Raw genomic sequence first — 60,948 nt, forward strand, 5'->3', positions numbered from 1 at the left:
GGAGCGTGGCATGTTGGGCCGAGGGGAAGAAACCGGCTTGACTCTGTTGGAAGGAGAGGGATAAGTTTGGATCACAAGGGTGGGGTTAGGTTCTCCAGTTTATTGTGCAAACCATTTGGCTAAAGAAGACCTCTTCACTCCCTCCAGACAGACGCTTCCTCACTTCCTTGTAACCACACACAATTGAAACGGATCCCTCAACATCAGCTATTTAAGCAAGAGCTTGCTCTCATCCTGCCCAGAAAGAATCCAGATGGCGCCTCCTCATACAGTTGGCCTGGTTAGGCCAGAGTGGCCCATAGGCAGAACAACCTACTTTGGCAGAGCAGGGGCACAAGCCTCTGTAACCACAGCTTTAAAGGAAGTGGGGCCATGTCTGGTATGGAGATGATTCGGCCATTCGCTGGGGTCAGAAGTGCTGGGTGACAGCCAGATTATCACTTGGAAGAGGAATCTGGGCTCACCATTGTGTTTGTTGTGGATAAGTTCTCCCCCTGTCTGGAAAGTGAACTCACTCATCAGTGAACCTGTGGCCAAATCTAGTTATGCCCAGGTTCTAGGGGTGAGTTCATGGGACAGAAATACCATAGAGAGCTAGTCAGGAATATTTAAGGGGTTGGGAACCTAGAAAGTTTTGTCTTCGTTTCGAAGTGTCCAAGTATTTTACAAGAAATCTCATTCTTGGTTTCAATTTATTTACATTTGAGACCAAGTGTCTTTTACATAGTTTGCCTTCTTGTTTATCAAAGAAAATATGTTGTCCACTTGAAAAGGGGGTTTTATACTTTTTAAATGAAATACTACCTCATTAAATAAATACTAAGTTAGAAAAGAATGACTTTAAAGATTGGCTGAGCTTAAGAGATTGTTCTAACTTTGCACATACTTTAATTCATTCTATTATTTACCAAGTGTCTAATATATACAAGGAACTTTGCTAGGTACTGGGGCAGCGATTCACAAGTGAGTGAAACCACGGGTTCCTGGGCTGCGGTTCAGAGATTTTCTTGCTGCAGTTCTGGAGAGGGGCCCAGAACGTGAGTTTTTCGCGAAGCTTTAGTTGATGCTGAATGATCAGACTACGCGTTTAGAAACATTTGTATAGAAGATGCAAAGATGTATAAGGCAATAGTTCTTCAAGGAATTTACAGTGATCCACCCAGCACTCTTCAAGGAGCCATGTTCTGCCTCCAACTTTCATCCCTCGTCTCTCCCCACACTCACCTCGCTGTCTGTGTGCTCTGTACAAGACACAGAGCTGGCACTGTGATAGACAGGAAGATGGAAAAGAAAGATCTCTGCCTTCTAGAAGTGTGTATTTCTGAAGCTCAGATAATTAAAATTTGCCATGGCAAGTGAGCATAAGCTACCCGCTGACATATGTGCACCTTATACAGCAGACTCATATAGGGAAAGTTCCTTGTCCCAGTTCAGTGGTCTCTTACGTAAGTGTATGAGATTCATTTCAAGAAGTTCATTTGGTGAGTAGGGGAGAGAGTGGAGAGGGGACAAAGAAAAACATGTAGATTGCACATATTTATTTAGCCACTACTCTGCTTCGAGCACTAGGCCATGTTCTCAGGAGGAATATAAAAATTAAAAGTGAGATGATGTTTTCGGGGGATTTTAATACTCAGTCTGTGTTGGTTAGGATCCATTTGGTTCCCAGGACAGTAGAACAAATGAATTGTGGTGTAAACAATAAAGGTATTAAATTAAATGGCATAACAGGAAGCTGGAGGAAGATCATCCCAGAGCTGACTCATCAGCCTACGTTGTCAAGAGAACTGGGTTGGTATCTCTAAGAGTTCTTTGGATTTCCCATTTTGTTCACAACACAGTTGTGCGGACCCAGGCTGTACATCCTTCGTAACCTCATCCAAGGGACAAGCCAAGGCCATGAGAGGGGCTCCACTTATACATTTTCCCTTTGTCATGGAGAATGTATCTTTGTCATTAGATACCAGTATATTTCCCCTTACGTCTCACTGGCTAAAACTGGCTCACAGGTCAATCAACAGTTTTTTTTCCAACAGAGATGAAATGATTATAAAATCCTAAGAATACATTTTTTAACCAACTACTCAGTTGCATGAGTACTTCTGGAATAAAGAAAAAGAAAGAATATACATGGCTTGCAAGGGAATTTAAAGAGGGACAGAGAGACCCATTAAAAGATAAAAGATGAGGCAGAAAAATTGATGGACAATAAAGGATGAAGGTCTTTCAGGGGGAAAAAGAAATCAAGCAAATTGGTAATGGCATTAAATGATTTGTAATATCAATAGCACCAAGGTTATATAGCCTTACCAATATTTATATCAACATTAGAATAATTTTCTTATTTTTCATGCTAGACCATTTTAACTTTAAATAAATAATATCCTTTTTTGAAATGCGTGTGTGTGATCATGCTTAAGAAGTGCATCAACTATTTAGACAAAATGGATTCAAGTTAGCCAACTGCCTTACAGTTTCCATTTCGTAATGCGGATGGGAAGACGCAGGCATATTCTTTCCACTCAAAGCCTTTCTTCATGAAGTTTTGCAAGTGTCTGCGAGAGGTGTACGGAGGAGGGATGTTAGTGTTAGATATCAACCGTCGGTGACATTCCAAGCTTTGAAGGCACCAAAATTCTGAGTTATGAGAACTGCAAGTGTAGAACAACCAAAGTAGGGGATCATGCGTCTCTGAAATCTGCTGGTTGGATGGATACCAGCAAAGACTTTGGTAAAGCAACACTTGATCTAATGTAGTCTCTCTTCTCTAACTCCAGTTATTCTGTATCTCACCCTCATGTTTCTTTCCTTTATCAGTCCTGTTAAAGCTCACAATTATTTTATTGATGTGTTTGTTTACCTCGTTTTTGTTATCTCCTCCCCACCCCCCAACCCCCCTCAGTAAAAACCTCCCTGAGGACAGATATATTTATTCTTGTTAACCAATGTACCCCCAGTGCCGGTCACAGGGCCTGTAGACTCTCAGTGTTTATTAAGTAAATGCAGGATGAACAAATGAATAAAGTTTCTAACTGTAATTTTCTAGACATATACTTGAAATCTACAAAACTGTCCAGCACTAGCTGTCCTTCTGTCAGGCCCATGTTGTGTATGACAACAGGAATAATGCTACTGGGTGTGGAGCATGTTCAGCAAACAACCCACCACACCAAATGTCACCAGGCAATCAATAAAAGAAGAATCATTACTCCAGTACTTACCAAACTAAGCCAGGGATTTGGCTCACATTAAGGGAAGCTGATTCATTATCAGCTGTCACCCCCTAGTGGTAAAGATTATACTTGTCAGGGCTCCACATTTCAGCTTCATTTCAAAAGAAAGAAGTCAGAGGCTTTGGCAGAAAAGTACCTTTGCTACCAATTTCACAACCATTGAATCTCACACACACACACACACACACACACTCACACACGTACTATGAATTGTACCTTCCCATAATAATGTGTTTGTTAACTTACTGGAAAACATAGCTAGAGATGAAAATAACTTGCTTAAAATTCCCTTTGAACCTTGTTTGCTTCTGTCATTTTGCTTTGGAATCCTTTTCTAAGGAAGATTTTAAAATAGCTGTTTATTTTCAAAGTGTACTAGCGAAGAATATTAATTTTCTATTTAAACTTTGGCATGGTGTGAATAGATCTTCCAGAAAAAAAACACAAAAAAACCATGACAACGTTACCCTAAAGCTTGATATAGATAGACTATTTTTTAGATGAATTTTGGCAAACTACATGTTTTAAAAAAAACACACAAAAACCGTTCAGCCAAACCGCTACTTACAAAGAATTAGTTGCAAAACAGCCGGTTGCTTAACCAAATTCAACATCTCCCTGCCTCCACCCAATCCTAGCCCCCAAAACACCCACAGAAACCTATATTTGTATCTATGGGTATAGACTGAGGAAGGCTTTTAAAAATAAACCATCCAAAATGATATCTAATTCTAAAAGCATTATGAGAGTGGAGAACACATTTCTGTTTGGTATTTGACTCTCTTTTTTAGCTAAACAGAGTTTATAAGAGAATTTAAAGCAAAAATATCATCTGCTTATAAAACTTGTTTGAAATGCTTGGGTGTGTGTGTGTGTGTGTGTTAGCAACATTTTTAGCATCAGTTATGTACCATGCATTGCACTTGGCACATAACCTTCCCAACAGACCTATGAAACAGATGCTATTATTATCACCAATTTACCGATCAGATATGTTACATTCCTGGCACAAGGTTACCAACTGTGGATACTAGATTCTACTGGATTCCAATTAGCTATCCTTTTAGCAATGACGTTTTCAGTTAATTGGTACTACTCAACAAGTAGGAACCTAGTAATTGCGGCAATGTTGGTCATCAAGGGTGCTAGGCAGGATTCAAAGGCTTCAGGAAATATTTATCTCCTACTGACTAAAAACGAATAAAAATTGTTCTGCCTTCAGAAGCAGAGAACCTAATTAACACCTAAAGGCTTGTAGGGCATGAAAATTATTCCTGTTAATGTTGCATATTTTATATACTACTATTGATAACCTGAAAACATTCTAGAACTTTATTTAACCAAATATCAATTGTGACTTATTTTGTTGTTACTTGTTTTTGTTTCCTCTAAATAAAAAAGCTGTCTTTTCAATCACAAAAAAAGATAATTTAATTAAGGATTTTAGTTACTTTAGTGCCAGTTAGTCAAGATTTTATCCTATTAAATCTGTGTGGCCATTGGAACGTCCCCATCTGCCTAGAAAAAAATTCCCATGGTTTGGAAAATTGGCTGCTTGCCTGGTGGGGCTGCAAGTTAACATGCTACTTGTAGTATCTTCCCGAATACACCAGATGGCGGTGGCTCATTTATATGCATATAAGTGAACCTCACAAAGATGTTCAGACTAGTGTATCAGTTCGGCTGGTAAAGAAAGAAAAGTTAGACTTAAAGTGTTACGGTACAGAAAACCGAACACTAAAGAGGTAGTAATTTCCAAGAGCCTCAGGTGTAAAATATTACCTTCGAAGCATCCAGGACTGTTTGAATGGGTAGCTTGTCTTGTACCGATGCTGAAAATCATTTTGATACAACTCATCGTTGGTTGAACACTTCAGAAATGGCATCCTATCTGAGCATGCCATTAACACACTTGGCTTATGGGAAACAAAACCCAGGAGAATGAGTCAATATGTTCTGAAAGAAATAAATTTGTTTTTCCAGCAATGGAAGGATTTAAACATTGCCCAGAGTCTAGATGCAAATGTAGCTGTAAAGGTCCATGGTAGAAAAATAACTTCCATGTTAGTTAACGGAATGGATGGGAATTGGGAATGGCTTTGTTTCTGGCATTCAAACCATTCCCAAATCCCTTGACTGGGCGCAAACCATTTTCCCACAGCCTTTGTCAGGTGAGGTTAAAAGTCTACAGCGCCTCAATCTTTCTAGCTCCTGTTGTTCCTTAATCTTTTGAAAATGGGCTCCTAAAATTCCTCAGTTCTTAGGTTGGCGAGCCTTAATGCTATTCCAGATCTCGAGGCCTATTCCAGCGCTTAAATCCTAGCCAGTGACAAACACAAAGGGACTAAGGCGTCTGTGAGGCAAAAGTAAGACCTCTTCATTGGGAGTAACATTCAGAAGGTTCAAGTTCACCAGAAAAAAGTTACCTGCAAACAGTAGGAAACCTGGGCTCTAGTTGCACCATTACCTGGGTAAATCCTTTGTCGTCTCTGGACCTCAGTTATTTCACCCACCAGACACATAGACACACCCTTCTCATGTCTAACAGTCCCTCCGAAATCTCCTTAGCAGGGCCCATGGAGTAGGCTCCAGACCTCACCTCCCATTCCCCCAATTGCTTTTTAAGACCTTTTATTTATTGTTTTTCTATTATGCCAATGAGCACCCTCTAAAATGGTCTTATTTATTTGTTCACTGATTTATTGTCTATCTCCCTCTGCAGGAGAGGGGAAAATTCTTCTGCTGCTTTCTTAGGCTCTACCCCTGGGGTCCTGGAAATTAAACTGACAAAAGACGGATTAACAGGAGTAAATGGGTTATTTTATATGCACATGACAGGGCCTCAAGGAATGAAGTGGGAATCTCAAAGAAGCATTTGGACTCAGGGGCTCATATACTATTTTAACAAAGATCAATAAATTTGTGGAATAATGACAGAAAGGAAAAGGGGTTTAGGCATTAAGGGGCAGTAAATTGTGGGAAGGTAGATGTATGGGGGAAACTAACAGAAGGTAAGGGTTATTTTAGTAAAGTTTGTTTGTTCAGGTTCATCTTGGCTCAGTTGTCATCTCAGGTGATAAAGGTAGTTTTGCTTCTCCTGGTAGGGGTGAGGGGAGAGGGGATACCTTCACAAAGGAAATTTTATACCCTGTCTTTCGATCGTTGAGGGAGGGTAGAGAGCTTTTACCTGCATCTGCTGTTTCTTAATTCAGCTCAAAATAATCTTTATGCAGAAGTGGCACATTTTGGGGTAGCATATTCTGATCTTCACCTTCTAGAATACAAACTCTGGAACATCTACAATGCACTCAGGAGCCCGTCTTGTCCACAGCTCTATCCAGAAGGACCTATGACAGTGCCTGGTGCGTGGGAAGATTCAGTGAGTAATGTTGAATACATGAAAGAATGAATTTATGACTTACGAATTTCTGCTCTTCTAAAAAAAGTTTGCTCCAATGTCTGTTTTTAGCAGATGAGTTGTGAAAAGGGGAGGCTATCCAGAGTTTGTGCTCTTCAAGGGTGACACTAATTTTGTTCTGATTTCTGGTATACTTCCTTCCTTCCTTGGGTGATTAACGTCTCATTCCACCATCCTTGAAACGATGCAGACTTTCCTGCTTCATATGGGGCCAGTTCAGGGCAGTTTTCTGAATAGATAAAGTCATTGCCTGCATTTGGTGCTTGCCCTGATTGCTGACATTCTTGATGTCTCCATACCATTTGCTTTGAATCTTGTTAATACACCAGAGAAAATTCAAGGAGACTCTTGAGCTGTTTAAACCCCAGGGTGAGTGAATTCTTCAGGCTCTTCCTAAGAGGAGGTATGAATTTAGAAAAGGAACAGCACACAGTCCTTCGGTATGTAAGGTTGAGTGTATCCAAGACAATCTTCATATGCATATTTTAGTGGCAGACCAGCCCCACCAATACCTCTCCACCCACAACATGATTTGTTTTCCATTTGATTCTTGGCTTCCCAATTTGGAGAGAGGAAAAGAAAAAGGGTTGGAGTTTTGAAGGATCATTTGAACAATCTTAGAGCTAAAAAAAATATCTTACTGATCATCTAATACAGTGTTTCCCAAACTTGTCGGAACATAAGAATCACCCAAGGTGCTGGTTATAAGACGACTCTCAGGCCTCACCCTGCTGATTTGGATTCAATAGGCTGGGGCGAGGCAAGGGATGTCTGTATTTAACAAGTGCCACAGGTGATCTTCATGTTCAAGCAAGTTTGAAACAGAAGTCTGATACAACCCTTAAAATTATCAGATGAAGAAACTGGGGCTTAGAAAGGCCTGGATGATCATCTGGGTCACATGGCTCAAGAATTTTCATGTTTCTTGACCTGGATTCTTACTCTGATGCCAACCTGCCTCCATTAAATCTTCATCCCTCTAAAAAATATTAAAATCTACCCAACAGGAGAACCAAGCACCCAAAAAATGCTTTGAGTATTTCCAATGAAAATGCTGACTGACTTTTTTTCAATATTCTCTCATGGTGAAACATCTTTTTTTTTCTTCTTTCCAAAAACTCTACTTATAATGTGTGTGTGGTCTAGATTAGCACCCAGTCTTTAAAAGCAAGCTCTGCAAATGGCATCTCAGGATGTTCTCTGGACTTGCTTTATGGCTTTGTGGAGTTAGCCATCAGTGTCTTAAATCCTAACCTAGATCCCCATCAAGTATCACTTGGCTTCTATAGTGAGTAAAGAATCCAGTGAGGTAGGTGTTTAGAGCAGTTTTTTCATCATCAGGAACTAAAAACAATTATGAACCTGCTTTCACTAATGTAGTCCATCTGTGCATGAGCAATTTGCGTGGTTTTCCTAAGGACATCATATTCTCCATAGACCTAAATGCTTAATACTCACAATCAAGAAGACAGAAATATCCAGCCAGCCCCAATTCCTATAAAACAGAGCAGAAAGCAGGTGACTCAGTTGACTTCAGATGACTCAATCTGCCTTGATGGCCAAAGCCGGTGAGTCATCTGTCTACTGTCTGAGGAAATTCATTTCAGGAGCCCCGTTTCCAGGGACCTCCAAAAGCTCATTAAACTCATTCACTGGTAACTCATTGATTATATTTGAGTTGTCTAATACTTTTCCTTCAACCTCAGTGTTTATTCCTCCTCAAAGAAATACAGGATGACCTTAGAGATATCAAGCAGTACTTCCTATAAGGAACATCCCATATCTAGGGTGAATCTGTACTCCCTTTTGGTTTTATTTCCCTGGTAATCTGGGCTTTCAGGGGAACCCAGAGATTGGAGTGGCTTTGCTTAGAGACAGTTCCTTAGATTTGCTAAACCTCATGATGAATGTAAGGTGAGTGGAAGTAAATGCTTAGTTTGGGTTTACTGGGAGAGTACTTAACATAAGTCTTAGAACCTAAAATACTTTGGGACTGAAAAATTTTTATACTATTTGGGATAAAGAAGTTATGTTTTCTATCTAGAGTCTGTCTCTTCTATCTTACTCATATAAGTCTTTGAAAGTCTCTCAGTCCCTGAATCTTACCTTAATGGGCTATTACAAAATTGCTCATCTCTTGTCAATATAATAGTAAGAGTTGCTATTGTTTATTGAGCATTTACTTTCTACCCAACATTGGGCTAAGTTGAAAATATTGAGGTGCTAATTTGCTCACAGTGTTCTAAAGTGACAGTGGTCTTTTAAGGAATTTTAAAATATTAACTATTTGTATAAGTGAGGGATTTAGAAAGAGAACCCAGAAAATGTTAATGGCCAATCTCTCTGTGCTGAACGTGTGGGTACCAAAGCACCCATTTCAGTGAAATACTTTCTTGAAGTCAGGCTCCAAGATGGAAAAGACTGAAGTCACTCAAACCGTAGGAGCAACACTGACAAATCATCATCCCTAAGATTGCTCCTCACTATGGAAGATTCTGAGGGTTGAGTCTAAGTGAGTATTGGCTCAGATTCCTCCTGGAGCTGATGAGCATGTGTCTAGGGCCAAATAACATGAAAAATGTTTTCCTAAAATATCTTCTATTCCTCCTCAGCACCCATCAGTGCAATCTGGGCAAAGGCTGAACTCCTTGCCAACACAGCCCATTTTCAGAGAACCATGGCTTCCAGCTTTGCCTAACACCCACTCAGGAACAATAGCACTGGAAGACTCGAGTGACAAACAAACCATTCTAAAAGATAATTTAAAGATTTTATAACACTTTCTTTTTACAGATGAGAAAGCTGAGATCAGAAGAAATGATTGGACGAAGATCACAGTGTATGCTTTTGACCAACCATAACATGACCTCAGGTCTCCCATTCTTTCCTCTGTGTAAAATCTTTTTTTTTTTTTTTTAAGTGCTATCTTTGGATCTCAATATCATTATTGGAGTCTTTGTTTGCACCGGGTATTTTTTAAAACAACAACGAAAAAGAACAAACGCTACTTAAGCCTCTAGTTAAAATGCAGAATGGAAAATTTATCAGATGGTTATTTTTAGAAAATCCTCCTTAAAATATTACCCACGTTTAACTCATTCTTATATCCAGAAGCTCTTTTTCTGTTTTGCTTTGTTCTTATCATTGAAAGATTATTCTGTTGCACATACCCACTGCCCTAGAACTTCATCATAGACACACTCCCAAAAGTATACTGGGACCTACATTGAGGCAATGCTCAGAAACATTGAAAACAGAATATATTCATCAGGTCAAGACTGGTTAAAAAATTACCTTAGAGACACACAGACTATGTTGCTGTTAGAAAAAAAAAAAGGATCCCTTTCAGGATATGTTGTAAAGTTTCGAAGTGTTCATATAATATATATTTATCTTTGTTTCTACATAGAATGTCCTGGAAGGATACCCAAGAGTAGTACTGTTTTCACTACTCATACCATTACTTGACAATCATTTCACAAGTAATAGCGAAGACCAAGTGGGGGGAAGGCCATTGTGTGTTTCTAAATCGGAGGCTCTTGGCCAAAATCAATAGGCCTGACCTATTTGTGAAAGAAGTTAGTCTTCCCAGCAGGGCTGCTAGAGCTGCCACCAGGGAGACGGGATGGAGACAGATGCCAAGACACTTGACTTTTACCAACTGTTTTGGTTTCCCCCCTTTGGCCAAACAGATTACAAACCATTTAAAAGGGAAACACTATAATTACACCTACCTGATAAATTAAAACAACAGCAAAATGATAGGATTAGATTCTCAATCCTTATTATCACCTCCTTAGAAGACAGGTGTGACAGCCACTCGCTCAGGAATACACCTGAGGCCACACCTTGTTTGTCATATTACAGCTTGTTTGTCAGATACCTTGTGCTTGGTGTTACAGCAGAAAGAAAAATAACCAAAGACATTCCACCCAACAAGCTCTCCAGGTTCGCTGAGCCTTTGCATAAGGCCTGGAAACTTTGCCAACGTCTCTTTCTCCTTCCTATTTCGGCAGTTTGTATTTTGGTGATGACTGATGAATGTTTCTTTGTAAAGTGTCCCCAAACTAGCATTTCCGGTTTCTCTATAGCGTTCTAGGTTTATGACGAATAAAGCTTCTTAAGGTAAAAACCTCACAAGGGTTCATTCATTTTATTTATATTTATTAATCTTAAAATAAAGAGGGCTTTCATTTCACCCACCTCTTTTTAGGAAGATGGGAGTTCATGAAAATACAATCTTTTAAAGCCTTTCTCAAAAGCAATTTCAGGCCTATAAGACAAGAATCTTAAAAATGTCTTTACAGTATTTTTTGAGCTAATAATTTTACATCTATAATTCCATTCTAACCACATAACCCAAGAGATAAACAAGATTTAGGTGCAAGGGTGTTTCTTCAAATTATTATTATCGTAATGGAATCATGTTTACTTTAAGTAGTAAGAGTTAAATCAGCTGCCGTCAATTCAGATGATAGATAGCATGGTGTCATTGAGAACATTAGTAACAAGATTCATATAAACTATGCACTATAATGTCATCTAATTTTATTATTTATAATGTTAACTGTTACTGTTTCTGAGATTTAGGATGATTTTATGCTTTTCTGTACTTTCTGAGTTTCCTGCAATGACTATTTTTTTCATTACCAGAAAAAAATAAATGCAAAATGTCACTGACCTTCATGAGAGTTTGCTTAGTAACTACCAGCTGCCCATCGAGAATTGGTGATTGGCTCCAACCAGCCCTCACCTAGGAGTCAGCCCACATGCTCCATAATGTCAGCATCACCACCGTCATTCTAAGCATGCCGCCAGAACTGGGGTTGAAACTGAGTAAGCTTCTATGGTAAGCAATGTTAGAAACCCAGAGCTTTAACTTATCTCCAGTTCCAGTCATGACTCCTGGTGTCAGGAAATATCTAGCTTCAGTCCGACTTAGTTTCTGCTAGGCAAAAGAGAGACGCCAAGCCCGTCAGTGAGAAAAAATCTCATCTCTTTCCCTGCAATAAGCCAATTATTGAAACTTCTTGAGAAGTTAGAAGAATGGCACATTTCATGTTACTCTATCCCCAATAAGTTGAACTGTGGAAAATGGACATCCAGAGTCTACCCTGCAACACACACACACACACACACACACACACACACACGAGTTTAAGAGCAATAGATTGACTTGAACTTGTTACCAACAATTAGATACATTTGTTCATCTAGTTTATTTGAAAGATTAAAATCTAGTTTTACTTGGAGCTGAGACTAGTTCACCAATTAAGCATGGTGTAAGGGGAGCACCGAAAAAGACTCAGCAAACTTAAGGAAGTTTATGATAAGCAATCTCTTTAAATGGTGAATATGCTTATGCCAATCCAGTTTTCAACATAACAAAACCGCTTTGAGTTCCTCAAGGCTAGGTGCTAAACAGCAACCAGTATTTTGTCACCACCAATGATATGTGTAACAGGATTTCTCAAATGGGCCAAGGTGGAGATTGGGACATACTCCACTGAACATGCACAATAGGTGACAATGACCACTCCCACTTCTCACTCTGTGCATCCACTGGTTTGCATGGAGCTGGGAAGCTTCCTGGGAGATCTCAGGGTCCATAACTCAAGTTGACACATTTGTGCATTTCAGGTTGGAGGCAGAATCAATAGCACAGGTTGGTGAAGAGCACAGAGGAATGCTGGAGCCGGTTCCTGGCGGCTACAGAGAGCCCACTATGCCTCTCTTCCCAACAACCTGCTCAGTGATTGCACATTGGTGGCTTGAAACTGACCGTGGTGTGAGCATTTGCCCTGGAAAACAATGGATGTTATAAATCAGAGCCTTCCCCAAACCCACTCCCCAAGCCAGATATTACACATTTACTAGCACACCACTGTGAGAGCCCTTAAAAGAGAGCACATCTAGGGAGTGAGATGACTGGAGTGACAAGCCACATTCAGCAACAGGATGTGGGGCTATTACTAGAATGAGTTTCGCCCTAACAGTCCTGGAGGCCACTATGGGACCTGAAGGACCCTCTATGGGCCCCTCTCCTGTTGGGCTGGAAAGACAGGGCATGACATCCAGCAGGTGTCTTTGAATACATGTCTGCGTTGTTGACATCCCATGAGGCCTTAAAAATCTAGTATTTCCAACCTCACAATAGCACTATCAGTACTCTTGCTGAAGAGCTGTTGTATCAGAGGCCCCACAAGGTGAATATCATGGTATCTATGTCCTGACATAGGCCCTGCTAGGCCCTGCCTTCCAGAAAGACCAAGCAGGAAATTAACCACATAGGATCAATCACAGAGCAAGCCAGGTGAGGGATGTTCTAAAAATTGGTTTTCTGACTTAACCTGTGATTGAAGCTGCAAAGTTCCTATATCATTTATGCTTTTCCATCACATTGGCCACTGTTATGTTCAAATAAAGAGAATACGGAATTTTCCTGTATGTTCAACTCTCTCTTGACTATTTCTCAGCAACAGTGAAGACTATTCTGCAAGAGGCAGGCAGCTCTGATCTACTGGCATCTTCTGCAGCAACAGAACCAAAGAAGGCCCCCAACATAGGCGCTGCCTTCTGGCATCTAGAAGAGCGTTAGCGGGAGGGACAGGAGCCGTCCTTCAGCATTTCATAGACTGGACATTAGCAAGTGCAGGGTGATTGGCAGGGACCAGCATTCCTGTGGGTTAACCCTGTGAACTAATGAAAGTACGCAAATTACCAAGGCGGGATATAAAAGGAAAATTGCAAAGTGTAATGGGAGGACACATGGAAATAGCATTCCATGCTGGGAGAAAATGGAAAACTTCCCAGGGGGAAACTGATATATGAAATACGACTTAAATGCTAAGTAGGCTTCCAATTCTAGTTATGGAGGAAGGGGAATGTTTGGCAAAAGGTATTCTAGTCATGAAAACAATGTAGGCAGAAGTACTGTTTTGTTTCTAGTTTTTTTTGTGTGTGTGTATTATGTATGATGTTTTCACATCTTAAAAACCTTTCTGGCTGAAGAGAAAAACCTGGTCCTGGAACTAACCAATTCTTAGAGATAACAAAGGGCCCAGCAATGAGCATTCCTTTGATATGCAAACTAACCAATCCAGACCCTACCTCCTCTACCTGGCCCTTGCACCCCAGGAAGCAATATTCCTCTGCCTTAATCATCTTGGGAGGGGGGGCGGGCAGGTACCAGGCAACCAGGGATCACCCCAAAGGCTTAGAGCCCTCTGAAATTATTCACCCTGGCCTATCCTAAACTGTTTACCCTGCCCTGCCTTGCCTTTCCCCAGAAACCCCAATAAAGGTTTTAGTCTTGGCTTTCTCCTAGCTCCTGTCGTCCGCCACCTGAACCAAACCTGGTAATCCTCGCAGGGCCCCGCCTGGCTTGCCAGGTCTCTGTCTCTAGGATCTGTGATTATAATACACTCTGTTTTCCTGAGCTTCTCTGTGTCCCTGTTATTGGCTGCAGCAGACTGACCACCTCATAAGAGAACACAGAACAACTACAAAGGAGGAAAATTCTGGCTACGTTCGGGAGACTGGAACTTGGAATGTGCAAGTTTAGGAGGCGAGACTGAGGGGCAGTTGACCAGCTCAGGGAGGACCTGGACTGCAGTGATGAAAAAGAAACCACAGAGCCTTCTGAACAGGTTAGGAGCAGGTGCAGAGCTGAGGCTCCAGTTAGTGTGGCACTGGATGGGGCTGGAGGTGGGGAACCAAAAGAAGTTAATGTCATCGAGATGAGCTTGCATCAAGACACCGAGAGGGGGAAGGAGGAGCCAAGGACTAGAAGATGGTGACATTAATAGAGAATGTGAACCACATAATCAGGTTCAAGGACAGAGATAAGGAGTTTGGTTCTGGAGCTATAAGAATAACCCCTCGGGTATAGGCTTTAGTATCAAGGGAGCGATTCATACATTTTGACAGATTGTTGACAAGTTACCATTACAGAGTCAAAATGAAAACCTGTTATAACATGGTTGCTTTGACTTGCATATCTTTAATTACTTAATGAATTCCTACCATATGCCATGAAGTGTGAGGAATATAGCTGTAAGCACAAGAGACAAAATACCCCAACCTCATGAATCTTGCCTTCTGACCGGGAAAAATCAACAATAACCAAATAAATGAGAAAATATATAGTATATTTGTGGTAAGAAATGGTATGAAGAAAAGTAAGGCAGGGAAAGGGAACAAGAAATTCTGGCAGTTGGGGATGCAATTTTAAATAGGGGAAGCATCATAAGAAAGGTATGTGCCCTTGACCTGGAATTGAACCCAAGACCCTTTGGTGCTCAGGACAATGCTCTAACCACTGAGCAACGATGGCCATCGCTGGCTCCCTTTTTAGAAATATTTATTGAGAATTTGTAGTTGGTACTCCGTGAACTGCCTGCTTATATGCACATCTTTCTCTTAGGTTGCCTATTTTTTTTTCTTATAGAATTATAAGAGTTCTTCACGTGTTAAAGAAAACAGCCCTTGCCTAGCATTACAAATATTTTCCTCACTTATACTGTGAGTATATATTCATAAACGTGTCATATTTAGACACGATTGCTATATAAAAGTATTAACTATTATGTAACCTAGATTTTACATTTTATTTAGGAAGATTATTTGCAACCCAAGAATAAAGATCAATGGATTCCTTTTTCCTTTCCATTTTACAGATTAAAAAAATAACATTTAGAAGTTTGATCTATCTGGAACTTATTTTGTAATAAATAAGCTAGGGTTTACTGTTTAAAAAACAAGAGACTCTTGAAATTGAAAAATGTCTAGGACCCAAAAGAATGGGTTTCTAGGTGTGGTATAGCAGGCAGATTGGGTTGAAATTAGTTGGGAAAGATCTTTCGAAAGTTGACATTCACAGATGCCAACAGCCGTTCTCTAGAGTCTCAAAGTGCTTCTGCGACACTTCAGTTCCACAGGATGACTACAGGTATTCAGCCAAAAAGTTTTCCACATTAAAATAAGTTTGAAAGATTTGGCATAATTATTTTTTAACTACAGGACCACTGAGATCCTTTTTAATACGCTATTATCATTTGGAGTCTCTAATAAGAGCACGTTTGGCCAATGAAATCCTTGTTCCATAAGGTATTTCAGGAACCAATGTTTGTATCTGGAGCAGTGGTTCCTGACTTGATGATGTCAGATAGGCCTAGAGAGATTTTTATAACACAGACTGTTGAATCTCAGTCCTGATTAATTGAGTCAAAATCAGTGATGATGATACGCAGGAATTTTTTAAGCTCTCGTTGGCTGGTGTTTGGAAATCAGTACTCCAGAGCAGCCTCTATCAAACAAATTTCCACTAGAGAATTAGCCCTACAAATAATTATTTGAATGATTATTTTCTCAATTCTCCCAAGGATGGAATATAGCTAGCACTATTCTTGATGCATAAGAGGAAAGTTAATTCATTGCCTGTAATGAATTCCTAAGGGCATTAGAGTTTCTCTTCCAAAATCCAAGTTTGCAAAAATACAAAATCCCCTTATACCTTACCACCTATTCATCTCATATCCCTTACAAACAGAACAATAAATGTTGAATTTGGTAGTAAGAATGGGTAATGGGATCAAAATTAAATTAAACCACCGAACAGGCAAGCTCAGCTGTGGGCTTCTTAAATTAATAGAGTTCTCAGAAATTTGGCCTGCTCAATTATTATTTTTTTGGTTTTTTTGTATATAATAATGTTTGAATGGTCTGTTATAAAAACTCATTAATAACACAAAGTCATTTGTAATGAGACCTGATTGTTTTCTTATCCTAACCTCATGCCCTTATTGTGTGTGCAATTCTTTCCTCCTACCAGTGTCTCAAAAGAAACTACAGTATTCTTCAGAGTCCGTAAACTTCAATGCATTGTGCAAAAAGAGGTGCATTCAATTTTAAAATTAAAAATTATTTTAATAATTTGAATAACCTAATGGATAATCATAGTACCAAATATTGTGCTTATGATTATAATTATTTCTCTTCCCAAAGCAATTGGTTTGTAAGCTCAGAGAGCGCATTTCATTATATCCTAATTGGATTCACAGAGCTGTGATCTCCTTGTAACCCTAATCCCTACTCCAAACTGGAAAAATCATCATTAAATTTGATTTACACATTCCTTTTGGGTAGCATCACCTACAGTTCCCTAACAGCAAAAACTTTCCATTAAAATCTCTTTCTAAGCTAAGAATTTTAGTCATTTAGAATAGCCAAGATGAGCACATCTTACATCCTAGTTCGTATAAAAGTTAACGCTTTCACTCCCAGGTATAAAAACTAACTTTCTGTCAAAGCCTAAGTCATTTAAAAACACCACGGCAGATTCTAAAAAGCACTACTCCTGTGAAATGCTCTGTGAAGAAGAGGGTCTTAGGGTCAAAAACGTTTAGGAAATGCTAAAATTAAAAATATATCTTAGTATCTTAGCTCCTTTAGAACTCCTGCAGTTTTTTTGAGGTTTCTAGGCAAAACTTTTCTAACTCATTAGATGAGAAATTCTTTTTGAGTATCTTATTTAGTGACATCCTGCAGAACATAATTTAAAAACTGTTGAGCTAGAGTAATAATTATGGAACATCTACTATATATGTTAGCCTCACAATAAGCTCATTTAACATCATGGTAAGTCTCTTCCTAGCTGATGCCAATGTACTGTGTGAAGAAACCATTTATGAAGCAGGGCTAGATATTTCCTCACCAGACAACTAGTCAAAGGGACTCCTTAAGAAGCCAGAGGTGTGAGTTGAGAGAGAGCTGGCAACAGCAGGTATAGGTGCCATGGGAGCCTGAGTCAGCTGTTCATGAAACTTGGTGTAGTCTTCAACATTTGCTGGACAGCTCTTGCTCTATGAACACTCAGTTTTATGGTTTGATAGATGAAGTAGCACCCAACTCATAATGGACTATGTAGGTTGCATGTTCGTGTGGTGATCTCTCTCAGTATTTAATATGTCCTCTGTCCCAGTAGAAAGCTAAGAATTATTTCATAAATGGAGAATGATTATTTTTAGGAGAGCATGGCTTTACTTTAAAATCCTATAAAATCATGAGTCCGATAAGACAACTTTGGCCTCTGTACACTAGATTATTGCTAAAACCCAGAATGTTGACATACTCTGAATGAAGATAATAAAGGTATATGGCTGTCCAGGTAGATATAAGCAAACAGGGGTCTGAATTGTGATTTTTCCTATTAGGGTATCTCAGAGCTCCGTACAGCATCACTAGCTGCCAGGTCTGCTGGGTCATAAGGTTCAAATAGCAGTAGTCGTCTCAAATTGTACTGTAGTCTGGACCTGCTGCAGAGCCTCTTTGTTCTAAGCCCTTTCAAAACTGGCAAACTTACATTTCATTACCTGGTAATGTGTAGAGCAGCACACTGCATGTTGTCTTTAAAATCCAAAAAAACCTGAATGGACCTTCCTAGTGATAAGGGTGTAAGGTATAGCAATTTGTCATCCATTTCTTAGGAGATATCACATTTCCCAGGCCGCTCAACCCTGAGAAATTTCACCATGACATGCTTTGAATTTTATGCAATGTTTCTTCCACCTCCAGCATGCAAATAGTTTACCAAGGCATCTAAAGTACCTGTTACTTCCTACTCATCTCGTTCAATCAGCATGAGCCCTGTAGAGTGGTAAGACAACCTTGATCTCTGTAGACTAGATTATTGCTAAAAACTAGAATGTTGACATACTCTAAGTAAAGATAATGAAGGTATACGGCCGTCCAGGTAGATAAAAGCAAACTGCTTCTGATGTTTTTGGCTATTCAGACCAGAGGGGGAAATGGAGTTCACACCGGTGACATCTGCCTGTAATTGCCATAATCCACTGTCATTCTTCTAGATTCATCTGTATTCCGCAAGGACCAAATAGATGAATTAATGTAGATGGGAAATGAATCAATAGCCCTGCAGCTTTCAAGAGTGGATGGAGGCACTGATCTTTGCAATCAACTCAGGGATATAGTATTAATATTGTTTACTATTTGGGGGAAGCAGTTCTAAGGACTTCTGCTTGGCCTTTCCTATCATAAAAGTCTTTACTCCAAAGGTGTGGATGCCGATGTGAGGATGTTGCCAGTAGCTGATTAAATCTATTTCAATCATGCTTTCACAGATTAGCACAGTATGATTTTGCAGATCTACCGGACCAGCTATAATATGGATTTAGGTTCAAATTCTATTCGCCACCTAAATTCCAAAGCCCCTTCTCTAACTGATAGGCCTCAGGGACTTTTTGGGTCCTCAAGAATTTGCATCAGCTTAGACCAAGTGAGAAGAAATTCCTGAAAAATTTTAGGATTTTACTTTACCTACTATGGATTAACTCTGGTAAATGGCCACATATTCCTCTTTGGAAAATTAGGTAACAGACTTACAGTATATAATTATGCTAGTATTGTAGGATCCTTCATGAAGTTGACTAGATATCACTCCATTCACAAGGCCCTGTGAGCTGGCCTAGGTTGGAAATTAGGGATGAGAACATGACTGCTGATGACTTAGGTCTTTGTTACCAAATAAAACAGCTACTTATCTATTTCACTGCAAGGGACATCATAGTCAATTAGGTGCTTCCAATGATGTCAGTAGGTATAAGCATTCTGATTACTGCTTTGGCCCTACCACTCATTACAGGAGCCACATTTACTTTGTCTCAGAAGTTAAGTGCTGCCACTTGACTACCACTTTAAGATCCTACTGTCCTCACTACAATTAAAGAGGCTTTTCTGTGATAACAGTTCCCACCATCATCTCTGAACTGTATAGGACAGCTACTGCAGAGCTTTCCAAAGATACTGAATCTTTTTCTCATTGCTTTGCCCAGTGTCATGTCCAATAGCTCTCTGAGAGAATACAGTGCAAGAATGGGAAACAGGGCACATGATAAATCCACTCCAATCAATATTCCTATCCTCCTAAGCCTTTAGATTCCTTTCTATATGCCATATCAAAAAATCCTAACAACTCAACTTTATTTAATGTAGGCCACCATTGATCCCAGTTTCTATCAACTAATAAATTGTAAAGCTACCTCCAGTTGCTTGAGTTAACATAGTGAACCCAGAATTTCTGTTGAATATCTCATGAGAAAACGTTGGCCTATTCCTAACTGGTCTAGTACACTTACAACATTGCACACATATCCTCCAAGTTCCTGCCAATAAAGATCAGCCATATCGTGCAAGACAGTGCAGGTGGAGGTGGGTCTTAAGAAAAAACAGTAATTGCTTAAGGCAGTATCATAATAGAGTTTTTAAGCAAGGGGAAATCAGCATCTTCCAACAGGAAAAAAGCAAGGCTCAGTGGGATTTGAGACATTTAGATTTATCCATGCTTACCTAAATTTGCTTATTCCAGTTCTCAGGGCCTCAATCAATGCTCCAATATCACAAAAGATATCTACACTTACACTGTAATTCAGCAGCCTGCAGAATCAAGCTTTGTAGTTTTAAAATATATTAACATATATTAACATTAGCATAATTATGAGATAATATATTCTTCTAGCACAGTCATAGTTATGATTTTCAGCCATGTCTTAACCCAAGAATTTAAAACTCTAAGTTTGTAAATTCAGCTAGAATTTGCCATAGTCTTTATATTATTATTCCTACCAGAAAAATAAATTGTAACAGCCACTTGATTTCCCAAAGACTTCCCCTCAACAAATATTCCATGCCAAGCAAAAAAATAAATAATAATAGATAAATACATATATTGCTACTATCTGTCATGAAATACCACTGTCAGTTATCAATCCGTTTAAACATAAGTAGGCCAGATTCCCATCTTTGAGAATTTGTTTCCCAGAACTGCTTCTGTTACAAAATGCTCTATCAGTCAGTGTTGAGCGAGAAAAACAGAAGCCACTCTAGAAGGGATTAGGTGCCTACAAAGCCTAATTAGGGAACCAGATTCTCATAAAACCACTGGAAGGCCTGGAAGAGAGAAAGTCCAGGAAGGCCATCATGTGTTCTCAAGTTCACGGCCAACTTGTGGAACTTGATATTACTTCTCCAGGCCAGCCTAAGAACTCAAAAAACTTTCAGTGACATAAAAGACGGACAAGTATTCTGTTTGCTTTCCTTAATTTCTCATCTTCCTTGCATTTATCTGAGGCCGCAGAAATGTGAGAAACTATGTGCATCATTTCTGGGTTAAGAAAGAGAAATCTCAGATGCAGTTCTCTCATCTCTTGATTTCTGTGCCATGGTTTTCTAGAGGATACACGTTTCAGTTTGTGCAGTTACAAAGTCCATCAGCCTGGATCCTTAAATAACTGTGGGAAGCAGGATATTCTATGAACCCATGTTAAATATCAAGTATTTAAAAGAAAAAAGTCTTTTGCGTGTTAAGCCGCTAAGATTTCAGGGTTAATTTTTTGCTGAAGAATAACCTAGGTATACTGACTAATATTGACACTATGGTCACAAGCTGCTTGTAGCACCAAAACAACAAATTGCAAGGGATCTGAAGGTTGCTGCAAAATTCCACATCTGCCAGAACTAATGTATCTGCCCCTTGTTGCAAAGAGAAGAATAGCCTGTTTCCCTCTGCCTTCCAAATCACATGAGTGCCTCTTTTTGGCACATCCAAACTGGGACTCAATTTGCAGGGGATTCTGAGAAATATAGTTTCAAGGCCTCTAGGCCTTGCTACATGGATAACAAAGAAAGTTATGCCACATTGTAGAGAAAAAGAAACTCTCGTGCACTGCTGGTGGGACTGTAAACTGGTGCAGCAACTATGGACATAAAACTATGGAGATTCCTCAAAGAATTGAAAATAGAACTACAGTATGACCCAGCAATCCCATTTCTGGGTATTTATCCAAAGAAATAAAAACACTAGTTCAAAAAGATATGTGCACCCCTATGTTCATTGCAGCATTATTTGCAATAGCCAAGATAAGGAAGCAACCTTTTCCCCCGCATTTTTATATGTTAAAGCTACCCTTCCTGTACCAGGAAGGTAGAAGACATCTTTCTCACCAGAGGAAGGGACTTTAGGGCCAGCAAGGCTGTATAAACAAGCCTTCTTACATCTTCACCATTTTACTACTCCTAGCCCAAATCTCTTTGTCTTGTCAAATCTTCGTAATTTTTGTTTCTTTGTCTAAAAGGTGTAAAAGCTTCATGCTTTGGTCAGTTATTTGAGTCTCACATCTTTATGTGGCTCCCATATATACATATGTGCATACTTAATTAAAATTGTTTTTTATCTTGTGAGCCTATCTCTTATTATGGAAGTGTGCCTAAGCCAAGGACTTAGAAGGGAAGGAAAATTACTTTTCCTTCCTGTAATAGGTCTGAGACATATGAGCAAATGTCCCAAGGTTTTTGTTAAGATGAGCTGATTTTTACTTTTTCTCACTTTCCATGCCAACCCTTTAGAGGTAAAGTCTGCAGGAAAGAAATTCTGTTGAATCAAACATAGCATTAGCAAAGAAATGAGAATGGACATTTTTGTTCATGTTCAGAGCAAGTTCTATTTATGAAAGACTATTGAATGTTTGATCCACTGGTATGATTACTGGTATTTTTTAAAATGATGACTGGGGCACAAAGTACTAAAATAATCTACTCCAAGCACTTCAGGCCGGATGCACAGTAACAATCAGCATTAGACTGATGGATGAATAAACATTGTAATGACGCAAAATAAGGAATAAGAATAGTATGTTTTGTTAAAGTAGATTCAAGGAGTGATGACTAATGTTGGAAATTTTAAGGGAAAATATAAGTAGCCATTTGGTAAACAAAGTACATTTATTGAGGTTGATTCTCTTGAAGAAAAATACATATTTTAATGTTATTTTCAAAAACTCTTTTGCTTGCAAAAATAGGTCTATTAGATTTCAAATCTTCTGAAATTCTTTGGGTTACTGAGCTATAGAGGGACACTGCCTTCAAGGGTTCTTATCATTGATTTGGAGAATCAAATACAGTAATTACTTCGTGCTGTATGATCATGTCTACTCAACTCCCTGTCTCGTAATATTTCAGTATGAATAGAAAAAGTTTATTTTGAGCTGTAAGTTGCTACCTAATGTTTCAGTATCCATGATCTCTCAAAACTCTTTAATCAATTAGTTTTCCTGTTTTCTGTAAGCAAGAGATAGGAAGTAATAAGCTCTCTCATCAAGATACCAGACATGTGTTCTTTTGGATTCAGTGTTAGAAAAACATGGAAATATTTCATGTGAAAAGAATTCTTTAGAGAATGAATACCTAGAGAAAATGCTTCCCCTTCTCTGGTTAGAAGAACATTACTTGAATAGAAATAATCATTCTTCCACCAAAAGTCATTTTTTGCATTTGGCTTGCTATGTTGAGCCTATATTATTTTCGCTTATAGTAATTTTTTTTCTTAGTCTTCCATCTGATTGGGTGGAAGCCTAAGACACTTGACCTGTGTTGGGAAATTGTACTGGGGGAGGCATTGAGAGATTTACGTGGCTCAGAGCTGAAGGTAAGCCAAGAAATAGCATCCAGAGTGAAACCGAAATGAAAAACCAGAGAAACTGTGTGATCAAAGTAGCAGTCCATAAGGCAAGATAAGAGAATACAGTTCTGGGTAGACTCAAGTAATTTGGGGCTGATCAATGCTTCCTTAAAGAAATACAAACACTGGCTAAGATATAGAATCATTTGTATAAAGACATCAGGCAGCTGCTGAATCAGAGGACAAGAATGGCTAAATTTCTCAAGAAGAGAGAACTTCAGCTCTCAGGCAATCACATCACTTTTTCCCTTGGGGCATATAAAGATTCGAAGATAGGAAATCTGAGATTTTCCCAGACTCCTGCGGGAAAGAAAAGCCAGCAGAGATTTTAATGGTCTTGTGGGGCTTTAAAGATATAATTAAAGGCTTAAGGGACCTTAACTATACAACCTCTCAAGACATGTGCCAATTTCTGAAGCTCTGAGTAAAGATGATAAAAAGCTAAGCAGAAAACCTCTGAAACACAACGTCCAATTTTTTTCCATAGACGAATATTACGGGGAAACTAAGAGTAGACTTTAGGACTTGCAAGCTATGCCAAAAATCTCTGATAATCAGAGAGAATTTTTCCACTCTTTCATGATGCTGAAGAGACAAAGATTAGATCCTGCTAGGAATAGGGAGACCAATGAACATACCAGGCACTCAGCTGAAAACCCTGAAGGACAACACTGTAGTCACAGAAAGAAACCAGAAGTAGGCTTAACCTTACCAAAAGTAAAAGTCAGCCTCGAATCAGTTCATTCCATGATTAGCTTAAGATGACTAGTCCCAATTTCATTTGCCTAGCAAAGGAAAGGATAAACTCACTGTGAAGGGGGGAAGAAAGTCATATGGAATTACATAATTTTTATATGCAATGACCAGCACTCAATAAAAAACTTATAGACATGTTGTGAGTCACCTAGTGAAAACCTCAAGAAAAAAACATTCAATAGAAATAGAACCACAGGTGACATGGATATTGAAGTTAGCAGACAAGGACTTTAAAATAACTGATTAATACATTCAAGAACAGAGAAAACAAACTTTTAAATGGAGAATTTTTCAGAGAATTATGAGCTGTAAGAAGGAATCAAATAGAAATTTTAGAATTTAAAAATATAATATCTGCTTTTATGGGTTTAAAAGAGATTAGACACAGGAGATAGGATTAAATGGCTAGAAGAATGGTCAATAGAAAATATCCAAAGTGAAGCACAGAGAAAATATAGAGATAAAGCACAAGAGATATATGGGACACAGTGAAAGGTATAACACCTATAATATGAGCCCCGGAAGGACAGTAGAGAGTGAGACAAAAGTGGTATTTGAAGATATAATGGCCAAGAATTTTCCAAATTTGAAGAGTGGAATCAACACACAAATTCCTGAAACTCTGCCACAGATTTAAGAAATAACTATAAGCAACATAAATAAAAAGAAAACCACACTTAGGCGCATCATGATAAAACTGCTGCAAACCAAATGGCAAGAAGGGAGAGAATCCAGGTACATACCAAAAGACCAGAAACCAGGGAAAGGCCCCATGAATAGAAAAAACCCAGGACTGATTACCTGGATGATCCACTGGGTGGTACACTTGGCGGCATATTTCAGAGATGGAGGTGAAAGCTCTTAAGAATAAAGAAACAGTATAACCTTGAGCTTCACTCTTAGTTCACTTGTGTTAAGAAGCTTTAAAAAAAAATCACAAAATCCTAAGCAATTTTTCCACTAATTAATTTGAAGCCCAACCAGCTTTTTCTCTATATATGATATCCAATAAGTTAATTTATATTTGTTATTTGAGAAACACTGTAAGTTTCAGGAAGGGTTTGCTTTTTGCTAAGTATCCTGAATCTGTAAGGATTGCCATCCCTGAATTTCTCAGCCAGGAGCCCAGCCTTGGAAAAACTCAGCCAAAGAAGGGAAGGTCCAGAGAGTATATCAGTATTACCTAGGGGTACTTTCTCTTCTTCTTGCCTTTTACGAGAGTTGATCAGAAATTCTCACAAGGGGTGGTAAAGAGAGGGCCAGTAACTTTACCTTAAGTGGCTCCCCATGTATTTCTGTACCCATGATTAAGAATCACTTCTCTATATTGGTGCAAATGAATCATGCAGAAATCCTAGTCAAATGTAGATTCCAATTCAGTAGCTCTGGGGTGGGACCTTGTGCTCTGCATTTCTAACAAACTCTCAAGTGATTCTGAAAACTACTGGTCCAGAGACTCTTTTGATAAGCAAAGGTTTAGGTGAACCTCAAATCACCTAAAAAATTGGCCACTCTGACTGTTAACTGTAAGCTGCTCTACACTAGAGGGTCTTAAAATTGTCCTATGAGAGAGGTGTGCCCAGTGATAGCACTTTTGAAATGTTCATCAAAGCATATTTTGAGCACTAAGTACTGTAGTTGCAGAAGATGTTAATGAACGTTCCCTAAAAGAACCACTTTCATGACCAAATAAGTTTAGGGAGCATTTGTACACCTTTCCTTCCTGTGGGAAATGCACAGTTTGCATTTGCATTTTAATGATTCTGAACCACCTGCAGTAGGAAAAAATGTCTAACCTGATAATTCATTTATTTAACTATTAACATTCTGAGGAACTAGTTAGTTAGTGTTCCGTGGAACAAACTTTGGGAAATGCAGCCATACAGAGCAGTAGCTTTCAAACTTTGGTGTGTACTGAGTTAGCTGGAGAGCTAATAGAGAACACAGGTGGCACAGCTTGCTGAAGTAGGGCAGGCCCTAGGCCTTTGTATTTCCACTCGGTTTCCCAAGTGATTGTGAGTCCCATCAAGGTTTGAGAATCACTGCTATCGAGTAATCTCAGAGGAGCTTCTGTTACCAGCTGAGGAGACAAGGTTGTCTGTTAGCTCAGCTTCCTTCCCTCTTGCAGAACCCTGTGCTGTCCTTGTAGGACCAGCATCAGCTACGAACTGCCTTCATTTAAGGAAGAATATTTACACCAAATAGGGCATTCCCCAAATTCCTCTTTACAGTCTCCATACTGCAGGGATTCCTCCAGGTCTTTTCACTGTAACTTCCCAGTCAACAGTGTCTATCCCTTAGCCCTGCTCCAAATCAGAGCTCACAAGAAGGATTTTCTCCCTAGAATCAATTCATCGATTCATTGAACAAGTCTTCATCAATCAGGATTTGGGTAATATTAAAGGAATAAAGTGAACAAGACACTCCCATGAGGCAAGGGTAGGGGACAGAAAATAAACGAGAAAATGAATAAATAAGGTAATTTCAGATAGTGGCCAATGCTGTGAAGAAAATGGTGTCATGGGAAAGAGAATAACTGAGTCGGGGATTCCATTTCGATGCTTTGGTCCTGGAAGACTGCAAAAGCCCTAAGGCCATTCAGGGTAATGTGGACACCATTCCAGAGAGGCCAACAGTGACTGGGATTGGCCTGGATGGTTCAGAAAATTTCACCAGCTACCCCAAATATGTCTGGTTTGGAGGCAGCCAATATCCCTTGCACCTGCTACAAGGACTTGCTCAAACATGCCGTTGTGAATATTGGTGAATGGTGTTGGATGACTGGATGGATAGATGGATGGATGGGTGGTTGGATGTGTAGCCTTAAACTATAAGGATAATGGTGAGATACCCTATACGTGATCCTGAAGCACAGAGGAATGGGCTAAGTAAGAACACACAAAACCTCTTTTATGCTACAGAGTCAATAGCCACTTCATTGCCAACCACCTGAAATTCACTCCAGACCACCTACAAGGAAGTGGTTCCTCTTCCCAAGCTACTTGAAACAGACCTGCAATATTCATCTGGGTTCTTAGTGGCAAGCAACAGAAATTGATTCTAGCTGATTTGTCAGAAAGGAGTTTATTAAAATGGCACTGTAAGCTCACATTATCTCTGAGAAGGACTGAGAACCAAGTGAGGAGGTGCTACCCAGCTAGGAACAATGCCAAAATTATGTGACTAAAATGGTCCAGTGAAAACACCAGGGTAACTGCCAATGGGCACAATCATCACAACTTGCCGCAACCAAACTGGATATTGGATCTTGTTGCCAGATAACTGTCATTGCCGATGCCTCAGGAATTGGATGGAGCTGCTGCTCCCACTGTCTTCCATCACCAGACTGGATTCTGTACTCGCCTGCCTCCTTGAGTTATTTCTTCCTGATCAAAGTCTGAGGAGGATGTGTCTGATTAGCTGGGTCACAGAGCTTCGAAGGAGGGCAAAGAGAGTATGTGGCATCTTCTGGTTCTCTAGTAGGAAATGACTTTACCCCTTGAGGTGGGGAGTCTCCCTGCAGAATAAGAAAGGGTTCAAAAGCTGAGCAGCCAAAAAGAACAGACTTTTGACTACAGCTAGAATAATGACTCCCAAGAAAAGAAAGCCAAGGACACTGCATTGACCCTGCTGGAGGGTGAAAGCATAGGGCTCCAAGAAACCAAAGCAAAGCAAGTGAATTCAGATCCAAAAGCAGTGCATTGAAATATGGGTCCAAATAGTGTTCTAGAATCCAGATTTACCAGTAGCACTGATATTTTGGTCTCGGCATGTTGGGCTCATGTGTCATAATTATTGGTTGGTTCCAAACTCGGGAAGGGAATTTTATTTACTGGCCCACATATCCCCTACAGATGCTGTTGCTTTTTGTTTCTGCCATTTCCTTTTCTGAATTTCCACATTCAACCAACTCTCTCTTAAAGAAAGAAATGTATTAGGTACTGACTCTCCCAGTTATCACACTAAAAATTTTACATAGATTATCTCATAATCCCAGTTACAGAGAGAGACAATGAGACCAATTGGGAAAATAAATTGCCCAAGATAACAAAACTAGCAAGTGGCAGAACCCACGTCTTTCTTCAAGTATGTTAATATCTAGCTGTTTTAACATAACATTAGCTGTCCTATAATCCAATCCCTGCCTTGTTTTCATCTACCTTCATGTAATCTTCCTTACTTTCCCTCCTTAATTTCATACGCATAAAAGAAAAATGCAAGACGGTCATTCTCTGGAGCATTGGAGATCTTGTTTCCAGGCACATGTCCTCAGTTTTGGCTCAATAAACTCATAAAAATTCTCAAAAAGAATTCTATTAAGTGAATATCATCAAACAGATTATAGTTAGTTCTTTGCCATTTGGATTGTTTAATGTAACTTCAAAATTTTCTGCTCTCGTTTATTATAATTTGCTTTTTATTTTAATATACAGGGGAGAATCTTTTTTATTTTCAAGTCTTGGGTTGGGAGTTGGTAGCAGTGAAGGAAGATTTCATGGTTGTTCCCAAGTACTTTCTACATGGCCAAGGCACCACATTATTGTCTATTTTCCCGCTGAGGAAACTGGACCCACAGTTACCGCAGATATAAATTGTAAAGCAGGCAGCCAACACCACTCCTCCTTCCACTGCACCATCGTTGAGGACTCTGTGTGCCAAAAATGATGGGCTGGTATATTAGTCTTCTATGGACTCTGTGACAAACACAGTACATATTCATTATCTTACAATTCTGTAGTTTCAAAATTACAAATAGGTTTTCCTTGGCTAACATCAAAGAGGGCTGCATTTCTTTCTGGAGGCTCTGGAACAATCATTGTCCTGCCTTTTCCAGCTTCTGGAGGCTGCCCACATTCCTTGGCTCGTGCTCCCCTCCTCCAAAGCCAACAGTGACAGGTCGAGCTTGTCTCACACCGTGTCACTCTGACACGGCCACTCCTGCCTCTCTCTTACGCATTTACGGACTCAGGGTTACACTGGGCCCACCCAGATAATCCAGGATAACTTCTGTAGTTTTAGGTTGTGTGATTAGAAACCTTAATTCCATTTGCCACCTTAATTACCTTTTGTTTGTAACCTAAGATACTCACAGGTTTGGGAAATTAGAACATAGGCATTCGGGGAGTGGGGTGGGGAGGGGTAGCGGAGAGGGGCATTATTCTGTCTACCAAGCTGGTCACGACTGCACTGAAAAAGATTCTGAGGCCATATTTACATTCCTCAGGAAAGATAATCATGGCCAATTAGCAATATTTCCCATGGATTTAAAGAAGGAAATGCCATGTCTTTTCCATCCCACCACAGATGTAGGCTAAAAGGAGAATTTCAAAATATCTAATGACAAGAGGGGTTACCAGCCAGTCCATATGCTCCAGCACTAGCTGGAAGGGCCCTTATGAGGGAGGTGCTCCAATGACCTGCCTTCTATTGCTATAGCTCAAGGTACTTGTACTTTATTTGCAAATTGAGGTCCCTCTCAGGCTCCAGATATAGCCCTATCTTTCATAACCTGTCCTGAATGGCAGTATAGCAACTGGGCTGGTGCTAGGTGCTGGACATCAAGATAGGAGAGGTGAAATACTGTTACTTCCCAGGTGTCACTGGTCCTGTGCTTCCTACCTCCGTGGCTGTACTCAGACTGCATAAAATGCTCCCCTCTCTTCTGTAACCCTCAGTCCCTCTTTGACACTCCTCAGCTGGAAGGAAATCCACCCCTCATTGTTCTTTCCTGTTTAATGTACCTGAGGCTACTGATGTTTACATGTTCCACAAATACTCAGCCAAGACCTACTCTGTGCCAGGTATATATTGGGGATAAAAGATACAGATATGGTCCCCCTTCTTGAAATGACAGACTGGTGGGGAGGCAGATATGAGTTAAGGAATCACACCGTTAGATCTAAAGGGGCACCTGGGATCACTGCGACAATGAAAAGGTAGATGCTATTCTAAGAGTTATGAGGCTGCCTTGGGGAAGTGACAACTGACCTGCAATCTGAAGGCTGAGTAGCAATTAGCCAGAAGAAAGAGAAGGGCATTTCAGGCAGGAGGAGTAACCCGGCAGAACAGCTCTGCTGGGGGAGAGCACAGGCTATTCATGATGCTCTGAGGGGAGCCCAGTGGCTGGAGGGGAGGGGTCATTGGCGTGGGGCTGGAGGTGGGAGAGGCAGGCCAGAGCCAGAGCACACACCCAAGATCTGGGCTTTGTTCTGCGTCCTGGAAACTATGTGTCCACCCGTTTGCCCTGACCCCGCTGTGAGTGCCTTTGTCTAGGCTAGGGTGACCCTCACTTTATAGGACTCCCAGTTCCACCAGCCTTGTGTGTTTAGGATTATATAAGACATTTTAGCTACAGTGTCAAGTTACAAAAAAAGTGGTGCACTCCTGAGGACACAGGGAATGGCCACCCTGTCCTGAACGAAGAGGAGCTGAGGTATATAATCAGCTTTGTTTCCCTCTGATAGGTCCACCCGTGGTCAATGCAGTGCCTCTCTATCAATCTGAAGTGTCCAAAAATGTGTGCATTAAACTCTAACAGACTTAGAGCTGAAACTTGGGAGTTCCTTGGCAAATTGGGGTGGCTCCATGATAAACTGGGGGTGTCTAGAGATGACAAAGTGGTGACATTTATATCCCCCATAGTGGCTTGCATTAAATAGGTGCAATAATTAATAAATATGAAACTGAACTTTAGGACAATGAGAAGCATTGTATCATTAACAAATGCATACATTTATGGCCGTTTTCTGGGAATCTTGTCAAGGAGGTGGCTCAATGTTGTGCAAAAAGCACTGGCTGAGATACAGGAAGACAGGAATCTGGTTCTCGCCCTTGCTTTGTGTGTCCTGAAGAATCTCCTGGGCCTTGTACAACTCTTCACACCACTATAAGGTCCGCCTTCATATTGTTGGAAGAAAGGCAGAAGTATAATTTTGTACTATCTGAATTTAGTATAATTAGTACTATCTGAAAAATGCCTGAGGAAGGCATGATACAGGAGCCTCACACACCACATGCCATCTCTTACCAAGTCCAATGTTGCCAAGATCTTCCCCAGCGCTGGACAGAATTGCTATTGACTCCACTTAACACCAGATGAAATGGTTGGCTTGCACTCAGGAGCCATGTTGTAACAGAAAATGCACCTTCTCTTTAAACACTGAAACCACATTCAGTGAGGTGAGACGCTTCCTGAGAAGCACATGGTCCTGACCGAGGAAACAGTGCCAGACGTACATCTCCCATTTCCCCACTTGCTGTTTCTGCACCTGCTAGGGGAAGAAAATGATACCTCCTCACCTCTGCCTACCTCAAAAGCATCCATGAGGGTAACCGTGGGCGCATGCGATATAGGACACCCCATAAGGTTCAAGTTGGTGAAATCCCCAAAATCAATTTGTCATGTCAACACTAAATTTTATGCAGCCAACATTTACAATAATGTAGCATCAGTACCTATGGCAGAATCCCAGTTATGTGCACTTTGAAGAATCCAGTTTAATTCCCCAGCCAAATAAGGGTCCCATTTGCAATAAAGAAAAGAGCAGTGTAGAGAATCAGAGCTCACTTTTTAACCATGTGAGCTATTCTTTGTTGAACTTAAAGATATTTTTTGTTCAATGACTTGATCTCCGCTTCTCTAGAACTTCCACTCACTGATGTTGGTGATGTCTTTTGCAGCTGAACAAAGTAAGTATTCTTGCATGTGGCAGCCCTTCGGATATTTGAGGACAGCCGTCATGCCTCTTCTCTCAGGACATGGGTACCAAAGCCCTCAATCTCCATCCCAGACACCTGCCTCCACATATATAAAATTTACCAGCGTCCCCACTGCAGTGTGGGCAGGAGAGCAGGGCCTGCCTATGCTTGTTTACTGTAATGAAAAAACTGTTTTGTCTTAGAATAATGGCTGCAAATCCAGAGTAAATATATCATAGGGCTACAGGTTGAAGATCCCTTTCAGATATGTCCATTTTACTGATACAGAACATGGACAAAAAAAGAAAAAACTTTCACAACCTTAATTCCACATAAAGGTATTCCATTTCTAAAGTTCCCTATCATATATATATTTGAAATGGCTCTGGGGCTTGTGTTTGCGATCCTGCATGCCTGCCATTTCTGGAGTTCATTTTTTCAGGGATCCCAACTGAGCAGGATCAAGATACTAAGATTTATGTTTTCTAATGCTCAGAGATGGTCAAGAATGTCAATTATTTCTCAAGAATATTAAGACCTGGTGAAGATTAGCTTTAATATAAGTAAGTATAAGAACAGACTGAGGTCATCTTCCTAATAGTTCTAATAGCTCCTGGAAAAATGGAGTCTCTTAATTTTTCCTAATTCCGTGGTTTTTAAAAGGCCACTGGTAGAGTAACAGTACCAGTGACGTACTGTACTTCTCTCTGTATCTGTCCTGATCACTCTCTGAGCCTTGGAATCACTAGGATATATAACACATATAGGTTGGGATGTATACTGTGAAATCTGTTTGTGATTTTTGCTAAGAACTGACAAGTTTAAAAACACAGTATAGGAAAATCACTCATAGTTATGGAGGAAGATGGGAGAAAAGAGCTAAATGAGCTTGTAATGAGGATTTCTCAGTGTGAACATATGTGAAAAGAACTTTGAGATATGGACATTATGATAAACAAAAACGATCAGGCTAAGTTCTCAAGAAAGCTTTGCCTGATACACAGCTTACTCATAAAGACCATTTTGTTCCTGTTAATGGACCAGCACGCTTGGCTTCCCAGAAACATTTCAACTGGATGAAAAATAGCAATACATTAGTCAGAAATATAGCTTTATTATTATAATATTTCATAATCTAAAAATTGCCTTTTTAACTCTTGGAAGAGAATATTCCAACTTCCAGACAACGGACCAACCCTGCAAATACTGGAAAACAGTGTCTAAGAAATCTGAATTTTGCAGTTAAGAATCTGTAACCTAGTTTGGGGGGGGAAAAGAAAGAAAGAATAGTTCAATTAAGATTATTTTCCTTACAAAACAAATTAGATCCATTCTTCAGTTTAGCCTTGAACATGTTCTCCCAGAAACTTTGGTGATTTCTTCCAAAGAGCAACTTTAAGGTTGACTTCCCATGTGGACAAAGAAAAAAATATTTAAAAATAAGACCAAGTGGGACATGGTACAAGGCTCAGGCCATGGCATGTAAGTGGGCTATCCCTTGGAGTGAGCCAGCTTCCACGTTTCCATAGCAAATTTATGTGTCTCAGGAAGCACAACATACATAATGCATTTCCTTGTGTGAGGGTCAGACTGTAGTTGAAACTTAAAAAAAATTGTTTTAATGTAATAAATCTTGAAATCATCTGTCTTGTGTAATGTACATAGCGTAGATACGATATTACGGTACTTTCTGGAGATCACTGGGTACCACTGTCAAAAAGAGCTGTCATGCCCTCTAAGCATATTAAATGAAAATTGAAAATGTAGCTTACATTGAATAAAGTAGAAAAAAAGTCTGGTTATACCACCTTTAAAAACAAGTTGTGATTGCACACACATGTTACAGGACAATTAGCATGCAATGCAACCAACAAGTCCATTGTTTAGTATGTAAAAGGCTAAAGTGCAAACATGGTATAAACATCAATAATAAATAATCTTGGGGAAGATTAATTCTCCAAATAAATCATTATAACATTACAATTTTTACAATGTCAGCCAAAACAGTGATATTCACAGCAATGTTTTTCCCACTCAGTAGTTGCCTATATACCACATGAATGGCCCACCCCATGAGCCAAAAGTTGAAGTGAAGGTTCAAAAATCAACATTTTTACTATAACAAGTTAAAAATGTTTGTATAATGATAAGTTATATTTTTCCATTTACTGTTATTTTAACTAATTGATTTATTACCTATTTTTAATGCACTGCTAATCTGATGCTTATTTATAATAACAACCATAATTCTACTAATGTTAATTAGGTTACAGTTTTCATTTTTAAAGATAATTCAATTTACATGAACACAGATAGTTTTAAAACCACCCACCACAAACACACACCTTGTCCATTAGTATTTAAAAATAAATTAATATACTTGACATATATTTTATATGTTATATATATGTAATATATTTGTGGACATAATTATTCTTATTTCCAGAACAATGTCAGCACTTATAAACTCTGCAGGAGATTTGATGATAATACTAAGTTTAAAAAAACATAAAAATTCATTCTTGAAGACAATCTTAAAGCAGGAGATCCTTAGCAGATGGGTCTTTTGGAAACAAAGGCCATTTTAGGGCGGAGAGGAGGACAGTCTCAGATTCTGGATCCCACATGTACTGTTTATTTCAGAAACTACTTTAGAAAGCAGTGGACAATGACACTTCAGATAGCTGGTTGAAAGGTAAGAACATATATTTCAGTCATGAAAGGGCACAGAAGCAGCAGGAGGTGGACAAGTTAGGCCAGCAAGGAGAAAGCCATGCCTGCAGCTCGCAGAGAGGCCACGGACGCTGCCAGGGAAGGTCTCCGCAAAGGGCTGTGGTGTCTCCAGGGTGGAGACATGTGCAATCCATGGGCATCCAACCATTCAGACCCTGAACTCATGATGGGTTTCATATCCTCCCCCAACCACAGCAATAAAAACAGCTTTTGAGATGGAGGCTGGCAGCACAGTCTTAGGGTGCAGCGTACCCAGCCAAAGAAGAGAGCAGAGGCACACCAAAATCTGAACACGTGTGCATCCGGGAAAACAAATAAATTGGAAAACAGTCCATCGAAATGAAAACTGAAGTCGAACAAATGAGTCCCTGTAGCAACCCAAACACTGAAATCTGGATGAACCAGAATATTCTGGGAAACAGGAATTCGTATTTTGGAGGCTTTCAAACTAATTGAGGGGAAGGTTAAAACACAAACAAAAACATTGTTATTTCACTGCCATTAAAAGAATTTATACTCCCATTCCTTGTGTCACAATTTGGAGAGCAGTGGACACAGATGAATCTTTTCCAGCACCTGACATCTTGTGTGGCCTTGGGTCTGAAACGCCAGATGCAGATAAAGACTGGGCTATTTTAGAAGCTGGAGCTTTGTTTTACTAACATTTTGGGAAAGGCTGCTTTCTTTTTGCTAAAAATTCTTTCTGTAATTTACCTCTTGCTTCTATAAGGAGCCTGCAATAAAATTCTGGTTCACCAAGATTCCCGTTTGTTAAATTCTGGTTAATCCATGTGCTTGCACAGACAAGAAGTAAACGTGTTCTGCCCTTTGCTTTCCCATTGTATCTTACTATGGGATGTGTCCAAAAGGACATTACTGTTGGCCCCTTGAACAACATTCCCCAAAGCCCAACACTGGTGGTCCCGGCCACCCACCCTTTTAGATGATGTTCACAAGCGCCGTTGGCTTTTTTTTGGCCGTTTTGGGCCTGATGTTGCCTTTCCGACTAAACCCCAAAGGCTCCCCTTTCTTCGGCGGTCTGCAGAGTTCTCTTGGGGTCTCAGCCTGTTCGTGAATGGATTTAGTAGGCTGCATGCTGGCTCTGTCATCCTTGGCTTTTTTCAGGTAGCTCCTTCCCTTCGGATGAAAATGGGCCTTGAGATCGGGGTGGTTACAAACCGAATGCGGGTGCCCTCGGCTTCTACAGATGGGCAGGTGTTAGGAAGGAGATAAGCAGAAAGATTACTTTAAAACTTTGCAAGAATGAAAACTACCCCTGGCACAATCACATGCCAGAGCAGTGATAATGCTGCCCATAAAACAAAAGACATACGTTGGTATTTTTCTTACAAAAATTCTGGTGACGTTCATGAAGTGATCTCATGATACTACATTCTCAAAGAGATATTACCAGGCCCATTTAGCAGTGATAAAAACTGAGGAACAGAAAATTTAAATGACTACCCAGGATAATAAATACAATTGGTCTATGGAGAAGATGGGGCAGAACCCATATCTCATGAGTCTTTAAGTGACTAGTAGGGGACTCAGACAAATCTGTAGTACAGCTATTATAAAGCGTATGATTCATGGTATAAATGTGTATATGTAATATAGTACACATACTACATTAATAGTACTATAGACCTATTATGACTATACTATACCTCAATCAGAGAAAGTCATACTATATAATACCATATAAATACTCCTATAATACTATCACACTGCCATATATTACTAGACAACTAGCATAGCTAAAAGTTACACCCATATTTTAGTAAGTTAGGTACATAAGCAGGTAAAGTTTTACCTGAAACCCTCAAATCCACCTGTATTATTGATGTCATATAAAATGCAACAGGAAAACATGCAAACATTATCAAATGGCCCAAATATAAGAAGATATACATACAGGCATTTGGGTTTCCTATTTGAAGAGATATCTGTAAGCTAAAGGAAAACAAATAAGAAATAACATTACTTATCTTGAAGACTGAATTTGGTTTTTAAAATCTTGTTTAGATTTTTAAGAAACTATATTCCCATTAAGGAACCAGAAACTATCTGTAGCACTGCCCATAGCACCACCCACTACAGCAGAGAACAGGTACGTCTCACACTCAGCCTCTGCTCACTCAGGGGTCCTCTGTGGCTCCCTGTTCTGAGATTTCCAAGAAGCTAGTATCAGCAGAACCAAAAAATGTCAACAAGTCAGAGAGTCCCCCAACAGAGCAACATTTGAAGAAACATGTTTTTAAAAATTGGAATGATGTACCATTATTTCTTGATTGGTTCAGACTATATTTGCAGCTAATTTACTACAGCTGTGGCTGGTCACAGTGTGTCAACTAAGAGGAAAATTGGCATAAAATGTTTATTGCCTAAAATATATCATTTCTAAAATGAGAGCATATGAAGACCAACCAACTCCACAATTGTCCCTGAGGCTATCTATCATTGAAATTATTTTCCGCTCCCATTAAAACATCTTCACGCACTTTTGTGGCTGAACTAGGAATATCATTTTCAGAATAAATTGATAATTATCATTTTGTGATCCAGATGTCACCATCCATTTTATAGGCCAACCCAGTGTATTCCAAACTTCTGTTCCTGATCTCCTTCACTAAAAGAAGTGGCAGGCAGGCAAGCAGAAGATGGTGACAAAGAAAATGCGGAGAAAGGGCATCTTGGTGTTGGGGACCAATGTGGCCAAGACATGTGTCTCCGCTAAACTCCAATAACCTGAGAAACAAAGCTCAGCATAAGAGGGTCATTTCCCGGTTCTTCTGTCGGCACCTTGAGCTCTAGTCAGGAGCAAATCAAAAAGAAGTTTTCTTAACTTTTGAGGGCCATGTCCCCAAGAAGGCTTGCCTTCTGCCTTTCGACAATCGAAAGTCAGCATTATCGTTGGCCCTGTCCACATTGGCTGGCTTTGGCATGAGATTAGTAAATACGAACAGAAAAAGTCACCTTCCTTGCATGAGGGTCGGGAGGTTATGCAACATGCAAAGAAGGTGGGAGAGATGGCACAGATGAACACCAGGCTGGCAGCTTCTGGGAACCCCAAAGGCATCAGCATTTCTACTTCTTGCCCTCCTGCCCTATGGCCACCAATAAGGGTTTCTCAGCTGGGTTCCTTTAATAGACTTTAGTGTATGTGTAAATTATTTTTAAAAAAATTACAGGGTCTTTCTCCCTTTAAAGCCCTCTCTTCAAAAAATAACAAAAAAATAAAATTTTTTACTTTACTGTATGTATGTATACAGTTTGATGACTCATTGCTTATATGTATACACAATACCCTTTGGAATTTTATGAGAGAGAAAGAAAGAGAGAGAGAAAGTGTATATATGTGTATATGCTTCCCAGCTTCCCTTTCTGGGAAAAAGGCCAACAGTGTTTTCAAATGTTCAAAGGAGTCCCTGACTTCCAAAATATTTTAAGAACTACAACCTTAGCACTTATGGATGTAACTAAGGGACCCTGCTGGGACCTCAGGAAATGGGAATAATTTACTGTGTATTACAGAAAAGGAAATGCATAAATAAAGATGGGTAAAGATGAGCCACAACCTCACATATAGATATCATAAATTGTGCATGTCTATACATCACACGCTGGGCAAAATACTCACCATGTAACAAACACAATTAACCCTAAAAACAACCCTAAGAGGTAAGCCTTTTAATCCCCACTTTACAGATATGGAAACTAAGGCAGAAAAGTTAAGTATCTGGTTTGAAGCCTCAGTGCTTTACCAATGTGAAGGCTGGACTTCAAACGCAAGTTTACCCTCTGCACGGCCTCCCTAAAAGGTGTGTGTTTGTACATAAGTATAAGAGCAAGAAGTGTAGATAAAAAAAGTTAAGTGGAATCCGTGGCTGGATCAGAATTTCTCCAGCGATCCTGATCCTACAGATTATGAGGTTTGGGGTGAAGGTGGGACCAATGATCACACACAGTAGAATTTCATATGCTCTCCTCCCCATGAACACAAGAGGCCACTGTTCCTTCGGGGCCCTGGAGCCTCAGGCAGCACTGCGCACTCAACTGTTCAGGCCAAAACCTTGGGTTCACTCTTGATTCCCACTTTCTTTCCCTCACCTGCCTAATCTAACCCTCCAGCAAGGCCAGGTGGTCTTGTCCATTCTATACCCATCACTTCTCTTTACTTCCACTCTATCCAAACTGCCACCTCCTCTCTCCTGCCACACACCATGCAGCCTTCGAACCCATCTCTCCTTGCACTCCTCTAGTCAGTTCCCGGGAGAGCACCAGGCTGATTCTGCTAAAACACGGATCACCTCCAGCTTCCAACCTTCCAAGGTTGCTCTGGAACAGACTCAAACTTCGTTCGTGACCTATAAGCCCCGGCATGATCTGGATCCTTCCCAATCCTCTGACTTCATCTCCTACCACGCAAACGTCCCAGGCTTGTTCCCTCCTAAGGCACTTGCAATGCCTATTCCTTGGCCTAAACCATCTTATTTCCAAATTTTCAGAGCTGGTTCCTTATTATTCAGGCCACAGTGCAAAGTTGCCTCCCCAGCGAGGCTTCTCCTGGAAGCAGTTCACTGAAGTGGACATCTCAAAGGCATCATCTTTTCTCTTAATAGTAGTTATCGCTATATAAAATTCTCTTTGTTATTTGTGTACTTGCTTATTGTGAGCCCCTCCTCACCAAGAGCAGGGACCTCTTCTACCCACACCCAGCAGTTTCCTCAGCACTCAGTAAGCGCTGCATCCCCAATAAGTAAGTGTTCAATGAATTACTGCTAGTCCTAATTCAGCAACCTGCAGGAAATAAATGCAACGCTTAAAATAAGATCATCCAAGCTGTTCCATAACCTTCCGTGCGAGCAGTTCTGCCCGCAATTTTGGCAGATGGGATACTGGGTCACTTTGTGTCTAATTCGACAGCATTTTTCAGAGCATAAAGACAAAATATCTGAGTAAGCACGGTACACTTTTAGAAACCAGCCAGGTGGGAAAGAACAAAAATGCTCAAGGGGATTCAGGGAAAGATGCAGATGCCGAAACATTATTTCAGAAAAGGCACTAAATATGAGGGGGGAAGGAAAACTTTCTAGAGCATAAAAGAATCTTGAAGCTAGAAGACACCTTAGAAAGAACTGATTTATACACCAAACTAGAAATTTCACTGCTATCTGGAGGCGGTAATAAGAAAAATAGGAAAGAGGAGAGGAAGGGAACTGGGGTGGGTGGGAAGAGTGATAAAGAAGATTGACACTGGTTTTGTAGCGTCGCCTCAGTGGAGATGGGGAGAGCCAGGCCAAGCTGGACATGGTATTCCCAACTGTTCTGGAGAAAGGGGCTCACATGTGGGGGGAGTAGGTCAGAATGTTCTGTTCCATCCTGGGGTACACTGGGGCCAAGAGCTCTTTTCGGCAGGTGGGACTGAGGCTCCAGAAGCCTTGGTGTCTCAGTGCTCTGGACCTTCACTAAGCTGGGCCAGAGGTTAATAAAGATATGCTCCAATGCTTCTCTGGCTAAAAGCACCCAAGTTCCTCTGTGTATCTAGAGCAGAGATGGGAGAGGTCCGTATAAGGCCCGAGAAATCATTTGGGTGACCCTGCCAAGACAATCTCAGGTGGGATTCAAAATTCAATAAATCTAGGAGATTTTTTCATAGGTAATTTTTAAGTTGGTAATTTTGTATGGCCTGAAAATGATGCTATAAATATCCAAATGGCCCTTGGCAGAAAAAAGGTTCCCCACCCCTGATCTAGAGTCACAGATACCCTGGGAGGCCAGACTCAGCACTTTCATTACATCAAAGACATGGCTCCTAATGTATGGGTGAGTGTATATTATTACAATGAAGTAGACTAAGTGAAAAGGAGACATGGTTTCAGGGTCTGCAGACTGTCTCTTAATGTGGTACATTATGGTCTAACATAGAGTAACGAGGATTCTACATGAGAACAGGGGAAACTACACGTGCTAATCCCTTCAGAAATCAAACACCTCATTCTTGGTCTTCTCAGAGCTGTATGCTCCCTCCACTAGTCAGAGTTCAGCCCCCACAACCCGATCATGATTTACTCACAAACAGCTCCCACGTCCAAATTCCCGGCTATAATCTTAAGTGCACTTTACTTGAATTAATTAATTCTTCCCTAGGTAAATCAAGTCTGATGATAGCAGATGATGTCACTCATGTTTGGGACACAGAGGGCAGGAATATAAATATTTATTAATTTCCTATCATGTTTGTTTATATGTATGTGTGCCTGTGTATATACAGATACATGAATATGTGTGTACATGTATACATGTTGTGTGTACATGCACATTACATGTAATTTTACATAAACACATCTGACTGGAGAGCAGAGATGCTGTCCAAGTCGATCACATTGTACACCATGACGAGAAATCACTGGCTATGTCTTACAAAAGGTGTTCATCTTTCAAGCTGGAAAAGTAAACTGAGCAGAGGAAGTGAGCACAGAAACGTAAATAGGAGAGAGAACTAATGGGCTTCCTTTCTTCCTCCTTGCCTTCCACTGTTTTCTCTCTAACATCCTCCTGGCTTAGCACATATTTCTTAGCTCCAGGTCACTTAAAAGCTAGGAGACTGAAAATATTAATGCTACATTTCAGTTTTAGAATTCCTAACGACCAAAGGTGATAAGCAAAGAACTTAAGAGGCCAAAAGATCTTACAAAGCATCCAGTCTAACTGCTTCATTTTATAAGAAGAACTAAAAGCCCAGGAAAATAAACTGTCTCTTTGGAGGGTCTGTTTTTCTACAAATATAACACTATTTCTACCAATTCAGTTTGGCATAGAGCCGGAGGGTGAAGAACTGGAATCTGTGTATCCAGAATTAAGCCTGTACCCTTCAAAGAGGCTTGGGAATCTTGATCAGGCCACGAGGAGAGCCTGGACCTTTCTGGGTTCTCATCTGGACTCTGATGGCTTCTTAAGCCCCTGAAACTTTACATAAAATTGTATGCAAAAGTTTATTCCATAATAGACTGCTGTGAATTTTTCTGTCTCTTTGAAAATACACTTAACTAACTTAACTCTATACTAACCTACAAAGACTACTAAATAGTGTTTTCCTTCCTACTAAGGAAAAAAGAAGCATGCAGTTAAATCTTGCTTTGCTGAGAAGGGCCACAGCTTTCATGAGATTCCCTTGAAGGGCTCCAAAACACAATTACAGATCTACTTGAACACCAAGACTGGGGCAGATGATTCCTTTGGATACTTCAAACTCTATTCAAACTCTGTTATTCACCAATTCAGCTTGGCGTGGACTTGGAGGGTGAAGACCTGGAGACCATGCATCTAAAAGTAAGCTCATTCCCAGGGGTCTTGGGTTCACCTGTGTCACTTCCATAACTCAGGCATGGCCAGGGCAGTGCTCTCAAATGATTTCTAGAGAGTCCCTCCAGGTAGCTTCCCAGCTCCCTTTGCTTCTGTCCTTGAGCCGATCTCACCGAACCCAAGGGCCCCCCACGCTGGCTGGACCTGCGTGACTTACCACGTGCCCGCCGGGGTCCCGGCCGAGGCCGGCGGCCTGCTGGCTCTGATAGTACTCCAGCTGCTTCTCCGCCAGCTCCACCCGCTGCAGCAGGTTCTCAATAAAGTCCTCGAGCCGAGCTTTTCCTTGAAACTCCTTCTCAGCTGCTGCTTCGAGGAAATGGTTGAAGGTGACAACTTCTCTGCAAGGAAAAATGGCAGGACACAAAATAAAGAAACGAGACAGGAGTTTATTCCTTCAACACATATTTATTGAGTTTCTAGTCTGTATAGGTACTGCCCTAGCCTGAATGGCCACAGCAATGACAAAAGAGATAAAATTCCATTTTTATGTTTACGTTTAAAGATGACAATTTTAGTAGAAGGAGATAGTCACTATAAAATATACAAAAAATATGTAAGTCAGGTGGTGATGTGCTAAGGAGAAAGCTGAAACTGGGTGCGAGGGGACAGAGAGTGACAGAGGAAGGGGGGGTGAGTGATATTTTAGAAAGCAATGTCAGGGGTGACCTTTTGGATGGTCACTTGAGCAGACGCTTGAAGGAAGGGAGGAGTAAGCCACGCACATCCTGGGAAGAGCTCGGTGGGAACGTGCAGGTGGGTTTAAGGTTCAGCAAAAAGGCCTGGGCGGAGGGAGCAGAGTGGGGAAAGGGGAGGTGAGTGGGAGCAGGGGACCAGGTAGGGCCTCACAGGCCACTGCGATGATTCCCAATTTTATTATAAATGAGATGGGAAGCCATTGGACACTTTTGAGAAAAGATCTGACTTATAATTTTAAAAGTCTGGCTATTAGGGCAGAAAAGACTACAGGGAAGGAAGGTATAAAGACCTTTTTCTTGGGTCAAGTTCCAGGTAATCAACACCGCCAATCGGTGTAGAGTATCACAGTTCTTATCTGATTTGCCTCACTTAACAAGAAATCATGAAGGTCCTTTCAGCCACCTCCTCTGTATGTTCTGCCAGCCCCACTGGGGATAATGAATTCCATAAGGAATACCTGTCGGATATAGTATTTTCTTTTGTGTCTTCAATATTTCTTTCAGTCTTTGAGGAGCGAACCCTCATTTTTCTGGCCATGCTCAACTTACGCAGAAGCAAGATTCTCAACAATATCCACCCCACCCTGCCAGCCTCTTTCATTTTAGATAAATGAATCCTATTTTTAAAATCTAACCTCATGCAGCTGTTCTAGAGAGTCTATTAAATTCACTGCCTTCTCTGCATCTTCTCAACCTCCGTTTGATCTTTATTTTCCACTGAACTCCATCATTTCGTAAGAGTAAAAACTTCAGGGAAAGCCAGCTCAGGAGTCAGAGTTTCACAGAAAGTCTTTGCAAAAGAGCTGGTCGTGGCTTCCAGCTCCTTTTGTCTGACTAGTCAGTGAGTTGCTTTTATGATAAGTCATGATTTTTCTCTCACAAGTATATTACGTCACACTTGGCCATACTGAGACTTCCTATAGAGTCAAACGCCTCTGCAAAATCTTGGGAATTATATATTTATAAAAATAGAAAAGAGACTGGTTGTTAAAAAGGCTTCACTCCAAGAACTGCTCACTACACCAGCCATCATTTTTCTATTTTCCTATCAGGGATCAAACATAAACCCCAATTCCGGAATAATTCCATTATCTTTTAGTAGTCAAGAAATATTCACACCAGAGAAATAAGAATCCTTTCGGAAAAGAGTTTTCTTTCATCATCAAGTTTCAAGTTTATTTCCAGATGTTCCTGTACGAGTCCCGAATAGAAGATGTGCACTTTTCAAGCTGTTCAGGCCATGGACACACGCCAATTTTCAAGCTTTACAGACAATTGGCTCTGATCTGACTCCTAGATGAGTCACGAACCTTAACTAGCAGCAAGACAGTGGAGGGGCCATCTGAGTGCTACACTTGGCCCTACCACAGCTCGAAGTTATGGTTGAGGTCCTTTGGAGAAAGCATCTTCACATCTCAAAAGCACCACTGAAAAAATAGCTCAGAAAATGGCTCCTACTTCCTCTTCCCAACATTAAGGTTTTAATTCTTTGGGTGTCAGGCTCATTGCAGAGACTTGCTGGGTGCAATTTAGGTTAACGGAATCAGGAAACAGTCTCCAAACTGTACTTATAGGGAAAACAACCCAAAACCCACAACCCTCTTCCCCACCAAAATCACAGAAAAAAAGAGCCACTGTATTTTTTAAAAATTCATTTTGGTTTATAATATTTACTATATTTATCTCAGATAGAAAGATTTCACACTAATTATGGGAAATATGAAAACTGACCTATTTGGAACCTCTAACTGAGAAAGGGCTGAATCAGCTTTGTTCCGCCTGCTAAGCCCCTTAATACAATACAGGACACACATTAAGTAATCAATAAATGCTTGTTGCAATTAATGTTTAAAAAGGACACGGAAAACACAAACAAACAGACCCATAATCCCATCACTCAGATGTCAACATTTTTTCTAGTCTTTTTTCCTCTGTACATATTTACTATTCTTGGGCTCTCAGGCTGTACTGTTTAAAATAGAAGACAGCAAGAGTTGGCAGCTTAATCCCACAGGATTAACATCTCAAAATCAAGAAAACAAATCTGAATGCATTGCAGCTCACGACTGTGGCTGTATTTATAAATCATGTAATGTTTTGCTGCTGGTTCCATATAAAACTTTTACGAATTAACATTAACGCTCCTAGCTGTTCCTGGAGTGTTATGTCATGTTGGAGAAGAGAAGCATCTTTTTCTAACTTTCCCCTCATCTAATTATCTTGTGCCCTGAAGCCAAGAAGTTAATACCCTTTGCATTTTTCAACCAACCTGGCACCAATGCTAACCTAATTTCAGTTTATGGGTGTTTCACATCAACTTAAAAAAAAAAATTAAAACAAGCCTGATGCTTTAATTTTAAAAGAGATGTTACACAAGACAGGGGGTGGAGAAATTCATCATACTGAGGTTGTGCTTGGGTATGTGTATTAGATAAAAACAGTAACAAAGGCCAGTGACTAACTGTGGAGCAGCATGTGTGTACAACTTCAGATCCCCTTTCACTTCCTGCTCAGCCTGGATGAACAATCTCCAGAAACACCTCTCATTTCCCCAAGGATTTGGGGAATTTCCTGAATGGAAAAGGAATAATATAACCAGAGTGCATTTGTGACCTCTTTAATAATTACATTCCAAACAGTAAAATATCCACTCAATGGATTTCAATGCAAGGGGGAAGGAAATAACTCATTGATATGATTTCAGATTCAACATTGCAATTAACCCTTAAGACTATTAAAATTGTCGAATTTTGGCATAGTATCAAAGCAGAATACCCACTACTCTCTGAAAATAGTATAAAAATACCTCTCCATTTCCCTACTACATATCTGTGTGAGACTGGGTTCCCTTCACCTACTTCAAAAAAAAAATAACAAAACGGCAACAGATTAAATGCAGAAGAACTAACAAGGTCTAGGTGTCTTCTATTAGGCCAGGCATTAAAAATATTTGCAAAACTTATAAACAATGCACTCTTTTCACTGAATTGTTTTGAGGAAAATTGTTATTTTTCATAGACACATGTCATTTTTGTTAGCAAAAATGGATTTCTTATTGCTATTTATAAGTGAATTAATGTTTTTCAAATTTCTAAATTTTAATTTCTAATACAGTAAATATCAATAGATAAAACTCACACACACAAAAGCTTTTTGGGGTCCTCAGATTTTTTTAAGAGTGAGGCCAAAAAGTTTGAGAACTGCTACCATGCTGTAAACCAGAATGATCTAGAACCTCAGAACCCTGATAAGGGTAAGCAACATGGGCTAAAACAAGAGTGATAGGCAGTCACAATCCATACATTTAATTATTCTATTATCCAGTCACTTAACATTTATTGAATGTTACCAGGTATTGGTTTAATGTTGGGGCACTCATGAACCCATGGCTGTATTCATGAAGCTTACTGTCTAATCTAGGGATCAGCCAACTGTTTCTGTAAAGGGCTAATGAATAAATATGTCAGGCTCTGTGGGCGTATGGTCTCTGTTTCACTACTCAACGCCTAGCACAACAGAGCCAGAGATGACATGTAAACGAAGGAGCATGTCTGTGTAACAATAAAACTTTATTTTTTTTAATTATTTTACTTTATGAACACTGAAATTTGAATTTCCTATAGTTTTCATATATCATGAATTATTATTTTTCTTTTGAATTTTTTCAACCATTTAAAAATATAAAAACCATTCTTAGCTCATGGGCTCCACAAAAACACATAGCAGGCTGGATGTGGCCAGTGGTATACTGGAGGAGCAGAACCTTAAAAGCAACAAATACAAAATAAATATATAATCACAGAGCTGAGCTGAATGTGACTAAGAAAAAGAATAATACGATGCTATTGGACCGAAGAGTAGCAAGACGTGTTGTTTTATTTTAAGTCCTCAAACCTATGATTCAGAATACAGTGTGAAAGCTGGGAGGCCAGATGAGAAGATGAGGGCAAGCCTGGGTGAAATTCAATCAGTGTGTAGGTATAGACCAGCTCTGGGGAAATTAATTCTAGGCTACTTCCAGCCCCATCTTTGATTTCTTATTTTTTTGTTTAAAGTCTAAATATAATTAAATCCAAGGTTTTAACTTTTAAACTTCAGCGAGAAATGTGCTTATTTAAAGCAATATTTGATACTAAGAAAAAACACCACTATAGTATAAGAAACTGTCCTGAAATTCATTATTTTGCCAAATGAGTTTCAGACCTCAAAACCTGTCAGTGTCCTGAGATTCAGAAACAAACACAGTATATGGAAGGACTGAGTGAAAAAGTTCTTTCACTATAATCAAAACTTTATTTAGAAAAAATATTTGTTCACTCATGCACTCATTTATTTACAGGCTGGCCATAATGTCTGAAACACAGATATTATTTCATTTCAAGCCCTTCGGTGACTTCTTCTGAAGTGAGTTAAAGACAGGTTCACTCAGAAAAATCAAAAACATACTATCGTGTGAACAACACACTCTAGAAGCAGGCATAGAGATAGAGGGAGATGCATATTAATGCTGGTTTTCATTTAGATTGTTCCTAGAGCAAATGCACAGTACGCATTGTAAATGAGGGTCCACACACCCATCATATCACATATAGTACTTTACCGTAAATAAACCACTTATTATGCCTATTCCCCTAAGTCTCCAGCTTTCATGGCAGTCCTGTAGCCTTACATGCCTTGAGCCTCGTTAATGTACATCGCATAGCTCCCTGCTTCAGCCAAATTCTTACTTTTGCACCTGCTGTCCCTCCTCCAGGGTCCCTCCAACCTGTCCTTCCCAAGCTCCCACTCTTAATGATCCCTCCAACCTCAGGGCTCCCCTGCTGGGAAGTTTTCCCAGACACATGGCTCAGGATGGGTTAGGTGACCTGCTGTGTTCTCTCGCAGAACCTTGCACCCCATCACGGGACACACTGCAGAAGACTAGTGCCATTTACCCCATTTCATTGTAAGATCGGTGAGCAAAATCAGGGACCCTGCCTGCTCCTTTACTATGATACCCCCAGAACCTAACATGAGCCCAGCACATTGTAGGGTCTCAACAAATTTCTGCCAAATGCATGAAATGTGCCACTACATCTCTAGTTGAAAAACTTTAACTGATGAAAAGATCTTTATCTTTTTATCTTTTTCCAGACAAGTACTGGGGCAAAAAAAACAATTAGTAACCTACATACAATAGAGGTACTTCCTACAGAAGTGAGGGTGGGATCTAAAATTGATGCCTTTCTTCTATTCTTAAACAACACTTTAATATAAGCTTCTCCTCCCAAAGGCAAAGTCCTACCAAGTTATTTAAATTTCATTTTACGTTACTGATTTATGAACCTTTTCAGAGGTATATGAAATGGTAAAAATACCTCCAGCTAAAAATAGTCTAGCCATTGATCACAGAGCACTTCAGACAGACCGTGATGTCAGCCACCAGACAAATTCCAAAGTCCGACTCAACCACCTCCAGGCCCCAAGAACCTGGCTGCAAACTAGGGGCTTGGGGTCAGCTCCTGTGTACCCCAAAGGCCCCATGGGGTGGACTCTGCACCTGCCTCGCATCTGGGACCATAACATCTCTACTTTTGTCAGCCCTTTGTCTCATCTTTCTTTTTTGGCATCTTTGAATAAACCAAGCAGTATATATTTCTCATTAAGGATTTAAAAACTAATGAGAAAATCAAATTATTCCTATTTGTTCTAAATAGATCAACACTTAAATTCTAAGCCCCTCGGAGCAAAAATCCGTGGGGTGGGGTGGGGTGGGGTGGGGTGGGGTGGGGTGGGGTGGGGTGGGGTGGGGTGAGGGGAGAGGAGGGAGAGCGTGAGAGAGAGAGAGAGACAGAAAAATAGAAAATTTTACTGGGTCTCCAAATCTTTCCATGTGACATCCCTCAGAGGGCATGTCTGACATCGGTTTTTCCTACAATAGTTTATGGCACATAGCCTGGAAAGAGTGGACCCCCCATTTATATAAATGCATTAAAATGTGGAGCAAACCGACCCCTTCCTGTCCCGCTGAATTCTACATCTGACATGATTTTTCTTGGCCTGCTTCCTAGCTCTGGGTCGGTCTGGAGACCAAGTTGCTTACTCACTGCTTTGGCTCATCAAAAATGGGAAAGACATAATTAAGTGGCAAGAGGGTTTAGTTGTGCAAAGCAAGTTACCAAGTCAAAGTTGCCTTTTAAAGGCCAGTGCTCCACAGCCAGCTTCAGACAGAAACCCAAATGGACATTACCTTGGTCAGGCCACCCCTAGATGTGTCTCTTATCATATCCCTGATGGCCTGGTGAATGTCTGCTTTACCTTCTGGTCTATCCCCACCATGAAAGCAGGATCTGGACTCATTTGCTTTACCACTTGTTTGACCAGGTCCCAGAACAGTACCTGGCACTCAGCATGCACTCCATAAAAATTTGTTTTCTGCTGACTCCAGTCTGGGGAACAAGGCAAATGATGAAGGAAGAAGGGAAAAGATTATATCTCGCAAGGGAGCAGGATGGAAATTAGAGATGGAATTACAAAGAGGCCCCTCATGGAAATCAAAGGCTGGTGGCATGTGCTCCACCCTGACAGGGCAGGGACACGAAGAGCATCAAGTTAAAAGCCCTTGTTGGAAGTTAAAAGCCCTGGGCTGGTGTTCCGGAAGCTTAATATCATAACCATACCTAATGACGCCACCGTTTCCCCATTTCCCAACACCTGTGATGCCAGCTGACATTTGCTTTAATCACATCAGAAAAATAAATGATGTCATCCTCACAGCCCTCTCAAAATAGCAAAGAAGCAGGCCCATTCCAAAACGGGCCGGAGTCAGTATTACTTAAGTCTTGATGCTTTGGGCAAATGCCGCAGTTTCAAAAGTCTGGCTAGGACATAGTGAATTAATAGAAAAAGCACTCATCAGAGAGACAGGGAGTTTGGGTTCCAATTTCAGGTTCGATACTAAATTTTTGTCCTTGGATGAGTCATTCCACTGCTCTGGGCCTTACTTTCCAAGTCTGTAAAATGAAGGTGTTATCCTGAAGGACACAGGGGTACCTTCCAGTACTAAAATTACACAGTCCCCTCAGGGGTCATCTCTAACCTCCCTGCTGTCCTTCAATGTCACCAGCCTCTGGCTACCAATGCAAATTCTGCCCTTTGTTCTCACTCCTTCGGTGTGTCCTCTTAAATAGAAAAATCTGTTCTCTAACTTTTTATCACCTTGAAACCATGGCTTGTATTGAGCACTTGTTCAACGCCCTGGGTTTGAACACGGGCGTGTTCATGGATATATTGCTTCTTCCTATGTAGAGTGTACGTTCCTTAGGGAAAAATACCAAGAAGTTCATGTCCCCCCCCACACCTAGCACAGTGCGAGGCACATCACAGGTGCTCAGGAGGACTTTCCAACCTTATCAGCAGGAGTGCGCAAGACAATTTAGGATTTCTGTTATTACAGCAATGTTCTCCAAACCCCAGGTGACCAACTGGGCCAGGAATCAGCCACTACCCAAGCCATCCTTTCTTGTTAAGGGATACCTTACTGCAAGGTTGGTCAGGATTGATTTACCTGATTACAGGCAGCGCTACCCTACAGCCCTGAATCCTCTTGAATAAGTAAATACCTGTTTCCAGGACTTTTAAAATTGCACAGACTTTGTGAAGGCAATGAGAAATTTCTTTTGGATTTGCTCTTCAGAAACAGAGATACCTCTCTACAAAGGTACAATGAGACTCATTGGCATAGAGGTACAACATAGTGCCAATTCAAATAATCCCCTCTGTTACAAAGCATATATATATGACTTCTACTATCGAGGTGATTCAGTCCATAGATGGCCCTGGGGCAGAATTAGCTCTCAGAGTCTTTTATTTCAGTTTGAAAGAAAGAATTTTAAAGTTGAAGAAAAAAATCCATAGGCAAGAAAAACTTGTGTGAATATTAAATACTGATGTTTCCTTTTTTTAAAACCAAATCTACCATTTGTGTCTCAAAGGGTTCCCAGAGTTTAAGTCAATTTCGAATGGTACTATCACAACCTACTTTCTCGCAAATGGGCCATGAGAGCTCATTTGAAGGAGTTTCTCAGGGGAGCAAAGCTCCTGGTAGGTTCCTTGGCAAACAGCAGCTTCCCATATCGGAAAGGTGACCTCTTTGGTGGAAGGCTCAGCTCTGGGAGGAAGAAGTAAAGAGGGAAGGGGCATGGCCCAGCCAGGCAGATCTAGTTAAATCAACCCGGTTTCAATGGATGGCAGATGGGCAGCTGGCTCGCCCACGTCAGGGGGTTGGGGGTGGAGGTGGAAAGGAGGCTGGACACTGTAAACAGTGAGAACAAGAGCACAGTTGCCCTCTCAAACCAAGAGCTCCACTGTCCTTTCTGGAAACAAGACTCTTTCAGTCCTAGTTCATGTACAGAAAGAATTATTATTTGAAGCTTGAATACAGAAACTGATGGAAGACGCCAAATGAAGGCTTAAAAAATGAAGACTTTGTTTAGTTTATGTTTAAAAGTTGAAGGCAGTTTCACTGTATTTTCATTTAAAGTGGGTTTTATAAAATCACATTACTTTTTTTTTTTTTCTGGTAGTCCAATATATGCCATACTAAAAATCAATTCATAATTTACTCTCAGATAAACTCACAAAAACATGAACAAAGACATATGTACAAAGTTGTTAACAGAGGCACTATTTTTAATACTAGGAAAATGGAAAAAAAACCACCACGCATTCATCAATAGCAATCTGATGAAATCAGCCATGATGCATCCACACCATGGAATACCACCTAGTACCCAAGAGGAATAACATAATTCTGTTTAGTGCATGAAAGATTCCTACAATACACTAGTTAAACAAAACAAACTCCACACACAAGTGGCAGAATAATGTGTGTCATGATTCCATTTGGAAAAACATAGTAACTCTGTGTGAATAAAGTACATATGATTTATACGTACACAAGAAAGGTATAGAAGGAACTAAACAGTGGCTATCTCCAGAGGATGGGGTATGCTTAGAGAGGACGGAGGACTTTTAACACATACAGTTCTCCCATGTTAATTTTTTACAAGTATGTATTAGTTTTTCAGTTGGTCCTCAGGTGACAGCCCTGGATTAACCATAACACATTATCATCATTGATGCAGGCATGGCCCACTTTTACTCAAGTAAGTTAACCAGTTCTTTTTTAATAATAAAGCATCCTTGAATCCACCACCCCAAATAAAAGTTAGATCCTCTACCATAACCTAGATCTAACCCTATGACCCTCCCGGTCATCATATTGTCTTCCTATACTCTAGGCAATCAACATCCCAAATCCCACATCCATTATTCCTTAGAGATTTAATTTAAAAATACAACAAATAAATAAATGCAAACAATTAATTTGCTTACTTTTTAAATTCACTGCTCTTGAATGAAACTGAAATACCATAAAATTTAATTCTAAGCTTTTCTTTGCACACAGGGGAACCCCGTATCTGACATTTTTCCAGTGGTGCAATGTTAGTCACCCTGGTGGCCATAACAGGTTAAGGCACTAACTTCCCACCAGGAAACACTGGAAACCAAGAGAAAAGAATTTTTCATTAGCTATCATTTCCTTAAGATCAAATCAGTGGCTGATTCAATTCTGCCCTCACTACATATTTGGAAAGTGTCTAGTTGAGCAAAGCAGGCTTTCCCTCTAAGTAGCATGCAAGCATTCAGTGATAGTGAATGATGATCTCTTTAATATACAGGGTTTCTCAGCCTCTTACCAAATGGAGGAAGTTTTAATCACTACATTTTAAGAGACAACATATAAAGAAGAGTGCCACAGGGCAGAGAAAGTATGAAATTAAGTCAATCTCTATAATGGAACTCAAATTATTTGGAAACTTTCCTTCTAGGATGTTTTAGTTTATCCATTTTTATGTCCTTTCATTCAATGAATTCTGAGCCTCCATTTAAAACTAAATCCAACATTCTGCTTTTGGGAAATACACTGCATAGATACATATATATGTTTTTAGTTTGGATTGAATCCATAATTACTGATAAGAAAATGCTTTCCCAAATATGATGACCTTTAAAGTATTAGTTTATTTGATCACCTATAACTTGTGAAAACCAGTATCAACTCTTTGCAAGCAGGCATGACTCACTCTAGTAGGATATAACATTTTACAAAAAGAAAATTCTCATACTTAAATCACAGAAGCAGAGCAATATCACAAAGTTTCCTCTGGGTTTCCTAATGTCTGCTTCTTCCAAATAAAAATTGTAATTGAATGGATTCTCAGCAATCAACATTTAATTACAGCGGGCGGATAATCCAAAATGGCAAAGCAGCCAAAATTATTTGTATTTAGGGCATTCTTTATACTTGAATAAGACAGCATTTCATATTCTTGACTTTATTACATGGAAACTGTCAAGAAGGAAGACTCCCCAGCCTGTCCTTTCTGCCCTCCCATTCAACTCCCCTGCTCAGCAGTGGGTGCTGGGAATGGCACCCACTACAGAAACAAGGCACCACTCTTCTGTTTAAAAACTTTATCTGTACTTTACAGTTTCCAAGGTAAGAAGAAATTAGGTATTTTGACTTATAGGTTACTGGGCTGCAGACCATACACAGAGAGGGTAAATAATATTAAAAGCCTTGTGCCTCCCACATTCAACTACATCAGTAAGAAATGCAGCCAAGGTACCACCTGCAAGTAATAAAAACCAAACCTTGCTTAACACTGTCCCAGTGTCACTTACTCTTCTTTCCTGAGAAGCTCCTCCTCTGATTCTGTCAGGCGCTGTCTCAGCCCCGCGATCATCTCCACGGCCACGTCCACCTGCCTGTTCAGGGCCCGCTCTCGTCTCTGAACTTCTTGCTTTTTCTGAGTCAGCTGGACAAAAGCTGCCCGGACTTCCAACAGCTCTGCAGTTTTCTGGGCCAACTCTTTGGTGAGTTTATCGATTCTCTTCTCGATGGTCCTGTCCACGGCCTCAACCATCCGATTGAATTTTTCTCTGACATGGGCCTCGAAAGCAGCTTTGGTATCCGAGGTGGGAAGTCCGGGACTGGACCGGGGCCCATCCAGCGAGTCGGCGCACAGGTCCACGGCAGTGTAGGTCTGCACGTAGGACACGGGTCTCTCCGCCACCACCTCGAATGGCTTCCTGTCCTTGGAGTGTTCGTGGGAAATGCTATACAAGTTAACATAGCTGGGTTTCTGCTTCACCACGTTGCCACAGCTCTGCAGTTTTCCCAGTTTCAGGGATTCCGAGGAAGTGAGTAGGTCTGCGTCTTTGAGGGATGGTAAGAGGCTGCATTTTGTCAAGAGCGTTCTTTCCTGGTAGCTGTGACTGAATTCCAGATGGGCCTTCAACGACGACAGGCTTCTAAACCTGGTATGGTCTCCGCACCTCGGGCAGCGGAAGGGCAGGCACACAGCAACATTCTCGAAGGACTCCTGCCAGGGGTATCTGCTTTCTTCAAAAGCCTTCTGTTGCATTACTCTAAAAGTCCTGGGCAGGGGGAAATGAAACAGGTCGTTTACATGTCTGTTTAAAAAATGCTACTGTAATGACTATTGTTGCTCCTCTCCATGATGCTAGGGCTAAGATAAGAAATTCCTGCGAGAGACTAAGAACTTCCTGTTATTAAGAGTTATGCTGATGCCTACCTGGTTCAAACATTGGCCATCTCCATGAGGCCAGAAGTTCTTTGGTTTCAAATGACCTTTGCATATATCTTATAAAATTAAAATCCACAATCCTTGGTTCAAATCCAGCCACATCCGCTCATTTCCCTAATGTCTACTGCCACTTTGGCACTAACCTGACTCTATGACCTGCAAAGCCAAAAATGCATATTACTTGGACTTTACAGAAGAAGTTTGCCAACCCCTGGCTAGGACAAAGAGGGTGGGTAACATTCCCTTTTTGCAGATGAGAAAACTGGAGCAAGGAGGTAAAGTAAGTAATTCAAGGTCAGATAAAAATGGCAGATCCAGAAGTAGATTCGAGTTTCCTGTCCTCCTGAATTTAGTACACAAACTGCAAAACCGTGCCCTATTTTACTAACAACATGATAAACATGGATACAAAAAATGAGGAAAACTCAGCAGGAATTATCAAAACAGGTCCCTCAAGAACAGGAAAGATATCACTCAAACTAGGTCCTGAGCACACAATCGGCGAAAATTTTTCAACCTGAGATTGTTGCCCTTAATTTTGTCCTTTAATCATTGCTGTGATGACAGAAATCGTAAGAACAATGGCCCTCCATCTCCATAATCGAGTTACTAAGATTTGGGAACCCAATGTGTCAAATATTTTTTGATCTAAGTGGGGCCATGGCCAAGACTTTATTAAAATAGGGTGTTCTGGATGGGATCTGTCTTGTCTCTGATCCTATTTTAAGGATCAACCTCTAGACATTAAAGACAACCTCCAGAGATGGCCAGTGTTTGAACCAGGTAGGCATCAGCATAACTCTTTTAATAACAGGAAGTTCTCAGTCTCTCGCAGGAATTTCTTATCTTAGCCCTAGCAACAGATGACTGCTAACAACCCAATTCTGCAAGCAACACAATATCTATTTCCTCCAGGAATGATTTCTACTTAAACATAGGAAGCACTGGGCCCCCAAAAGAGGGAGCTTAGATAAGGGTCTAGGCTGAAAAGTGTTGTTACTGGGCCCTCAACCTCTTCAAAAGCAGAGGTGCAAATGATCCCCAGCCAGCTAGGCAAAGCTTCCAGGTTAATAAGCCCCCGGCCCCCAGAGAGGGGAACCTCTTCCTGTGCTACACAGGCTGTTTAACGACCGGTTTTCTGGGATAGGGTGCACACCCTGCCCAAAAATGCAGGCGAGAGGTAAAGGAAGGGGAAGTTAGGATTCTGGGGGGCAATGGGAAAGGGGTGGCATTCGGCAGGGGGGAGGAATAATCATGCACTCCGGGAATATGCATGCTGTCAAGGGCCCAGCGCAAACCCCAGTGCACAGGGTTAGCAGAAAAGCCCCAAATTCCTCTGCCCGAGCAGGGCAGGCAAGGACCCTGCCTCCGGGGCCCTGGCTCTCCCCGCCCCCGCCTCGGAGGCTGCAGCCCCCCGGTGCCGAAGTGGATACGTTTGCACAGGAGTTCCCGCAGGTGGGCTCCAGAAGCCCAACTCCCCGCCACCACGCGGGGACGGGACCTCCTTTCCAGCCCCGGCCCGCGCCCTCGGCCGCGCCCCCGGGCCCGGGCCCCGCAGCGCCACTTACCCGACTTGTTGCTGCAGCTGCGGCCGCTGCTGCTGCTGCTGCTGCTGCGGCTGCGGCCGGCGCTGCTGCTGCGGGAGCGGAGCGGTTTTCAGCAGAGCCGTAAATCAGGCTGAGCGGGCCCGCTCCCCCCGCGCGCACCCCCGCTCCCGGGCGAGCGGCGTCCAGGGCGGAGCGTGGCGCGGGCCGGCGGGGTGACGCGCGGCTGCGGGGGACCCCGCGCGCCCGGAGAGAGGGCGCCCCTGGGGGTCCTGGAGCGCCGTGGCCCCGCGGGTGACACCCCCGCTCTGCCCAGCTGTGGCGAGCACCGCCTCCCCGCCCCAGCCGTGGAGCGGCTCGCACCCGGTATTCCACGGACACGCGGGGCGAGGTGCCGAGGTCGCTCCCCGGGAGGGGAAAGAAGAGCGTGCCGCCCCGAGGCGCTGCGCTGCCTGCAGGCCCTGGCGGGCTCCCGTGCACTTCACAGTTGGCGGGGAGCGGGAGAGTGGGGGGAGCGTGAAGCGTGGCTGGGAATCCTTCTCGAACATCTGCCCGCAGGAAGGTCCGGTTATTCATGTTAGGACCACTTCGCCCTAAGCAACGGGGAGAGGGTGTCCCCAAATAACTAACCTGGAGGATCTATTCCAGCCTTCCTCCCCAGGGGCCTGGTGCTAAGGCAACTGGCAGAGCCAGACATAGTCCAGTACATGGGCTGCGAGTAAGTAAGGCAGGGAGACCCCCCTGCACCCCTGTCCCTGAGGGACACGCCCCTGCTTGCACAGAAGCTAAGATGTGTCATCCTAAGGAGAGATTTCTTCCCTTCTGAAGGACCCTAATGACTCAGCTTTTTTTTTTTTAAACTCTGCTTTGGGATATTCCTCGTCTAACTCTTGAAATATGAAACCAGTATAAAAGTTATTGTTGGGTCTTCATGTCAAAAGGAGAGATTGTTCACCTGTGGACAGTTATTTAAATGCATCTTCTTGACTCCTCAGGGCGTTTCTGATCTCAGAGCTTACCATTGCATTTCAACACGGGTTTATTTATTTATTTTTTTACAAATTAATCATCACATCAATGTAATTTAAGAGCCCAACCTCTGGAGTCAGCCTTGATTTAAATCCTAGTTCTAGGATTCACATCCTGGCTCTAGGACTCATCTATGAAATGGAGATAATCAGGACCAACCTCTGAGGTAATGAGGCTAAAGCACTCTCCGACCCAGGCTCACACTGATTAAATAAGCTATCATCTTCACTTCCGTTTTTACTATTAATGTTATTACCACAAGAGAGGTGCCTACCCACATAAGAAAAAAACAGAAAAGATAAGGGGAGCAAATATGGTACTCATTTCCACATAAAGCCTGATAGGCAATTGTGGTGCAGTCATTCTCTTTGAAAAGATTATATTTCATTGAATTCATCTCATGACTCTCAAAAATATGTTTATTCCAAAAATCAATTTATTCAGCAAGAAAATTTTGCATGTGTAAGGTACATATAATAGAGGGCCAGGTCATCTTGGTCATCTAGCCCGTGCAGGGAGAATACATAGTAAGCCACTCTCAGGGGCTGCCTTGCACCTGCCTTCCGGCAAAGTGCACCAAAAATACGCTCTTGAGAGGAAAAGCTCTTGGGTTCAGGCTGCTCCCATTCTTAGGCGGCGTTCTCACTTTCTCTTGAGTCCTTGAGTCCCTCTCTTGTATAAATGAAAGGCTGCAGGGTTTCGAAGGCCTTTTCTCACCCTAAAAGCATAACAAATACATACACGCACCAGCAGCAGGAGCATAACCCAGCAATTTGTTAGAATAGAGTTGCAGATGATCTACCTCAGCCAGATCTACTGAACAGAAGCTCTGGAGGTGGGACCCAGCAACCAGTGGTTTAAAAAGCCCTCCAGGTGACTGATGAATGCTAATTTGAGAAACTGGTTCACACAGTACTTCTTCAAACATAGTCTACCACAAACCAGAAGGTGTGTTATCTCCGTGATTATTATGTTTCTTTGCTTTGGCACTGTGCTAAGCACTTTGTTATCTCATGTAATCCTTTCAACACCTCTGAGGTGTGGGGGAACCTTGTGCACTCAGCTTTAGCCACATGGGTATCCCTTTACTTCTTGAAAAGAGTTCAGCTTCTTCCCATGTCAGGTCCTTCTTTCTGGGTAATGCCCACTCATCCCTCAGGGCTCAGTATCCCCTGTCCCAGGAGGTCTTTTCTGACACTCCCTGGCTAGTGTAGCTCCTGCTAGTTAAATTTATTACAATGGAATTGATTATTTGTGTAGTTACCTATTTAATATTTGTGTCCAGTGTTAAGTTGTAAGCTACATGAGTCAGGGGCCCTACCTGTCTTACTCTCCAATGGTCACATAGAAAGTGCTCGATAAGTGTTTATTGAAGGAAAGAATGTTGAACAAATGAATCCCCTTTTTATATAAGAGGAAGCTGAGGCTCAAAAGTTACCTTCCTGAGGTCACACACTTAGAAAGCATTAGAGTCAGGACTGCAAACTTTTAGACTTTTAACCACTATACTCACTGACTTTCCAATTTTTGATGAAGAAAATATGTCCTGAAAGATAATATAACTTGATTAAAGTCATATAAATAGTAGATAAAATCAGGATTAAAATTCATGTCTTCTAACATTTATGTTCTCTGCCCCATCATGCTGCTTTATCTTACCCTGCAAGAACTTACAACCAGTGGGATCGGACAACGTAAACATATAGGACAAATTAAATTCATAGTAAATTAAATTAAGTGGGACATATCTGCAGAGCCTTGTTCATGCCTGGTACATAGTAGTTGTTCAATAAATGTGTACTGAGTGAATAATGATCATAGCTCCCATCTTTTGAATATTTACAACAAATCTCATTCTACTAAGCATTTACAACCATATGCAATATTTCTCAAATTAGGACCTTAAAGTCTGGGAACCTTGTTAAAATGTAGGAACCTGCATTTTAACCTAATGGATTGGAGTCATTGGGTGTGGGTCTTGAGAATCTCCCTAGGTGACTCTCATGCCCACTAAGGTTTGAGAAACACTCCATTATTACCATAACCATCCAAGTCAGACATTGGTAGCCCCTTGTGCACAAGAAGAAATGCTGCTCAAGTTGTAATGAAAGTTGCTGAACGTCTCACCACAAATAAGCATCAGAGATAGTAAGGATTTGAATCTAATTTTGACTCCAAAAGACTGCTCTTTTCACTGCCACTGGAAGGAAGGGGGGGAGGGAGAGAGGAATGGAAGAACATGGAGGGGGGAGGGGAGGGGAGGGGAGGGGAGGGGAGGGGAGGGGAGGGGAGGGGAGGGGAGGGGAGGGGAGGGGAGGGGAGGGGAGGGGAGGGGAGGGGAGGGGAGGGGAGCCAAATCGTTAATACAAAGAACTCACCAGGCAGGGTTTTCAGAGAATACGTGCTGAAAGACCTGGGAACTGAATAGATTCATGATGCTCCCCTGCCCCTCTGCTTATCTGATAACATTCACTCATTTCAGCCAGAGGATGGCCTTTCAAACACAGCTTTCTTAAACTAGATAGGCTATTTAAATAAATGCACTTATTAAGTATGGTGATTGCTAAAAGGTATCCTTAGAAGGACTGGGCACTGACCCTCTCAGCTGTGAATAAGCTCCTCGCCCCCATAAAAGGCCTGCAAGGGGTTCCCCGTCTACCTCTTCTATGTCTGCAACAAGCAGCTGTGTGCAGGCAGAGCCCCCTGGGTTGCAGAGTCCCTAAGTGGCCTAAAGATCAGAGGCAGTCCTTTGGAATCGGACAAATCATTTCACACATGCAGTGTCAGGTAATTATGAAAATCCAGGGAGGGTAGGAGTAAACTCGCTCCAGACTGACTTTAAATATTGACTTTAAGTAGCAGATCGGTTCTCTGCTGCAACATCTTCAGCTCCCTAATACAACTAATTGCATTCATGCATTCATTCTGTTTTTCAGTATTATGGTGTACCTGCTATATACCAGTGCTAATCACTTGCCTCATTTAAGCTTCAGAGTTGGAGCTGTAATCTGGCTTTAAAGCCTCCACTAAAATAATCTACTAGAAAACTCAATTTCTGTTAAATTTCGTTGGCATGGCAACCACCAAGCAACATGGAGAGTGCCTTAAATCCCACAGCAGTCTGTTGCCCCAGTGAGTCTGCAGGGAGCAGGCCATATATAGAGGCTAAAAATAGACCTAACTTACAGCAAGGTGCCCCCATCTGCCACCCCCACCAATTAGGAGGAGTGTGACTAATTTGAACTCAAGCTACCTAAATTCAGAACCTACATGCTAGACCATTATTCCATTGTATCTCTAGTGCCTAGATCATTGGCTAGCACCCAAAAGACCCTCAAAAACGAATTGTTGAATCAGCAATGAGTGACTGCTATGCTAGAAGATTCTAAATAACTATTATTCACAAGGCTTCAAGCCCTTTCCTTTCTCAATAGTCTATAATGTAAGAGAAAAACCTTTGAGACATCTCCCCTAAGCGAAATGGTTGTGGGAGAGCGAGAAAGCATGTTGCTATGGAATAAAATATACAGAAAGAGATACAGTTAAATAGAGGGGTTGTTAGATAATGAGTTTGAATTATGTAACTATGTGAAGAATAAATTATGGAACTGATGTTCTGTCAAAATAGGGTCTGTTTTCTAGGACCTAGAATACACAGGCAATTTTATTCTACTAGTTTAGGCAAAAGTTAGATTTATTTTTAGAGGAAAAGGAGAGAACTTATAACTGTAGGCAGGAGAGCACTGAACTTGAAAATAAAATATAGGCTATAGAAATAATTCTTCTGATTGGGAAATAAAGAAGGATTCCCTCCCACCACTAGCCTCCTGTGACAGTACAGGAGTCATTTTCTAGGCTATGCTAAGATATGTGTTTTACTAGGCAACTTAAGGCAAAGATCATAGGTGAGTTAAAAAGATAGCTTCTTTGGAACATTATGATAGGGTAAAAATAAGGAGTGCTCTTTAGTCTCTACCTTCTAGTCTAATTTCATGTCATAAGTATAAATCCTAATGAATTTTCACACCTAGATACACTCATATGACCAGCATCCAGATCAAGAAACAGAACAATTCCCTGCTTCCTAGAACACTCATTCATATTCCCATTGACTCGACCCCTCCTCCTCCAGGGTAACCACCATCCCGATTTCCAGCACCATGGATTAGCCTGCCTCTGTGTACTTCATGTAAATGAAATCCTATTGTATGAACCCTTTCGAGTTTTGGTAGCTATTGCCTAATGATATTCCAAAATGTTATACCAATTTACTAACCAGCAATGTATAAGAA

At 41.0% G+C, this 60,948-nt stretch overlaps 1 protein-coding gene across 1 annotated transcript; it reads right to left on the reverse strand.

Annotated features, from left to right (window-relative positions):
* Positions 1-32,678: 32,678 nt before the first annotated feature.
* Positions 32,679-55,702, reverse strand: ZNF365 (zinc finger protein 365). The gene is made up of 5 exons (XM_016220851.2): positions 55,652-55,702; positions 53,158-53,913; positions 41,892-42,072; positions 36,285-36,322; positions 32,679-35,570 (listed from the first exon to the last, which is right to left on the reverse strand). The coding sequence occupies exons 2-5, from the start codon at positions 53,898-53,900 to the stop codon at positions 35,309-35,311; spliced, it is 1,224 nt and encodes a 407-aa protein (XP_016076337.1). The 5' UTR covers positions 53,901-53,913; positions 55,652-55,702; the 3' UTR covers positions 32,679-35,308.
* Positions 55,703-60,948: the final 5,246 nt, after the last annotated feature.

Source organism: Miniopterus natalensis, chromosome 14, assembly GCF_054644295.1.
Source record: "Miniopterus natalensis isolate mMinNat1 chromosome 14, mMinNat1.hap1, whole genome shotgun sequence".
NCBI lineage: Eukaryota > Metazoa > Chordata > Mammalia > Chiroptera > Miniopteridae > Miniopterus > Miniopterus natalensis.

Coding starts and splice junctions, on each gene's coding strand:
- ZNF365 (XM_016220851.2), bottom strand. CDS start 53,900: ATGCAACAGAAGGCTTTTGAAGAAAGCAGATACCCCTGGCAGGAGTCC. Junction 42,073..53,157: donor GAGCTTCTCAGGAAAGAAGA/GTAAGTGACACT, acceptor TTTTCCTTGCAG/AGAAGTTGTCACCTTCAACC. Junction 35,571..36,284: donor AATAGGAAACCCAAATGCCT/GTATGTATATCT, acceptor GCCCATCTGTAG/AAGCCGAGGGCACCCGCATT.